Raw genomic sequence first — 72,089 nt, forward strand, 5'->3', positions numbered from 1 at the left:
CGGTGATCTCATTGACGAGTACGTCAGTACGAGCGAGTCTACATGCCTAGAGTCCCTGTATAAGTTCTGCAAGGTTGTTGTTGTTGTGTTTGGCCCTGAGTATTTGAGCCGACAGCTGAAGATACACCCCGTTTGTTGGCGATGAATGCGAGTAGGGGCTTCCCAAGGATGCTTGACAGCATAGACTGCATGCACTGGGAGTGGAAGAACTGCCCTTCTGCATGGCAAGGGCAGTATAAGGGCCATGTCAGGGCTTGCACTGTCATACTAGAGGCCGTGGCGTCTCAAGATCTCTGGATCTGGCACTTTTTCTTTGGCATGGCTGGATCACACAATGATATCAACGTGCTTCAACGCTCGTCGGTGTTTGCTAGGCTTGCCAAAGACAACAGCCCACCGGTGAACTTTACTGTCAAGGGTCACAACTACGACAAAGGATACTACCTGGGTGACGGTATCTATCCTTAGTGGATCGCTATTGTCAAGACAATACCCAACCCTGACGGAGAAAAGAGGAAAATATTTGCCCAAAAGCAAGAGAGTCATAGGAAGGATGTTGAGCGTGGCTTTGGTGTTTTGCAATCTCGATGGGGCATCATTCGGTATCCTGCTAATACCTGAAGCACGCTGAAACTGTGGGAGGTGATAACTGCTTGTGTGATCATGCACAATATGATCGTAGAAAACGAGCACCCGAAACGTCTGTACAATTAAGGGTTTCAGTTTTAGGGTGAGAATGTTGTGCCTGAGCATGGAGGAGCGGCAATTGCAAAATGATTTGGTTGAGCATATGTGGGCTCATGTTGGCAACCAATAGATGTATCTTCTTTTATTTGTTTGCAAAACTATGTGAAACATTTATTTTTGTATTCGGCTTGTAAACTATACTATTTTATTCGGTGACAATATGTTTGAATGCAATTCATCAATGTAAATTAGGGCGGCCAGCCGGCCAAGCCGGCACATATGGGTCGGCGTGTTTGGCACGCTGCCAACCCATATCTAAAACAGGACGGACGCCGGGTGGGCGGTCGACCCAAACGGACAAAAAGCGGACGAAATTACCGTCCGTTTGGGTCGCCCCATTGGAGTTGCTCTTAACAAGTAACATAGCGCACTCCAAGAAATTTTTTCTTATGTGGCAAGTAATTAATGAGATGTGGTAACATAATATGTTACTGCAACGTAACGCTTTCCAAGATAAGATGGGTCTACAAGCTAATAAATGAAGCCATATAAGGTACTACTATTATGTTTCTTTGCATTATGAAGGTAGTAACTTAGGCTAGTGTCATATGCATGACACTAGTCTAAGTTACTCCCCACTATGACCATGACCGGCCTAAGAGACGGACGCGTCGCATGTCCGCTCGGTATTCGTCCCGAACCCATGCGACAGCTACCCAACCACCACATGACGGTCCTTTTTAAATGACACGCGTGGGGTGCCTCGAAAGCATGACCATGACGTCAACTCTTCCTATGAGCGGCGGCACGTGGCACCCTGCCGCCCGGGGTTGCGTCCTCGTGCGCGCCCGCAGGTATGTGCTTGTCGCGACGTGACAACACTACTGGTAGTAGGTCATCCATGTACCTTGGCCGGACGTGCACCTACCAAACGGCTGGTGTTTGAACCTGGAAAGGGTTCCAGTGCTAGTCGTTCTGGCCTCTGGTTGCGCGGGGGCTTCAAAATTGTGTCTACATCGTTTGGAAACCACCCGAAGCGGTATTGAGGACCGAACTAATTCAATTTTATAAGTTTTTTTTAAAACTTGGAACATCTCGTTCCATTAACCACTGTGTCGTGCCATATCATTGGGAACCAAATCATGGATGAAGGTGGGTGCATCACCCGGCCAAACGGCTTGGGGCTCATACACCATCTTCGAATCATACGTTGCTAATGCATAAACAACACTATTACATGTCCGAAGGCAATAACCAATAGAAAAAGAATTAAAGCGCAGCATAGCCAGGGCTTTAATCCCCCTAAATAGGACACCATTGGGCGCAAGATCGAAACTCTTAGAATTGTTAACGGCTTGGACCAGCAGCTGTGAATCTGTTTCGACCATGACATTGGTCATCCCCCCTTGTATGGACTGATTCATAGCCTGGACACAGGCCACTGCCTCCGCTTGCAAACTGTCTTGAACATGGTCCATCTTACCCGCTCCTGAACCCATTACTTCTCTCTATACATCTCTTATCAGAAAGCCTCAACCTGAGCAACCTCCTCTCTTCAGATGAGCCACAAAGCTGCCATCAATGTTAATTTTCAGGACATCGTGTGGAGGGGGCTCCCAGCTCGAGCAGGTTTCAAGCTTGCTTGCCAAAAAATTCAAGAAATTTGGTTTGATAAGTTGATATACCAGGGTTTATTCGTTTTAAAGTTGAAGAACCATTTATATACTTTCAAAATAGTTCAGGACGAAAAATATTCCCACCACCTTAAAAAATGCCAGCCAGGTACACACACCCTCATTGCACAAAAATAAAATACACATGTTGCCAAAATGAAAAGGGTGCACTCCCCTTGACCAATCGTTGTCGGAGCAGGCAAAACAACTCAACAGGTCCAGAACCGTTGTCCTGCCTGTCTATCCCTTCGAGAACAACACTGGAAATGCAACACATTGGTATCAAGCGTATAAGTTATCTGATTACTACTCTTCATGGAGTCAGTTTGCATCAGCAATTCTGCAGGAGTTTGATCTGAACATGCATCATGACTGCATGCGGGATTTGCTAGTGCTGACACGGGTGGGATCAGTACAGGAATAATGCAATAATTTCAACCAGTTGGTATACCAAGTATGGCTGTATGAAGGGGCTATGAGTGAAGCGTTGCTGGTAACTTAGTTTGTTTTAGGACTAAAGGAAGAAATCATTCTACCGTGGAAATTCAGTTATCCTTGTCAGTCAACACAGCGGCCGAATATGCATTGGTGCAGGAGGCAATGTTGGAGAGAAACAGAGGTCAACAAGGGCGTTTTCATAGAAATGGAGGATACAGAACATAGCAAACTTGAGAGCCAATACAGAGAACACAATTTGCAGTTGGGGAGATTTGGAAAGCCAAACAAATCAAGGATTATAGAAGGGCCAATGGCCTCTATTATAGTTGTGGAGAGAAATATGCTCCTGGACACTTGTGCAAAAAAATGAAGTGTGGGCCAAGGCTGCTGCTATTAGTACAAAGGACCAAGTGTATTTGGAAGATGCTATGTTGGATGCCCTGGCTGTGGAAGAATCTGCAGCCGAGCTGCTGCATTTCTGTCTATTAGTGCTCTGTCTGGTTCACAAAATCCCAAGACAATTAGATTAAGAGCCATGGTGGACAATAAGGTCATGCTCCTGTTGGTGGACTCTGGCAGTTCACATACTTTCATTGACCAACTGTTAGTGGATAGGCTACAGTGTACTACTACTGCACTTCCTGCCCCTCTGAAAGTGAAAGTGGCAACTGGTGAGTTCATGTAGTGTGATCAAGAAGTCTAGGGGCTCAAATGGTGGATTGAGGGTCATACATTCACTAGTGACATGAAGGTTGTTCCCTTTGGAGGCTATGACGTCATTTTGGGCATGGATTGGCTGAAGGAGTGGGGTCCTATGACCTGTCATTGGGAAGAAAATGGATCCAGATTCCAACATCAGGACAGGACCAGATGATTACTTTACAAGGCATGCAAGATAAACCTGTCACACAGATTAAAGAACTCACTGCAAAGCAAATTGAAAAGTGTCTTAAAGGAAATGATGTTTGGGCTACAACTGTATTAGCCCCGAAGGCGGGTATATCTGTTCAAACTACACCTGAAGGTATTCAACAACTTCTAACTGAATATCGTGATGTGTTCCAAAAACCACAATAGTTGCCACCACATAGGGCATTTGATCATGCCATTTCTCTTTTACCCGATAGTGTTCCAGTGAATTCTAGACCATATAGATACTCTCCTTTGCAAAAGGATGAAATTGATAAGCAGGTGTGTCGTGGAATTGTCACAGCAGATGTCCTAGCAGAAGGACTTAGTCATGGAACAAGGAGTATGACCATTAACTCAACTTTGATGATTTTCACAGGCTGAATCCGATTTTTGGAACAAGGAGTATGACCATGAAGCTGCCAAGAAAGCCAGGGCCAAAATGAAAGCCGTCAAGAAAGCTGCCAAGAAGAATAAGAAGAAATTAACTGCTTCCGAGATGCTTGGACTGGACGACAATTCTGAGTCGGAGGTAGCCCTTGATTCCCTTGGCTCCTTTTTCAACCATCTTGATGAGACTGCTTATCATCAGGATGACATGGGGGCCAGTCAAGCGGTCGAAGAAGAGGTAACTATTATTTCCTCCGACTCAAAGCCTTTGCCAAGACAGAAAATTTGACGGGTAACCCGGAAAGTAAGCTTTTCACACCCCTTAGCTCATTTGGATCCTCACTTTCTTTTGAAGCAACAGCAGCACGAGAACCGACGACAAACTCGGACTAGCGGAGGTGAAGAGTTATCCTCCGGCTTACCATATACTCCAGCTCTGCGGAAACGTCGAAACGAGGGCCTTCAAAATTTAAACTCTTTTTATCAACTGACGGGTCTCATTCGCCAGGCACTTAATTCTTCCGATTCAAACTATCAGGAGGCTTCTCACTCTTCCTCCGGTGACTCATCACAGACCCAGCTACCGGCTTTCAAAACTGCCCCTAGGTAACAACAATTACTTTTTATTCTCTACCTCCTTATGCTCTTATACGTGTACTTGTAGGGGAACGTAGTAATTTCAAAAAAATTCGTACGCACACGCAAGATCATGGTGATGCATAGCAACGAGAGGGGAGAGTGTTGTCTATGTACCTCATAGACCGGAAGCGGAAGCGTTAGCACAACGCGGTTGATGTAGTCGTACGTCTTCACGGCCCGACCGATCAAGCACCGAAACTACGGCACCTCCGAGTTCTAGCACACGTTCAGCTCGATGACGATCCCCGAACTCCGATCCAGCAAAGTGTCGGGGAAGAGTTCCGTCAGCACGACGGCGTGGTGACGATCTTGATGTTCTACCATCGCAGGGCTTCGCCTAAGCACCGCTACAATATTATCGAGGATTATGGTGGAGGGGGGCACCGCACACGGCTAAGAGAACGATCACGAAGATCAACTTGTGTGTCCATGGGGTGTCCCCCTGCCCCCGTATATAAAGGAGCAAGGGGGGAGGAGGCCGGCCCTAGGAGGGGCGCGCCAGGGGAGTAGGATTCCTACTCCTAGTTGGAGTAGGTTTCCTCCTTTCCTAGTCCAACTAGGAGAAGGGGGGAAAGGGGGGAAGAGGGGAAGGAAGGGAGAGAGGGGCCGCGCCCCAAACCCCTTGTCCAATTCGGACTGGGCTTGGGAGGGGCGCGCGCCACCTCCTGGTCCTTCCCACTAAGGCCCATTAAGGCCCATTGCTTCTTCCTCGTATTCCCGTAACTTCCCGGTACCTCCGAAAATACCCGAATCACTCGGAACCTTTCCGATGTCCGAATATAGTCGTCCAATATATCGATCTTTACGTCTCGACCATTTCGAGATTCCTCGTCATGTCCCCGATCTCATCTGGGACTCCGAACTCCTTTGGTACATCAAAACATATAAACTCATAATGAAACTGTCATCGAAACCTTAAGCGTGCGGACCCTACGGGTTCGAGAACAATGTAGGCATGACCGAGACACGTCTCCGGTCAATAACCAATAGCGGAACCTGGATGCTCATATTGGCTCCCACATATTCTACGAAGATCTTTTATCGGTCAGACCGCATAACAACATACTTTGTTCCCTTTGTCATCGGTATGTTACTTGCCCGAGATTCGATCGTCGGTATCTCAATACCTAGTTCAATCTCGTTACCGACAAGTCTCTTTACTCGTTTCATAATACATCATCTCGCAACTAACTCATTAGTTGCAATGCTTGCAAGGCTTATGTGATGTGCATTACCGAGAGGGCCCAGAGATACCTCTCCGACAATCGGAGTGACAAATCCTAATCTCAAAATACGCCAACCCAACATGTACCTTTGGAGACACCTGTAGAGCTCCTTTATAATCACCCAGTTACGTTGTGACATTTGGTAGCACACAAAGTGTTCCTCCGGCAAACGGGAGTTGCATAATCTCATAGTCATAGGAACATGTATAAGTCATGAAGAAAGCAATAGCAACATACTAAACGATCGGGTGCTAAGCTAATGGAATGGGTCATGTCAATCACATCATTCTTCTAATGATGTGATCCCGTTAATCAAATAACAACTCTTTTGTTCATGGTTAGGAAACATAACCATCTTCGATTAACGAGCTAGTCAAGTAGAGGCATACTAGTGACACTCTGTTTGTCTATGTATTCACACATGTATGATGTTTCCGGTTAATACAATTCTAGCATGAATAATAAACATTTATCGTGATATAAGGAAATAAATAATAACTTTATTATTGCCTCTAGGGCATATTTCCTTCAGTCTCCCACTTGCACTAGAGTCAATAATCTAGTTCACATTGCCATGTGATTCAACACTAATAGTTCACATCACCGTGTGATTAACACCCATAGTTCACATCGTCATGTGACCTACACCCAAAGGGTTTACTAGAGTCAGTAATCTAGTTCACATTGCTTATGTGATTAACACCCAATGAGTACTAAGGTGTGATCATATTTTGCTTGTGAGATAATTTTAGTTAACGGGTCTGTCACATATAGATCCGTAAGTATTTTGCGAATTCTATGTCTACAATGCTCTGCACGGAGCTACTCTAGCTAATTGCTCCCACTTTCAATATGTATCTAGATCGAGACTTAGAGTCATCCAGATCGGTGTCAAAACTTGCATCGACGTAACTTTTTATGACGTACCTTTTGTCACCTCCATAATCGAGAAATATTTCCTTATTCCACTAAGGATAATTATGACCGTTGTCCAGTGATCTACTCTTAGATCATTATTGTACTCCCTTGCCAAAATCAGTGTAGGGTATCCAATAGGTCTGGTACACAGCATGGCATACTTTATAGAACCTATGGCTGAGGCATAGGGAATGACTTTCATTCTCTTTCTATCTTCTGCCGTGGTCGGGCTTTGAGTCTTACTCAATTTCACACCAGGCAAGAACTCTTTCTTTGACTGTTCCATTTTGAACTTACTTCAAAATCTTGTCAAGGTATGTACTCATTGAAAAAACTTATCAAGCGTCTTGATCTATCTCTATAGATCTTGATGCTCAATATGTAAGCAGCTTCACCGAGGTCTTTCTTTGAAAAACTCCTTTCAAACATTCCTTTATGCTTTGCAGAATAATTCTACATTATCTCCGATCAACAATATGTCATTCACATATACTTATCAGAAATGTTGTAGTGCTCCCACTCACTTTCTTATAAATACAGGCTTCACCGCAAGTCTGTATAAAACTATATGCTTTGATCAACTCATCAAAGCGTATATTCCAACTCTGAGATGCTTGCACTAGTCCATAGATGGATCGCTGGAGCTTGCACATTTTGTTAACACCTTTAGGATTGAAAAAACCTTCTGGTTGCATCATATACAACTCTTCTTTAAGAAATCCATTAAGGATTGCAGTTTTGTTATCCATTTGCCAGATTTCATAAAATGCGGCAATTGCTAACATGATTCGTACAGACTTTAAGCATCGATACGAGTGAGAAAATCTCATCGTAGTCAACACCTTGAACTTTGTCAAAAACCTTTTTCGACAAGTCTAGCTTTGTAGATAGTAATACTACTATCAGCGTCCGTCTTCCTCTTGAAGATCCATTTAATCTCAATGGCTTGCCGAACATCGGGCAAGTCAACCAAAGTCCATACTTTGTTTTTATACATGGATCTCATCTCAGATTTCATGGCCTCAAGCCATTTTGCGGAATCTGGGCTCATCATCGCTTCCTCATAGTTCGTAGGTTCGTCATGGTCAAGTAACATGACCTCCAGAACAGGATTACCATACCACACTGGTGCGGATCTTACTCTAGTTGACCTACGAGGCTCAGTAGTAACTTGATCTAAAGTTTCATGATCAATATCATTAGCTTCCTCACTAATTGGTGTAGGTGTCACAGGAACCAGTTTCTATGATGAACTACTTTCCAATAAGGGAGCAAGTACAGTTACCTCATCAAGTTCTACTTTCCTCCCACTCACTTCTTTCGAGAAAAACTCCTTCTCTAGAAAGGATCCATTCTAAGCAACGAATATCTTGCCTTCAGATCTGTGATAGAAGGTGTACCCAACTGTCTCCTTTGGGTATCCTATGAAGACGCATTTCTCCGATTTGGGTTTGAGCTTATCAGGATGAAACTTTTTCACATAAGCATCACAACCCCAAACTTTAAGAAACGACAACTTTGGTTTCTTGCCAAACCATAGTTCATATGGTGTCGCCTCAACGGATTTAGATGGTGCCCTTTTTAACGTGAATGTAGCTGTCTCTAATGCATAACCCCAAAACGATAGCGGTAAATCTGTAAGAGACATCATAGATCGCACCATATCTAATAAAGTATGGTTATGATGTTCGAACACACCATTACATTGTGGTGTTCCAGGTGGCGTGAGTAGTGAAACTATTTCACATTGTTTTAACTGAAGGCCAAACTCGTTAACTCAAATATTTTATTTCTGCGATCATATCGTAGAAACTTTTATTTTTGTTACGATGATTCTCCACTTCACTCTGAAATTCTTTGAACTTTTCAAATGTTTCAGACTTTGTGTTTCATCAAGTAGATATACTCATATCTGCTCAAATCATCTGTGAAGGTCAGAAAATAACGATACCCGCCGCGAGCTCCAACACTCATCGGATCGCATACATCAGTATGTATTATTTCCAATAAGTCAGTTGCTCGCTCCATTGTTCTGGAGAACGGAGTCTTAGTCATCTTGCCCATGAGGCATGGTTCGCAAGCATCAAGTGATTCATAATCAAGTGATTCCAAAAGTCCATCAGCATGGAGTTTCTTCATGCGCTTTACACCAATATGACCTAAACGACAGTGCCACAAATAAGTTGCACTATCATTATTAACTTTGCATCTTTTGGCTTCAATATTATGAATATGTGTATCACTATGATCGAGATCCAATGAACCATTTTCATTGGGTGTGTAACCATATAAGGTTTTATTCATGTAAACAGAACAACAATTTGTTCTCTTACTTAAATGAATAACCGTATTGCAATAAACATGATCAAATCATATTCATGCAAACACCAAATAACACTTATTTAGGTTCAACACTAATCCCAAAAGTATAGGGAGTGTGCGATGATGATCATATCAATCTTGGAACTACTTCCAACACACATCGTCACCTCACCCTTAACTAGTCTTTGTTCATTCTGCAACTCCTGATTCAAGTTACTAATCATAGTAACTGAACTAGTATCAAATACTGAGGGGTTGCTATAAACACTAGTAAAGTACACATCAATAACATGTATATCAAATATACTTATGTTCACTTTGCCATCCTTCTTATCCGCCAAATACTTGGGGCAGTTCCACTTCAAGTGACCAGTCCCTTTGTAGTAGAAGCACTTAGTCTCGGGCTTAGGATCAGACTTGGGCTTCTTCACTTGAGTAGCAACTTGCTTGTCGTTCTTCTTGAAGTTCCCCTTCTTCCCTTTGCCCTTTTCTTGAAACTAGTGGTCTTGTCAACCATCAACACTTGATGCTCTTTCTTGATTTCTACCTTCATCGATTTCATCATCATGATAAGCTCGGGAGTCGTTTTCGTCATTCCTTGCATACTATAGTTCATCACGAAGTTCTACTAACTTGGTGATGGTGACTAGAGAATTCTGTCAATCACTATCTTATCTGGAATATTAACTCTCACTTAATTCAAGCGATTGTAGTACCCAGACAATCTGAGCACATGCTCACTAGTTGAGCGATTCTCCTCCATCTTTTAGCTATAGAACTTGTTGGAGACTCCATGTCTCTCAACTCGGGTATTTGATTGAAATATTAACTTCAACTCCTGGAACATCTCATATGGTCCATGACGTTCAAAACGTCTTTGAAGTCCCGATTCTAAGCCGTTAAGCATGGTGCACTAAACTATCAAGTAGTCATCATATTGAGCTAGCCAAACGTTCATAACGTCTGCATCTGCTCCTGCAATAGGTCTGTCACCTAGCGGTGCATCAAGGACATAATTCTTCTATGCAGCAATGAGGATAATCCTCAAGTTACGGACCCAGTCCATGTAATTGCTACCATCATATTTCAACTTAGCTTTCTCTAGGAACATATCAAAATAAACACAGGGAAGCAACAATGCGAGCTATTGATCTACAACATAATTTGCAAAATACTATCAGGACTAAGTTCATGATAAATTTAAGTTCAATTTAATCATGTTACTTAAGAACTCCCACTTAGACAGACATTCCTCTAATCCTCTAAGTGATCACGTGATCCAAATCAACTAAACCATGTCCGATCATCACGTGAGATGGAGTTGTTTCAATGGTGAACATAACTATGTTGATCACATCTACTATATGATTCACGCTCGACCTTTCGGTCTCCGTGTTCCGAGGCCATATCTGTATATGCTTGGCTCGTCAAGTATAATCTGAGTATTCCGCGTGTGCAACTGTTTTGCACCCGTTGTATTTGAACATAGAGCCTATCACACCCGATCATCACGTGGTGTCTCAGCACGAAGAACTTTCGCAACGGTGCATACTCAGGGAGAACACTTCTTGATAATTAGTGAGAGATCATCTTAAAATGCTACCGTCAATCAAAGCAAAATAAGATGTATAAAAGATAGACATCACATGCAATCAAAATATGTGACATGATATGGCCATGATCATCTTGCGCCTTTGATCTCCATCTCCAAAGTATTGTCATGATCTCTATCGTCACCGGCATGACACCATGATCTCCATCATCTTGATCTATATCAATGTGTCGTTACATGGTCGTCTCATCAACAATTGCTCTTGCAACTATTGCTATCGCATAGCGATAAAGTAAAGCAATTATTTGGCGCTTGCATCTTATGCAATGGAGAGACAACCATAAGGATTTTGCCAGTTGCCGATAACTTCAACAAAACATGATCATCTCATACAACAACTTATATCTCATCACGTCTTTGACCATATCACATCACAACATGCCCTGCAAAAACAAGTTAGACGTCCTCTACTTTGTTGTTGCAAGTTTTACGTGGCTGCTACGGGCTTAGCAAGAACCAATCTTACGTACGCATCAAAACCACAACGATAGTTTGTCAAGTTGGTGCTATTTTAACCTTCGCAAGGACCGGGCGTAGCTACACTCGGTTCAACTAAAGTTGGAGAAACTGACACCCGCCAGCCACCTGTGTGCAAAGCATGTCGGTAGAACCAGTCTCGCGTAAGCGTACGCGTAATGTCGGTCCGGGCCGCTTCATCCAACAATACCGCCGAACCAAAGTATGACATGCTGGTAAGCAGTATGACTTATATCGCCCACAACTCACTTGTGTTCTACTCGTGCACAACATCAACGCATAAAACCAGGCTCGGATGCCACTGTAGGGGGACGTAATAATTTCAAAAAAATTCCTACGCACACGCAAGATCATGGTGATGCATAGCAACGAGAGGGGAGAGTGTTGTCTACGTACCCTCGTAGACCGGAAGCGGAAGCGTTAGCACAACGCGGTTGATGTAGTCGTACGTCTTCATGGCCCGACCGATCAAGCACCGAAACTAAGGCACCTCCGAGTTCTAGCACACGTTCAGCTCGATGACGATCCCCGGACTCTGATCCAGCAAAGTGTCGGGGAAGAGTTCCGTCAACACAACGGCGTGGTGATGATCTTGATGTTCTACCGTCGCAGGGCTTCGCCTAAGCACCGCTACAATATTATCGAGGATTATGGTGGAGGGGGGCACCGCACACGGCTAAGAGAACGATCACGAAGATCAACTTGTGTGTCCATGGGGTGCCCGCCTGTTGGAAATATTCCCTAGAGGCAATGATAAATTGATTATTATTATATTTCCTTGTTCATGATAATCGTTTATTATCCATGCTAGAATTGTATTGATAGGAAACTCAGATACATGTGTGGATACATAGACAACACCATGTCCCTAGTAAGCCTCTAGTTGACTAGCTCGTTGATCAATGGATGGTTACGGTTTCCTGACCATGGACATTAGATGTCGTTGATAACGGGATCACATCATTGGGAGAATGATGTGATGGACAAGACCCAATCCTAAGCCTAGCACAAGATCATGTAGTTCGTATGCTAAAGCTTTTCTAATGTCAAGTATCATTTCCTTAGACCATGAGATTGTGCAACTCCCGGATACCGTAGGAGTGCTTTGGGTGTGTCAAACGTCACAACGTAACTGGGTGGCTATAAAGGTACACTACAGGTATCTCCGAAAGTGTCTGTTGGGTTGGCACGAATCGAGATTGGGATTTGTTACTCCGTGTAAACGGAGAGGTATCTCTGGGCCCACTCGGTAGGACATCATCATAATGTGCACAATGTGATCAAGGAGTTGATCACGGGATGATGTGTTACGAAACGAGTAAAGAGACTTGCCGGTAACGAGATTGAACAAGGTATCGGGATACCGACGATCGAATCTCGGGCAAGTGTCGTACCGATAGACAAAGGGAATTGTATATGGGATTGATTAAGTCCTTGACATCGTGGTTCATCCGATGAGATCATCGTGGAACATGTGGGAGCCAACATGGGTATCCAGATCCCGCTGTTGGTTATTGACCGGAGAGTCATCTCGGTCATGTCTGCATGTCTCCCGAACCCGTAGGGTCTACACACTTAAGGTTCGGTGACGCTAGGGTTATAGAGATATTAGTATGCGGTAACCCGAAAGTTGTTCGGAGTCCCGGATGAGATCCCGGACGTCACGAGGAGTTCCGGAATGGTCCGGAGGTAAAGAATTATATATAGGAAGTGCTGTTTCGGCCATCGGGACAAGTTTCGGGGTCACCGGTATTGTACCGGGACCACCGGAAGGGTCCCGAGGGTCCACCGGGTGGGTCCACCTGCCCCGGGGGGCCACATGGGCTGTAGGGGGTGCGCCTTGGCCTATATGGGCCAAGGGCACCAGCCCCAAGAGGCCCATGCGCCAAGAATCAAGGGAGAGGAAGAGTCCTAAAGGGGGAAGGCACCTCCGAGGTGCCTTGGGGAGGAGGGACTCCTCCCTGGCCGCACCCTTCCTTGGAGGAAGGGCCAAGGCTACGCCTCCCCCCTCTCCCTTGGCCCTATATATAGTGGGGGGAAGGGAGGGCAGCCCAACCTAAGCCCCGGCGCCTCCCTCTCCCTCCCATGACACACCTTCCTCCTCCCGCAGCGCTTGGCGAAGCCCTGTTGGAATCCCGCTACTTCCACCACCACGCCATCGTGCTGCTGGATCTCCACCAACCTCTCCTTCCCCCTTGCTGGATCAAGAAGGAGGAGACGTCGCTGCTCCGTACATGTGTTGAACGCGGAGGTGCCGTCCGTTCGGCGCTAGGATCATCGGTGATTTGGATCACGACGAGTACGACTCCATCAACCCCGTTCTCTTGAACGCTTCCGCGCCCGATCTACAAGGGTATGTAGATCCACTCCTCCCTCGTTGCTAGATGACTCCATAGATAGATCTTGGTGACACGTAGGAAAATTTTGAATTTATGCTACGTTCCCCAACACCGCCTGCCCCCGTATATAAAGGAGCAAGGGGGGAGGAGGCCGGCCCTAGGAGGGGCGCGCCAGGGGAGTAGGATTCCTACTCCTAGTTGGAGTAGGTTTCCTCCTTTCCTAGTCCAACTAGGAGAAGGGGGAAAAGGGGGGAAGAAGGGAAGGAAGGGAGAGAGGGGCCGCGCCCCAAACCTGTTGTCCAATTCGGACTGGGCTTGGGAGGGGCGCGCGCCACCTCCTGGTCCTTCCCACTAAGGCCCGTTAAGGCCCATTGCTTCTTCCTCGTATTCCCGTAACTTCCCGGTACCTCCGAAAATACCCGAATCACTCGGAACCTTTCCGATGTCCGAATTGTTGGGGAACGCAGTAATTTCAAAAAAATTCCTACGCACACGCAAGATCATGGTGATGCATAGCAACGAGAGGGGGAGAGTGTGATCTACGTACCCTTGTAGATCGACAACGGAAGCGTTAACTTGGTTGATGTAGTCGTACGTCTTCACGGCCCGACCGATCAAGCACCGAAACTACGGCACCTCCGAGTTCTAGCACACGTTCAGCTTGATGACGATCCCCGGACTCCGATCCAGCAAAGTGTCGGGGAAGAGTTCCGTCAGCACGACGGCGTGGTGACGATCTTGATGTACTACCGTCGCAGGGCTTCGCCTAAGCACCGCTACAATATTATTAAGGACTATGGTGGAAGGGGGCACCGCACACGGCTAAGAATATGATCATGTGGATCAACTTGTGTCTCTAGGGGGTGCCCCTGCCTCCGTATATAAAGGCTCAAGGGAGGGGGGCCGGCCGGCCAGGAGAGGCGCGCCAGGAGGAGTCCTACTCCCTCCGGGAGTAGGACTCCCCCCCTTTCCTAGTTGGAATAGGATTCACGGAGGGGGGGAAAGAGGAGAGAGAGGAGGAAGGGGGGCCGGCCCCCTCTCCTTCTCCAATTCGGACCAAGGGGGGGAGGGGCGCGCGGCCCATCTCTGGCCGCCTCTCCTCTCTTCCACTAAGGCCCACTAAGGCCCATATACCTCCCGGGGGGTTCCGGTAACCTCCCGGTACTCCGGTAAAATCCCGATTTCACCCGGAACACTTCCGATATCCAAACATAGGCTTCCAATATATCAATCTTTATGTCTCGACCATTTCGAGACTCCTTGTCATGTCCGTGATCACATCCGGGACTCCGAACAACCTTCGGTACATCAAAATGCATAAACTCATAATATAACTGTCATCGTAACCTTAAGCGTGCGGACCCTACGGGTTCGAGAACAATGTAGACATGACCGAGACACGTCTCCGGTCAATAACCAATAGCGGGACCTGGATGCCCATATTGGTTCCTACATATTCTACGAAGATCTTTTATCGGTCAGACCGCATAACAACATACTTTGTTCCCTTTGTCATCGGTATGTTACTTGCCCGAGATTCGATCGTCGGTATCCTATACCTAGTTCAATCTCGTTACCGGCAAGTCTCTTTACTCGTTCTGTAATGCATCATCCCGCAACTAACTTATTAGTTGCAATGCTTGCAAGGCTTAAGTGATGTGCATTACCGAGGGGGCCCAGAGATACCTCTCCGACAATCGGAGTGACAAATCCTAATCTCGAAATACGCCAACCCAACATGTACCTTTGGAGACACCTGTAGAGCTCCTTTATAATCACCCAGTTATGTTGTGACGTTTGGTAGCACACAAAGTGTTCCTCCGGTAAACGGGAGTTGCATAATCTCATAGTCATAGGAACATGTATAAGTCATGAAGAAAGCAATAGCAACATACTAAACGATCGGGTGCTAAGCTAATGGAATGGGTCATGTCAATCAGATCATTCAACTAATGATGTGATCCCGTTAATCAAATAACAACTCTTTGTCCATGGTTAGGAAACATAACCATCTTTGATTAACGAGCTAGTCAAGTAGAGGCATACTAGTGACACTCTGTTTGTCTATGTATTCACACATGCATTATGTTTCCGGTTAATACAATTCTAGCATGAATAATAAACTTTTATCATGATATAAGGAAATAAATAATAACTTTATTATTGCCTCTAGGGCATATTTTCTTCAGTCTCCCACTTGCACTAGAGTCAATAATCTAGATTACACAGTAATGATTCTCACACCCATGGAGCCTTGGTGCTGATCATGTTTTGCTCGTTGAAGAGGCTTAGTCAACGGGTCTGCAACATTCAGATCCGTATGTATCTTGCAAATCTCTATGTCTCCCACCTGGACTAGATCCCGGATGGAATTGAAGCGTCTCTTGATGTGCTTGGTTCTCTTGTGAAATCTGGATTCCTTCGCCAAGGCAATTGCACCAATATTGTCACAAAAGATTTTCATTGGTCCCGATGCATTAGGTATGACACCTAGATCGGATATGAACTCCTTCATCTAGACTCCTTCATTCGCTGCTTCCGAAGCAGCTATGTATTCCGCTTCACACGTAGATCCCGCCATGACTCTCTGTTTAGAACTGCACCAACTGACAGCTCCACCGTTTAATGTAAACACGTATCCGGTTTGCGATTTAGAATCGTCCGGATCAGTGTCAAAGCTTGCATCAACGTAACCGTTTACGATGAGCTCTTTGTCACCTCCATATACGAGAAACATATCCTTAGTCCTTTTCAGGTACTTCAGGATGTTCTTGACCGCTGTCCAGTGATCCACTCCTGGATTACTTTGGTACCTCCCTGCTAGACTTATAGCAAGGCACACATCAGGTCTGGTACACAGCATTGCATACATGATAGAGCCTATGGCTGAAGCATAGGGAACATCTTTCATTTTCTCTCTATCTTCTGCAGTGGTCGGGCATTGAGTCTTACTCAACTTCACACCTTGTAACACAGGCAAGAACCCTTTCTTTGCTTGATCCATTTTGAACTTCTTCAAAACTTTGTCAAGGTATGTGCTTTGTGAAAGTCCAATTAAGCGTCTTGATCTATCTCTATAGATCTTAATGCCTAATGTGTAAGCAGCTTCACCGAGGTCTTTCATTGAAAAACTCTTATTCAAGTATCCCTTTATGCTATCCAGAAATTCTATATCATTTCCAATTAGTAATATGTCATCCACATATAATATCAGAAATGCTACAGAGCTCCCACTCACTTTCTTGTAAATACAGGCTTCTCCAAAAGTCTGTATAAAACCAAATGCTTTGATCACACTATCAAAGCGTTTATTCCAACTCCGAGAGGCTTGCACCAGTCCATAAATGGATCGCTGGAGCTTGCACACTTTGTTAGCTCCCTTTGGATCGACAAAACCTTCTGGTTGCATCATATACAACTCTTCTTCCAGAAATCCATTCAGGAATGCAGTTTTGACATCCATCTGCAAAATTTCATAATCATAAAATGCGGCGATTGCTAACATGATTCGGACAGACTTAAGCATCGCTACGGGTGAGAAGGTCTCATCGTAGTCAATCCCTTGAACTTGCCGAAAACCTTTTGCGACAAGTCGAGCTTTGTAGACAGTAATATTACCGTCAGTGTCAGTCTTCTTCTTGAAGATCCATTTATTCTCAATTGCTTGCTGATCATCGGGCAAGTCAACCAAAGTCCATACTTTGTTCTCATACATGGATCCCATCTCAGATTTCATGGCTTCAAGCCATTTTGCGGAATCTGGGCTCACCATCGCTTCTTCATAGTTCGTAGGTTCATCATGATCTAGTAGCATGACTTCCAGAACAGGATTACCGTACCACTCTGGCGCGGATCTCACTCTGGTTGATCTACGAGGTTCAGTAGTATCTTGTTCTGAAGTTTCATGATCATCATCACTAGCTTCCTCACTAACCGGTGTAGGTGTCACAGAAACAGTTTTCTGTGATGCACTACTTTCCAATAAGGGAGCAGGTACAGTTACCTCGTCAAGTTCTACTTTCCTCCCACTCACTTCTTTCGAGAGAAACTCCTTCTCCAAAAAGTTTCCGAACTTAGCAACAAAAGTATTGCCTTCGGATCTGTGATAGAAGGTGTATCCAATAGTCTCCTTTGGATATCCTATGAAGACACATTTCTCCGATTTGGGTTCGAGCTTATCAGGTTGAAGCTTTTTCACATAAGCATCGCAGCCCCAAACTTTCAGAAACGACAACTTTGGTTTCTTGCCAAACCGTAGTTCATAAGGCGTCGTCCCAACGGATTTTGATGGTGCCCTATTTAACGTGAATGCGGCCGTCTCCAAAGCATAACCCCAAAACGATAACGGTAAATCAGTAAGAGACATCATACATCGCACCATATCTAGTAAAGTACGATTACGACGTTCGGACACACCATTACGCTGTGGTGTTCCGGGTGGCGTGAGTTGCGAGACTATTCCGCATTGTTTCAAATGTACACCAAACTCGTAACTCAAATATTCTCCTCCACGATCAGATCGTAGAAACTTTATTTTCTTGTTACGATGATTTTCAACTTCACTCTGAAATTCTTTGAACTTTTCATACGTTTCAGACTTATGTTTCATTAAGTAGATATACCCATATCTGCTTAAGTCATTTGTGAAGGTGAGAAAATAACGATATCCGCCACGAGCCTCAATATTCATCGGATCACATACATCAGTATGTATGATTTCCAACAAATCTGTTGCTCTCTCCATCGTACCGGAGAACGGCGTTTTAGTCATCTTGCCCATGAGGCACGGTTCGCAAGTACCAAGTGATTCATAATCAAGTGGTTCCAAAAGTCCATCAGTATGGAGTTTCTTCATGCGCTTTACACCGATATGACCTAAACGGCAGTGCCACAAATAAGTTGCACTATCATTATCAACTCTGCATCTTTTGGCTTCAACATTATGAATATGTGTGTCACTACTATCGAGATTCAATAAGAATAGACCATTCTTCAAGGGTGCATGACCATAAAAGATATTGCTCATATAAATAGAACAACCATTATTCTCTGATTTAAATGAATAACCGTCTCGCATCAAACAAGATCCAGATATAATGTTCATGCTTAACGCTGGCACCAAATAACAATTATTTAGGTCTAATATTAATCCCGAAGGTAGATGTAGAGGTAGCGCGCCGACTGCGATCACATCAACTTTGGAACCGTTTCCCACGCGCATCGTCACCTCGTCCTTAGCCAATCTTCGCTTAATCCGTAGTCCCTGTTTCTAGTTGCAAATATTAGCAACAGAACCAGTATCAAATACCCAGGTGCTACTGCGAGCATTAGTAAGGTACACATCAATAACATGTATAACACATATACCTTTGTTCACCTTGCCATCCTTCCTATCCGCCAAATACTTGGGGCAGTTCCGCTTCCAGTGACCAGTCTACTTGCAGTAGAAGCACTCAGTTTCAGGCTTCGGTCCAGACTTGGGTTTCTTCTCTCGAGCAGCAACTTGCTTGCTGTTCTTCTTGAAATTCCCCTTCTTCTTCCCTTTGCCCTTTTTCTTGAAACTAGTGGTCTTGTTGACCATCAACACTTGATGCTCCTTTTTGATTTCTACCTCCGCAGCTTTCAGCATTGCGAAGAGCTCGGGAATAGTCTTATTCATCCCTTGCATATTATAGTTCATCACGAAGCTCTTGTAGCTTGGTGGCAGTGATTGGAGAATTCTGTCAATGACGCAATCATCTGGAAGATTAACTCCCATTTGAATCAAGTGATTATTATACCCAGACATTTTGAGTATATGCTCACTGACAGAACTGTTCTCCTCCATCTTGCAGCTATAGAACTTATTGGAGACTTCATGTCTCTCAATCCGGGCATTTGCTTGAAATATTAACTTCAACTCCTGGAACATCTCATATGCTCCATGACATTCAAAACGTCGTTGAAGTCCCAGTTCTAAGTCGTAAAGCATGGCACACTGAACTATCGAGTAGTCATCAGCTTTGCTCTGCCAGACGTTCACAACATCTGGTGTTGCTCCAGCAGCAGGCCTGGCACCCAGCGGTGCTTCCAGGATGTAATTCTTCTGTGCAGCAATGAGGATAATCCTCAAGTTACGGACCCAGTCCGTGTAATTGCTACCATCATCTTTCAATTTTGCTTTCTCAAGGAACGCATTAAAATTCAACGAAACAACAGCACGTGCCATCTATCTACAATCAAACATACATAAGCAAGATACTATCAGGTACAAAGTTCATGATAAATTTAGGTTCAATTAATCATATTACTTAAAGAACTCCCACTTAGATAGACATCCCTCTAATCCTCTAAGTGATTACGTGATCCAAATCAACTAAACCATGTCCGATCATCACGTGAGATGGAGTAGTTTCATTGGTGAACATCACTATGTTGATCATATCTACTATATGATTCACGCTCGACCTTTCGGTCTCCGTGTTCCGAGGCCATATCTGTATATGCTTGGCTCATCAAGTATAACCTGAGTATTCCGCGTGTGCAACTGTTTTGCACCCGTTGTATTTGAACGTAGAGCCTATCACACCCGATCATCACGTGGTGTCTCAGCACGAAGAAATTTCGCAATGGTGCATACTCAGGGAGAACACTTCTTGATAATTTAGTGAGAGATCATCTTATAATGCTACCGTCAATCAAAGCAAGATAGGATGCATAAAAGATAAACATCACATGCAATCAATATAAGTGATATGATATGGCCATCATCATCTTGTGCTTGTGATCTCCATCTCCGAAGCACCGTCATGATCACCATCATCACCGGTGCGACACCTTGATCTCCATCGTAGCATCGTTGTCGTCTCGCCAATCTTATGCTTCCACGACTATCGCTACCGCTTAGTGATAAAGTAAAGCATTACAATGCGATTGCATTGCATACAATAAAGCGACAACCATATGGCTCCTGCCAGTTGCCGATAACTCGGTTACAAAACATGATCATCTCATACAATAAAATTTAGCATCATGTCTTGACCATATCACATCACAACATGCCCTGCAAAAACAAGTTAGACGTCCTCTACTTTGTTGTTGCAAGTTTTACGTGACTGCTACGGGCTTAAGCAAGAACCAATCTTACCTACGCATCAAAACCACAATGATAGTTTGTCAAGTTGGTGCTGTTTTAACCTTCGCAAGGACCGGGCGTAGCCACACTCGGTTCAACTAAAGTTGGAGAAACTGTCACCCGCAAGCCACCTATGTGCAAAGCACGTCGGGAGAACCGGTCTCGCGTAAGCGTACGCGTAATGTCGGTCCGGGCCGCTTCGTCCAACAATACCGCCGAACCAAAGTATGACATGCTGGTAAGCAGTATGACTTATATCGCCCACAACTCACTTGTGTTCTACTCGTGCATATAACATCAACATATAAAACCTAGGCTCGGATGCCACTGTTGGGGAATGCAGTAATTTAAAAAAATTTCCTACGCACACGCAAGATCATGGTGATGCATAGCAACGAGAGGGGGAGAGTGTGATCTACGTACCCTTGTAGATCGACAACGGAAGCGTTAACTTGGTTGATGTAGTCATACGTCTTCACGGCCCGACCGATCAAGCACCGAAACTATGGCACCTCCGAGTTCTAGCACACGTTCAGCTCGATGACGATCCCCGGACTCCGATCCAGCAAAGTGTCGGGGAAGAGTTCCGTCAGCACGACGGCGTGGTGACGATCTTGATGTACTACCGTCGCAGGGCTTCGCCTAAGCACCGCTACAATATTATCAAGGACTATGGTGGAAGGGGGCACCGCACACGGCTAAGAATATGATCACGTGGATCAACTTGTGTCTCTAGGGGGTGCCCCTGCCTCCGTATATAAAGGCTCAAGGGAGGGGGGCCGGCCGGCCAGGAGAGGCGCGCCAGGAGGAGTCCTACTCCCTCCGGGAGTAGGACTCCCCCCTTTCCTAGTTGGAATAGGATTCGCGGAGGGGGGAAAAGAGGAGAGAGAGGAGGAAGGGGGGCCGGCCCCCTCTACTTGTCCAATTCGGACCAAGGGGGGAGGGGCGCGCGGCCCATCTCTGGCCACCTCTCCTCTCTTCCACTAAGGCCCACTAAGGCCCATATACCTCCCGGGGGGTTCCGGTAACCTCCCGGTACTCCGGTAAAATCCCGATTTCACCCGAAACACTTCCGATATCCAAACATAGGCTTCCAATATATCAATCTTTGTGTCTCGACCATTTCGAGACTCCTCGTCATGTCCGTGATCACATCCGGGACTCCGAACAACCTTCGGTACATCAAAATGCATAAACTCATAATATAACTATCATCGTAACCTTAAGCGTGCGGACCCTACGGGTTCGAGAACAATGTAGACATGACCGAGACACGTCTCCGGTCAATAACCAATAGCGGGACCTGGATGCCCATATTGGTTCCTACATATTCTACGGAGATCTTTTATCGGTCAGACCGCATAACAACATACGTTGTTCCCTTTGTCATCGGTACGTTACTTGCCCGAGATTCGATCGTCGGTATCCTATACCTAGTTCAATCTCGTTACCGGCAAGTCTCTTTACTCGTTCTGTAATGCATCATCCCGCAACTAACTTATTAGTTGCAATGCTTGCAAGGCTTAAGTGATGTGCATTACCGAGAGGGCCCAGAGATACCTCTCCGACAATCGGAGTGACAAATCCTAATCTCGAAATACGCCAACCCAACATGTACCTTTGGAGACACTTGTAGAGCTCCTTTATAATCACCCAGTTACGTTGTGACGTTTGGTAGCACACAAAGTGTTCCTCCGGTAAACGGGAGTTGCATAATCTCATAGTCATAGGAACATGTATAAGTCATGAAGAAAGCAATAGCAACATACTAAACGATTGGGTGCTAAGCTAATGGAATGGGTCATGTCAATCAGATCATTCAACTAATGATGTGATCCCGTTAATCAAATAACAACTCTTTGTCCATGGTTAGGAAACATAACCATCTTTGATTAACGAGCTAGTCAAGTAGAGGCATACTAGTGACACTCTGTTTGTCTGTATTCACACATGCATTATGTTTCCAGTTAATACAATTCTAGCATGAATAATAAACTTTTATCATGATATAAGGAAATAAATAATAACTTTATTATTGCCTCTAGGGCATATTTCCTTCACGAATATAGTCGTCCAATATATCGATCTTTACGTCTCGACCATTTCGAGACTCCTTGTCATGTCCCCAATCTCATCTGGGACTCCGAACTCCTTTGGTACATCAAAACATATAAACTCATAATGAAACTGTCATCGAAACCTTAAGCGTGCGGACCCTACGGGTTCGAGAACAATGTAGGCATGACCGAGACACGTCTCCGGTCAATAACCAATAGCGGAACCGGGATGCTCATATTGGCTCCCACATATTCTACGAAGATCTTTTATCGGTCAGACCGCATAACAACATACTTTGTTCCCTTTGTCATCGGTATGTTACTTGCCCGAGATTCAATCGTCGGTATCTCAATACCTAGTTCAATCTCGTTACCGACAAGTCTCTTTACTCATTTCGTAATACATCATCTCGCAACTAACTCATTAGTTGCAATGCTTGCAAGGCTTATGTGATGTGCATTACCGAGAGGGCCCAGAGATACCTCTCCGACAATCGGAGTGACAAATCCTAATCTCGAAATACGCCAACCCAACATGTACCTTTGGAGACACCTGTAGAGCTCCTTTATAATCACCCAGTTACGTTGTGACGTTTGGTAGCACACAAAATGTTCCTCCGGCAAACGGGAGTTGCATAATCTCATAGTCATAGGAACATGTATAAGTCATGAAGAAAGCAATAGCAACATACTAAACAATCGGGTGCTAAGCTAATGGAATGGGTCATGTCAATCACATCATTCTTCTAATGATGTGATCCCGTTAATCAAATAAGAACTCTTTTGTTCATGGTTAGGAAACATAACCATCTTCGATTAACAAGCTAGTCAAGTAGAGGCATACTAGTGACACTCTGTTTGTCTATGTATTCACACATGTATGATGTTTCCGGTTAATACAATTCTAGCATGAATAATAAACATTTATCATGATATAAGGAAATAAATAATAACTTTATTATTGCCTCTAGGGCATATTTCCTTCAGTACTGACCTCTCATAACCCGTGCAGTGGACAAGCAAAGCCTAGCAAGAAGGCAAAGGTGATCAAGCCGGCTGAAGACCCCAAGGTCAATGAACCGGAACAACAAATTCCAGCATCGGACACCTCCGTGCCGCAACCCCAAGAGCCTGTCCATGATGATCCACCAGAAATTCCTGACCTCTCCAGTGACCATACAAACCTCAATCCTTTTAACACTGAATCATCAAGCCCAATTAAACCGTCAGGAACACATGCCGACGATGTTGTGATCATTGGCACTGGCTTCAAAGAACCGGGACAACCTACTGTCTTGGCCAAGCACTCCGCCAAAGAGGAGTTCATTGAAAGGCAGAAAGTGAGATTTGACATTGCTGATTACTCTCAACTAAGCGTTAGTGAAGTACTCTCTCGTTATCTCAACCAAGTTCATACCAGCCACGATCTTGAGATTGACATGGTGAAACAAATGCACCAAAAATATGAGGTATGAATTCCAGCTTAATAAATTACGCATATCCTGTCAGCCCCCAAGTCTACTGTGTATAATAGAATAGGATATGCTATAGAATTAGGATAGCGATGAGTATAAAAGCATCTTTGATAAAAAATCCTTCAAAAGGACGTCTTTCACCTTCAGAGTTAAAACCGGATCTTAATGATCAACATTGCATCCGTAGCCCCCAAGGGCCGGTTTAATCAGCATGAATGAACCGATACTTGTTCATCATTGTTTATAAATCAAAACTTACTTATGTAGCCCCCAAGAGCCAGCTATGGTCGTTTGTGGTACAATTGGGTCATCATAAAGCAGTAATGAAACACGAGTAATATGCATTAGCCCCCAAGTGCCAAGTACTCTTGCTTGCAAAGTGCTTGGGACGTATTCATTATAAGCCGTTGTATGAAGAATTTTTCTGTACACATTAGCCCCCAAGTGCCAAGTGTTGTTGCTTGCAAAAGGCTTGGGACTTTTATTACTGTAGCCCGAATATGAAATATAATTGCAAAACTTTGAATTTACAGGATGCCACTGCTCAACTTCAATCACAATTGGCTGACACAAAAACACGGCTGGAGCATCAAGAATTTGAGACCCGGAAGGCCGACTCAAAATTCCAATTTAGTTTGGCTGAAATAGAAAAACCAAAGACCAACTTTGATACTGAAAGAACCGCCTGGGCTGAGGAGAGAACTGCTCTGATACAGCGGGCTGAAAAGGCGGAATCTGCTCTTCAAGAGGTGACCACTGAGCTTACCGGTTTAGAACACCGTATATCCCATATGGTTTCTGCTATCTTTGGCGAGTAGCTTTGCCAACGTCAAAATTGAGTCTTTATCTTGAATGTTAGAAACCGTCTTTGATTAATCCATAATTATTACTCAGGTCCCAGGAGTAGCAATCTTGGTTAAGAAATGCTGGTGAAACTTAAAGCCGTATATACGCTTGTTGAACAGCTATATACCGGAACTCAGCGCACACTGGACACGATATCTCCAACCAACCAGGCCCCACTCTGTTGAGTGACGTCTTGAAAAAACTGTCTGTTCTGCCTGCGAGAATTGAAGAGATAAAGTGGTCATCTGCAAGAGCCGGTGCCCTGATGGCCTTAAGCCAGGCTAAGGCATGGGTACCAGAATTAGACCCGGCCGAGGTAGCTACGGGATATGCAAGCTTGAAAGAAGATGGCACTCCATTTGACCAAAAAGACTTTGCTGCCTGTGTGAAGGAAATACGTCCTCTGGCGACTCTGATTGTTGATGAAACGAATCTATCAAAATATTAGCCGGCTTATGATACGGAGAATCAGAAGATGCCCACGTCGGCTTATAAAGTGATGGATCTGATTCCCCCAATCCGTAAGCATACTTTCGCCCCTGAAGTTGATCCGTCCGATCTTATAGATGATGAAGCTGAATTCGAAGCCTTGTGTGGCATTGATTGGTCATCACCAAACTTCCAGACGGCGGAGGAGGACGAAGAACCGAAGAAGGATGATCCAGAAGCTTCAAGTCATCAAGGCCAAGAAGATTGATCCGCTGGGTGGTTCAAATATTTGATCTTCTGAAAAACACTTGATCTTTTTGGCTCACTGAGTCATGTAATAGGCTAGTGAAACTTTGATCTGCCGTGCCATCGTGCACGTTTTGTTTTGCGCAAACCGTTGATCCGCCAGTTGAAAAACTACCACTTTATTCTTATGATAGCGTTGATTTATACAGATCAAATTTAGCAATACCCTGCACACAAACAGATCACAAGTGCCCTGGCGGTTTACCGCGGGGCGGGTCACAATGCCCCATATTAAACCACTGGGGACAAATAGTCCATAACTAGGGCCGGTAGAACCGCGATCTTTATATAATTGTTAATAAAATATCATAACTATGGTACTTGATCACACTGACGGCTTATCATACTAGTGCAGTAAGGGTGACAACCCAAAAATTGAACATATAATGCCATGTTTAATTGTCATATACTACCGACTTACAACGCCGGATGCAGCACGGGGTAATATCCCAAGATTTAGAATACAATGCTTCCCAGCATTTAATATCATCATATACTGGCGACTTATAATCTGCCATCATGGCGGGTTAATAAACTCCGGATACGCTCAAATATGAGCCATAGAGATGAAGGCTACATAGCCTGAATTGTCTCAAGCCATATGTTAACATGGCGTAAATATATGAATCCTAAAAATGCTCTAAAAAAGATAACGAATCAAAATCGAGAAAACGAGGCTTTCATAGGCCGCCAAGCCTAAAGCTCCAAGGCTTTCATGGGCCGCCAAGCCACCGAGTTAACATTTTACACTTTGTGAATCCGGCCTCACATGACTGTCGATTTAACGCTGACAAGTTCAGGGTCTATGTAAGTTTGACTGTCAAGAGTTCGGCTTGTCATTCCGGGATTACCCGGGCGGAGTGGCAGATTCTACAAAGTAGGATAACCCGGAAGGTTTTGGCGAATACACCTAGTGTTCCAAGCCAGTTCACGAGGGTAGTAACACTATATTCTCTTTGGTGAATACACCTATGTTTGAACAGGAAGCCCCCAAGTACTTTGTAAGCATTGCGTATAAGCCGGACCAAGAGGGATATGATGGGATCTCCGGTAGGGTGCGTCGACTGCAAATTTAAATTTCATACGTGCAGAACAACCAAGAACATGCTACGGGAGATGGATCACAGTTCGTTACCACTAGACGCGCAGTGCCGTGCAGCGGAAGAAGATTTGGGGCAGCGCGTCCGCGTGGATCGTCTCCTCCTCGTCCGATCTCCCTCATACAACCGGTGGTCGGTTCCCACGTACAGGTTCGCCGGAGCGGCGCAAGTGCACCGCCTCTAACGGTATCCGCGCGTGCAGGAGGAACGTCGTGCGGCAGACTGCTAGGTCTAATCACACAACCGGCGGCAAGTGGAGGTGTCTATTCGCAACACATGCAAGCCCTAGTGACATCGCCGAAGCGATCAGCCCATGAGTGCGCCGCACCTCCACTATATATATAGGCGTCCGTCACGAGCTCAACACTTGGGCCTCGCACGGACCCTAAAGCCCATAAGTCTACTCGGCCACAATCCGAATACAGTTCAGATCACATCCGACCAGTGTCCTCGGATCCGACCTCGTAGGTTCCTTCCCTTAAGCGCGCGACCCCTTAGGTTTAAAGTCGGCTTGGTCGCAGTTCGGATCACCTCCAAACTGCACGGTTGGTAGCAGCCTCTAGCAAGGCATGCCGAACACCAAGCAGGCTATGAAGCTGGTTAGCGAACTTGTACATCACACTTCCATTCCTTTTGCCACACGATATATGTTGTCGGGCTCAAGGCGAGTCTGTCATCCTTGTGCTAGCCCGGCCTCTTTCTCGTTCCAGTGATGCCGACCACAAACCAGATTATCTCATAATCCTTGTCGCATGGCCATGCTTATCCTGGTCGGATCACACGAGGGGCCCAGAGTATATCTCTCCTGATCGGAGGGGCAAATCCCGTCTTGTTCGACCACGTCTCACAGCATGGTTCTGGACAAACCCGAAACCTACCTTTATAACTACCCAGTTACGGAGTACCGTTTGGTCGGCCCAAAGCAAGTCTGTCACCATCCCGAGTACATGCGTCAGCTCAGGTCTTAGGACATAGAACATATGTTGTACTAGAGACTCACAGATGACATATCGCTGCGTCTCATAGTTGGGTCTGTCCGACTTGGACCTTATCTCGACTCGGATCCGACTACGTCGAATCCGACGAGATCCTTCCAAGTCCGTATTATCCGGTTAGCATCCAATGCTCCATGGCTAGTGAGACCAAGCCATCGACCGTGTCATATGCTAGTCTAGTTGGCTGCGCGTCCACACGGCCCTTTCGACTAGGGACCTTTTAGGACAGTCATCATACAATGCATAGTCCCACAAACAAGTCACGTACTTGCTGATACACATCATTGATAATGTCCAAGGACTATCTTTATTCATAAACACATAGGAAATATCATCATACATGATTGCCTCTAGGGCATATCTCCAACAGTCTCCCACTTGCACTAGAGTCAATCAAATAGACATCGAATGCCCATAGCTCTAACGTGCCCCTCATGCTTGGGTTGTGGAAGCGGCTTAGTCAACGGATCCGCAACATTTGCATCCGTGTGAATTTTGCATAACTCTACATCACCACTCTTTACGATTGTTCGTATCAGGTGATATTTTCGATCTATGTGTCTGACCTTGTGGTGATTCCTCGGCTCCTTGGCTTGTGCGATGGCACCAGAATTATCACAATAAAGGTCCAATGGTTTTACCGAGGCTGGGAAAATACCAAGATCATCCAGAAAGTTCCGGATCCAAACACCTTCCTTTGCAGCTTCACAAGCCGCAATGTATTCGGCTTCTGTAGTAGAGTCGTCCACCGTATCTTGCTTGGAACTCATCCAGCTTACTACTCCTCCGTTCATGACGTACACGAATTCGGACTATGATCGACAATCATCTCTGTCGGTTTGGAAACTAGCATCGGCGTAACCCCTTACGACGAGCTCTTCCTCACCTCCATAAACTAGGAACATCTCTTTAGTCCTTTTCAGGTACTTCAAAATAGTCTTTACCGCCGCCCAGTGACTCTCACCTGGGTTGGCCTGGTATCTACTTGTTAGGCTTATTGCAAAAGCAACATCGGGCCGCATACATATCATGGCATACATGATGGATCAGATTACCGAGGCATATGGAATCCTACTCATCCTGCTTCGCGCATCAGATGTCGAAGGACTCTGAGTCTCGCTTAGCCTTATACCATGTGAGAGTGGCAAGAACCATTTCTTTGCCTCACTCATGTTGAACCGCTTCAACACTTTATCTATGTACGTGCTCTGGCTTAAGCCGAGCAGCCTCCTTGATCTATCTCTATAGATCTTAATGCCTAAAATGTACATTGCCTCACCAAGGTCCTTCATCAAAAACTTGCCATTCAATGACTCCTTGACCGAGTTCAGCATCGAAATATCATTTCCGATCAGTAGTATGTTATCCACATACAAGATCAAAAAGACTATCGAGCTCCCACTTAACTTCTTGTATAAACAAGAGTCCTCTTCGCTTTTGATGAAGCCGAAACCAGTGACGACCTCATCAAAACGAATGTTCCAGCTCCGAGATGCTTGCCTCAACCCATAAATGGATCTCTTGAGCTTGCATACCTTACTAGTGCTAGTAGGATCGACAAAACCCTCGGGTTGTATCATATACACGTCCTCGGTTAAATTTCCATGAAGGAAATCCGTCTTGACATCCATCTGCCATATCTCGTAATCGAAATATGCAGCTATAGCTAGTACGATCCTCACCGACTTTAGCATCGCTACTGGCGAGTAAGTCTCGTCGTAGTCAATTCCTTGAACTTGTCCATAACCCTTCGCGACAAGCCGAGCTTTGTGGATCTGAACATTTCCATCCACATCGGTTTTGTTCTTAAAGACCCATTTCCAACCAATGGCCGTTACGCCAGGCGGCGGATCAACCAAGTCCCAAACTTGATTCTCATCCATGGACTTTAACTCGGATCTCATGGCCTCCAGCCATGCCTCGGAATCTGGGCTCACTAAGGGAGTCCTGGATTAGGGGGTCTCCGGACAGGCAGCATTGTCCGGACCCTTACGCTCGCAGCGGGTGGCGTCATCCACCCCGTTAAAACACCACAAGGGGTGCCCACGATATTGAAGTGGTTGCACTCCCCGCATTATGCAAATCGACATAACTTCGATTACTGTCAATCCTGATCGAGCCAGTGCTTTAATCCGGTTCATCAGATAGAGGACTTCTCCATTGTCTTCCACCTGGGGGCTCCGTGGGCGCCAACTTCGGCATTTCTTCAGAGGAGCATTGTTGAACTCAGGAAGACCCCGCCGAACAGGGTCCGGAAGGGGAACGTCCTCCACATAAAACCATTCTAAAGGCCAGTCTTCGAATGACTTCTTCGGAGTACCGTACAGGTATCCGGTATCGGTGATGCGCCATATTTCGGCTCCGCCCACTTGATAAAGTGACCCCCTCTGTGTGCGAGGGACGAGGCAAAATAGCCTCTTCCACAGCTCGAAGAGAACCTCGCAGCCCAGGAACAACTCGTAGAGAGCAACATAGCCGGCGATATGTAGGATGAAGGTGGGGGTGAAATTGTGTAACTGGAGGCCGTAGAACTCCAAGAGCCCGCGGAGGAACAGATGAATTGGAAATCCGAGTCCTCTTAATAAATAGGGAACAAGGCAGACCCGTTCCCCCATAGAGGGACAGGGAAAGCTCTCCGCTTGCTCCCCGCCATTGTAGGTGGCAAGCCCGGCTCGAACGGGCACCATATACGCCGGAGGGAGAAATCCCTTAGTCTGCAGTTCGACTAAACGACTGTGTGGGACTGAACACCTCTCCCAATCACGGGCTTAGGGCTTCGGGGGCGGGAGGAGGAGCTGCGAAGATCGGCCATGTTGGAATGGATCTTTCCGGGACGCGCTCTGATGGATTCTCGCTGGGGGAGGATGGTATGGATCGGATCTAAGGATCCCCATCCCTTTAATAGACAATTTATTTATCTGGCTAGGGGGCGAATGTAAAAACACCCTGGCGCCTCGTATTCATTCGACGCGTGGGAGAAAGCCCTTATTGGGTACAGAAGCCAAGAGGTCCAAACATTTATGGGACCGGACACTGCTTTACAAACATTCGAAAGATGGAGAGGAACCCGCCTTGCAATGCCAAAGACAACACTACGCGCCGGACTCATCATCATTGAAGCCTGGTTCGGGGGCTACTGAGGGAGTCCTAGATTAGGGGGTATTCGGACAGCCGGACTATATCCTTTGTCCGGACTGTTAGACTATGAAGATACAAGATTGAAGACTTCGTCTCATGTCCGGATGGGACTCTACTTGGCGTGGAAGGCAAGCTAGGCAATACGGATATGTATATCTCCTCCTTTGTAACCGACCTTGTGTAACCCTAGCCCCCTCTGGTGTCTATATAAACCGGAGGGTTTTAGTCAGTAGGACAACATACAATCATACCATAGGCTAGCTTCTAGGGTTTAGCCTCTCCGATCCTATGGTAGATCAACTCTTGTAATACTCATATCATCAAGAATAAATCAAGCAGGACGTAGTAGGGTTTTACCTCCATCAAGAGGGCCCAAACCTGGGTAAAACATCGTGTTCCCTGCCTCCTGTTACCATCCGCCTTAGACGCACAGTTCGGGACCCCCTACCCGAGATCCGTCGGTTTTGACACCGACAGTGCATTTCTGGTAAGAGGAGAATCCAAGCTTGCCAAGGGCATCCGTCTTGCACTCGAAGTATGGGTCATGAGCAACCACTCCCTTTCGGATACGATTGAACACATGCCTTGCCATTCGAAAACGGCGACGGAATTTTACCCGGCTTGAAGAGCGGGGTGTTGGCAAAGTAATCGGCATAGAGCAGGATGTGGCCTCTCTCCCTGTTGCGGTTCAGGTTGGGAGCACGGCCATGGAGTGACCCCCTGCACCGACGAAGCTACCGTTGAATGTGGTCGTGAACGACCAGTGCAGCCACCACAAGATCTTCATCATCCAACGACGAATCGTCCGATGAACAAATGAAGTGGTGGAAGAAAAACTCATCTTCACTATCCATATCTTTGTGGGCAAAGTGTCGAAAACCTTGCGGTCGTGGTGGCAAAGAGGCCGCGATGATCACCTTGACGCAGCAGGGGTGGTTGGCGGCCGACTACTGGCCGCTCTGGAGCTCTAGTCGAAAGCTGCCGCGGCCGCAGTGGTACGTCACCGGCGGCCGTATCCCCTCTGCCACTGGCTACGACGGCGACGGCCAAACCTCCTCTGGTCGATGGCCAAAACTACGGCGAAAGCGCGGTCGTGTTGGCGGCCATGTCGAGACGTGGTTTGGTATGGACGGTCGTGGCCTGCGCAGTGAGGAGGCGACCGGAGAATAGCGGCAGCGCCGGCGGGGGGCGGGGCGGGGAGAGGGGGTGGAGGCGTTGGAAGCGAAGGGGCTGCTAGTGTCCCTGACAGGCGGGCCATGGGAGGACAAGGGCGTACGGCGAGCCCGTCCGCGTGATGTCCGCTTCACCCCAAACTCGGCACAAGTTTGGACCAGAGATAGGTCGAAAACGGACAAAAACTGGATATTTGTACGTTTGGGGCCGCACGTTGGACCGCGCTATTCATCCGTTCTACCCTAAACGGACGCATCCGGATAGGTCGCGCGGTGGAGTTGGCCTCAGCCAGTCCGCAACCTTTGTCCTGCCTGTCCGTCCCTTCGAGAACAACACTTCGACTCTTCCCGCCGGGGCCCCTGGCTGCTCGTCCGTCCCATGGCGTGGCACTCCCACGGCGATCTATGTCACGGGATCTACGCTCGTCGCTTGACAAATCCCACCACGGGTCCGCCACACTCCCTTGTTTCTCTTTGTCCTCCTCCGCCTTGCCTTCCTCCCCAAGAATCGTGACGCCTGCGGCGCACAGAGTGTCTTGCCAGAGACGCCTTCTCCGGGCTGCTGTAAATAGCAACATATACCTCTCTCGGGGTGTGCGCAGCAAGCTAAACCCCCACGCCCCGCACGCGCGCAGACATGCCTCTCTCGCTCGGCGCCGACCACCTCGCCGCGCCCGGCGCGCGCGCTCCGCCTGCGCGGGTGGGCGCGGCCATGGGCATGGGCATGGGCATGGACACGTCCCTCTCGCTGGGCGGTGCAGCCGCCTACCTCCCGCTCAACGAGAACGACTCCCTCGACATGATCCTCCTCGACGTCCTCCGCGAGGCCTCCGCCGTGGCCGCCGCCTCGCCCTCCTCCTCCTCTCCCCCGACGAAGACGGCGAGGGCCATTGCCGCCTCTAGCCCCGACGCGAGCGAGGGCGGCGGGGCATGCGCGGCCGGGAGGGCCGCGGAGCGGCCGCACTACCGCGGGGTGAGGCGGCGGCCGTGGGGCAAGTACGCGGCGGAGATCCGGGACCCGTCGCGGCCCGGCACGCGCCTGTGGCTCGGCACCTTCGGCACGGCCGAGGAGGCGGCCGTCGCCTACGACCGCGCCGCGTTCCGCCTGCGCGGCGCCAAGGCGCTGCTCAACTTCCCGCCGGCCGTGGGGGCGGACGGGGCGCGCCGCGGGGGCGCCGATGGGGCGAGGTGAATGCTACGTGCGTTCTCTCGCAGATTGTTCCTCTCTCTTAGCTGTGTGTTGTCAGCTTCTTAGTTTAGGCCGAATTCCGATTCTGTAACCGTTCATTCATGCGTGGTGTAGTAGTCTGTGGTGGACCAATTTGCATTTCGTGGGTGCTATTTTGGTGATCTCTCTACGGTTATCAACAGATATCAATCATCAATTGTACAGTAGTACTACTAGCCTCATCTGAAATTTTTACGAAGTGTAAGACGAAATCTGGAGAACTGTGTGAACCGGTAATGAGACGACAGATTCCGTCGACAAACATTGCACTCCTGAAAGTTCCTTGCATGAACTCGTTTAGTGACCGATGAAATGCACTCACGCCCACTTGGCAGACAAAAATCGGCTACAAAGCCACCAAATTGGTGTTCCTAGATGACGATGGCAACTTGGGGACCAAAACTAAAAATGCCACTCCGAAATATTTTCCATTGAAGATTCGCGGCCCCATGGCCCGCAGCGTACATGAGCTCAGCCGTGACACGATCACCGGCTACGGCTGCACCAGTGCTTCCGTCATTGGCCCATGATCCTCTATGGCCAGAGTTACTGTATTTGATCATCTGATACACTTTATAATCACAAAACCGCCTTAAAAAGCACAGCAGCACGAATCAAATTAGCAAACGGCCAGATTTCAGGATATAAATATCTTCAAGTTACTTGTTCCCCAGCTCATATGCTCCCTGTACCCTCCACAAAAATCCACGCATGGAAGAGATGTTTCTGCCAAACATAACTCCGGAAGTCCGGATTTTACCCGCAAAAAAGAAAAAGGGGAAAGAAAAAAAGGAAGTCCGGATTTCTCTATGACTAAGGCCCGCAATTTGACCCACCAGAGCACATGCGTTCGAAATTTCTACAACGATATTGTGATGCTGACACGACACGAACTCTACATCAGTCCACACCGAAAAAGTTTACCTAACCATTTGCTTTGCTCCTCCAACGATCAATCATCAGTTGCAGCCAATACAGTCCCCTACCAATAGCAACTGCCCTGGCGCTCTAGCTGATGAAACATTCATCCACCACTGAGAGAGCCCACTCAATTCCGGTGCCGATTTTTGTCCATATAAAGCACCGTCAATGCTGCAATCGTGCCGGGAGAGTAGACGTCTGATGACAAGCCCAAGTCCCCCAACTCCTCGGCAAACAAATTGCCTCGTCGCTTGATTGGTTCGTAGAGAACCTGGAGCATTCGCTCAGCTGATCCAACTTGCAGCTGACGAACTTCATCGTTGAAGATAACCTCGCTGGACCAATCAAAATAAGATAAGACATATGATGAGGTCCAATCCACAGTTAGAAATGCAGATGGAATATTCCCAACAGGTTAAAATGAATATATAGCACAATTATGTTGATGCTTAATTGAGAATGTCGTTTCACATAACTAGAAGCTACCTTTGTACTTACGGAAATATAAGGTGTAGATTAGAAGAAGGAAACTTACCTTAGTTTTGCAGCTAGATTTTTATCTGTGCACGCTCGAAAAAGGATCTCAGGCACAATGGGAGAGTCCAAAAGGATGTTTGGTAGAGAAATAAAGTTTATCTTTTTTCTCAGGTGGATGAAGCACTCAGTAAGGAAATGAGCTTGGTAGGCCACCACACAGGGTAGCTTTGCTAGCATTAGTTCCATGACAGCTGTTCCGGAGGTACATAATGCTGCTTTACTAGCCTGCCAAAAAAAAAGGAATATTAGGAAAGTAGACTCTGGCCGCGATAAGTTTCACATACTAACAATCAATCAAGTCTAATAAATTTCAAATCTAGCCCTATTGGGTTAGTACACTTCGCTACCAAAGGAATGGTTGGTTTGAACAGAGGAGCCTTAACATTACCAACCAAGGAATAAATGCTGTCTCAAAAACAAAGAGTGAACACTTAGAGAATCACTATTTGTGTATAACTAATATAACTGTTGACAGACAGCACTGTATCTTAAATTCTTAATATAATTAGACAATCGTTTCCTAGGGAAAAAAAGAATAAAATCATGGCTGGAATATAATGTGTGGGTCCGTGGGACAATCCAGTGGCTACAGTAATCAACAGTGCTCTAGATTTTTCTTCATAGAGATTTTGATCCTATATAAGATGAGATGAAAATGCTAATGCTAACTTAACCAATCATAGTCTGGGGTTATAGCCACAGCACAGCTGTAAAGGGACAGTAGTAACATGAATCCTTTTGGAACAAACAGCAATACATGATATGTGTGCTAGCAAGGTATGGTGCTACAGTCTTCACATCCATCAAATGAGTGAAAATATCCACATTCGAAAATGGCAATATCCAAAGAGTGAATTTGGTGGTAGAGAAATAAAGCCATTAACTAGAAAAAGAAGTGACCTTACATTGAATGCACCATATCTTTTTTCTGGTGAACCCCCAGGTATCAGTACCACTGGAAACGGCACTGATCGAACTACATTTTCAACATAGGTCCTCACATCCCGATGTGGAGCAACTGGGATGACTAGTGACAGATCATTTAAAGTGTGACTTAAATGTTGCACAGTCCGAAAGAAGATTGGGAGCATACGAGCTACTTCCTGCATCCTGCTTCCAGGCAGCATGGTTAAGATTGTGGCATCTATCAGAGGAGTATTTATCATTAGAAAACAGACATGCTTTTTATAACACAACAATCATTTATAGACCGGTCAATAAACTAGCATCATGCCAGAACACAAAATCCAGATATGATGTCTTGCTATGAATTGTTACTGATGCATATGATAAGGCAAGAAATGTTTCCTAGAGAACGTGCAAGCAAGTGTTTGTCCTCTTTTCATTAAGAGGAGAAGCAAACAATTACTAGACTTGGGTAGCAAGTACCGGGATTAAGATCAAACAACACGCGCACTCTAGCTACTCGGCACTCTAGGCGAGAAAAATTTAATGATTCAGACAGAAAATTTTTATGGCCTTGCATTGTGTAAAAAAGGGCAGCCCGGTGCATGTAGCTCCTGCTTGCGCAGGGTCCAGGGAAGGGTCCAACCACTTTGGGTCTTTAGTACGCAGCCTTTCCTTACATTTCTGCAAGAGGCTGTTTCCAGGACTTGAACCCGTGACCTCATGGTCACAAAGGCAGCAGCTTTACCATTGTGTAAAACAAAAAATAAATGTGTATCATGTTAATAATATATGGATGGTATAGTAGACCATACAAGTGTCTGATTTGTCTCCTAGGGCTCCTTTGATACAAAGGAATTTCATAGGAATTTTAAAGGATTTGAATCCTTCAGAATTTTTCCTATGATGGTCATTTGATTCGTAGGATTGGAATCCTTAGGATTTTTTCCATAGGATTCATCTGTACTACATTTTGAAGGAAACTTTCTATCCACTCAAAGCTCTTTGTAGAATTCCATTGTTTTTCCTGTGCTATCAAACACTTCTCTCAATCCCGTAGGATACAAGAGGACATGACACTCTATTCCTATGTTTTCCTATTCCCGCATTTTGAGAATCCTACGAATTAAAGAGGCCCAGTTGGCTAGTTCTATATAGTTCTTTTTCAGCTTTAGCTATGTTCCTTGTTTCACCAGATTGATATTTGCAGTTAAAATTAAGATAAATGAAATCACAAGAAAAAGCAGGTGCTAAAATATTTGGCCATCTCCTTTGCATCTCATGTAAAACAGATTTGACTATGTAATGAATCATCTGGCAGTTGGTACTCAGGTTGCGTTTGTCATTGCTGCCAATTATGATAATAGTTTCTTCAACCAGCTTTTGTCTACTTTACAATTTCGGTAACAACTTTTTCCTGTTTATGTGGCTATCTTTCCCAGCAGATTATAAAATAAGTTAAGCACATCACAGTTCAGCAATCACAAACTGAGCCTTAAGGATTGATAGTGTGCAAGCATGCCTACATTTGAATGGAAGTTAATAAACTGCCACAGCGATCTGTAGATCTGAAGTTGCACCATTAGCATACATCAACCGTCATGTTAGTTTTCGGAAAACAGTAGTATTAGTTTCTAAAACCTAGATGAAACAGCATGCCCTCCCAGTAGTTATTGGCAACTGAATTTTCCTATCTTACATGTTTGTATATTTCCTTGATGATAATTCATAAAATGCATCAATTACAAAGTCAACACATTACAATTCACCAATCTGATATATATAAGAAGGAAAAACACAAAAAGGGATATAATAATTGGCATAACAATCTAGTATTTGTGCACAAGAAGAATTCAAGAAGGCACAAAGAATGACACATTTAATTACCTGGAGACAACCCATGCTCCAGTCTAAAAGCTTCACCACTTCGTTGACGCGTGGACATGTCAGGAGATAATTCTGAGTCCTATGAAATTTGATAGACATAAACAACTATATTGTGAGTAAAGTTGGTGGTCCCAGATATCAAACAGATATACAAAATTCAAAAGTACTAGTCTTAACAATTCAATTACATGATATCAGCAATTCAGTTTGAAATCGATTAGTCACTTCTAGAAGAGAAGACAACATTCCATGTCAACATTATTCTTAGCATTGCACAATCTCAGAAGAAAACAAGGGAATGCCGCTCTCTCACAACCCACTTGAACCTTTTAGGATCATGATCCTCAGATCCATTTCTTATACAATAATATAGTGCTAAGTATAATCTAGTCCCTAACCCTTGCTTCTACCTAGCTTTGGATGAGATTTAGCTCCTTGGATTTCTATGGCCACACCCAGGTTTAGGCAGGAATAGTATAGGAATCTTTAGATGCACATTCCATGTCCTAATGGATATGAGCCACCTTTCTCAACAAAGGAGATAGGCGTTATTATCCATCAATGACAACAGCCAATGAACTTCAATTTTTTGATGAGATCTCGCCTTGACTATAATTCTATGGTCAACAAAGGAGAAGGTCATTATGCAACAGATACTAATGAAGCCGCACAATTCCCTACCACATTTTTATGTTGAAGCGAAGTCCCTGCCACATTTAAGACAGCAGCATCATCCAATAAGGGATGGCCCACATATGTAGCAGGCAACCCATGTAACCTGCAAATTTCGTCCTCAAAAGGAAGGATACATAACATATGATCCACAAAATTATGCAACTTTGAGAGCCTGCTTTCACCACCTTTCCAGGCCCAGAATGATGGTGCAACATAATGGACATGTAGAGGGCTATCAACTTTTTGGTTGTACCTACCTAGACAAAAGAAAAATCTTACCATCTTTGCTCATGAAAAAATAAATGTAAATTTAGGTATTTGAATGAAATTGTGGTATGGTAAAAATGATTCCACTTAAAGCCTTACATTTTAATTGCTGCAATAGGCGAAACGAAAACCCCTTTGAATCAACAGTAACTACAGCATGAGGCCGAAATAATATAGCAGCATCTAAAGTATCCTTGATCTTTCTCTGCAACATAAAAACGAGTATAACCAACAATCAAGTGAACACAAACAGAAAGCAAAGCACAAGACACACCAGAGATGCACCTTGACGTTATATATGTGTGGCAGCAGTTCCCACAAACCCATTATGGCAATTTCTTCCATGGGAAAAAGTGATTGCAACCCTTCCTTGCACATTAATTCCCTGCATTGAGAAAATTCTGTTTAGTGAGTAAAAAAATGAAAGATCAAAGTTGCAACATGATGCGATCCAGCTTGAACTGGATCAAAGCGTGCATATGGAAAGTAAAATGACGCTACAACAATGCTGAACTAATTAATGCATGGATATGTTGAGCACACACATGAAAATGAACTCACTTTGCATCCAAACAGAGGGAACACAAAGGAATTCCTGACTGCAAACATCAACCAATGGCATTTGAGCAGATAGTATGGGCATACATCAAGGAGATCAATCATAACTGTATGACGGTGATGACTGACAACTCCACGACATGGCAGTTGACCCTCCATTTTGTTTTCTTCTGGTGAAGATAAAAAACATAATACTCCCTCCGTAAAAAATATAAGACGGGTTTTTACACTGTCGTAGAGTCAAAAAACGTCTTATATTAAGTTACAGAGGTAGTAATAAATAAAGCAACCCTAATGTTATGTTTCCTGTATTCACATCCAATCTTCCTTATTCACGCTCCCCTATGGAAGAGAAGGAAACAATGTATCAAGAGAACTGTTGTCTTTTCAATTTTCTTTCTGTTTCTCTACATCATCTCCAATACTGAAGACTGACTTGAATCCAGAAAGTGAAGGAACTCGTCCTTGTTTCTTTAAGAACCTGATGAACCTACTGCCTAGAAGAGAATCACAAACTAGCATAACAAGAATTAACAAATAAAAATTTCCCTCATTCTGTCACTTGACTAAAAATTGGACACCGAACAAAATATCCACTGGAACACATTTCCCTCTCCATGCCCACAAATTTGATGTTTAAGCGTGCAAGAACTACAAATGGAGCCTAGTCCTATGTACAGTACATAATCTGAACATGTAAACACTTCCGGAACGGAACAAATAAGCAATCCAGAACTACCCCCCCCCCCCCCCCCCCCCCCTCCAAGTCTCCTTCAAGTCCAAAATACCTTGACTGCATGAAGCATTTCTGTGTAATGAAGATCTATAAGAGTATGGACAAATGAACATTCATTGGGAAAAAAACATTGACATCAAAAGGCAAATATAAAGCTTAAAGTGCATGAAGTTAGGTGGTTTCAGAGCTAGTATTTATCAAATGTTCAAACTGGGGCGTTTCATCAGAAAAAAATGCTCAAACTGAGACTGAAAAATACTTTAATAGCACAGATAACTGAACCAAAAATGTAGGAACAGGGGTTAAACCACACCCGCCAACGCCAGCAAAACGAACGGGAACAGGGGAGAGCTTCCTGAGGGACGCCATGAGGCGCGAAGCGAGCGAATCGCCGGAGACCTCACCGGCGACAACGAACACCCGAAGTTCGCCGTCCCGAACCGCTGCGTCGAACACCCTCCCGCAGGAATAAGCGCGTGAGCCCAACCTGGCCAGCAGCCCTCGCTGGCGCCCGGCGGCAGGGATCCATCGTGACAGCATCAGCCACAGCGGAGCAGAGCGGCGCCGACGGGAGGGAAAACCGGGGAGGGCAGAAAGGGTTAGGAAAGGTTAGAAAAAACTCCCCGGGAGTAGTGACTTGAAAAAAAAAACGAGGAGCTTATTTGTTTGGATTTTCGATCTATGCATCAAACGTCAGTACGAAACAACGCTAAAAAATAACGCAAATTACATTCAGATCCGTAGACTACTTAGCGACGACTACGAACACAACATTAAACCGAAGGTGCACTTTTTTTTTACCTGAATCGAACAAACTTTTATAATAGACAATCAAAAAATCGTCGTGTTAAGATTCTAAAGAACAAATGCACTAGAACAACAATCGTCGATCATGAAAATGAGTGTGCATTAGAAAAATCCAATCTGTAACACATAAACACATATGAATAAAGATTGGATCCCAGCTGGTCCACCACATACAACACCGACCAAATAATGTGAAGGTCTGTCGGAGACACACCTACACACGCCCTTCGACGACGCTAGACACACTGTAAGAATAGGGGCTAGGCGGGAAGAATCTTATTTCATCTTCAGGGAGCCTCCACAGGCTCGTCTTTCTGAGCAGAAACAAACCCTAAAAAATTTCAATAAAGCATCTAAAAACGGAGTAGGAGCCCTTCTGCCAACCTTTGTCGAGATCCACTACGCCTTCATGGCCCTAAGACCTTGGAAGATGAGACAAATAGGCGGTGGCGTCGGTAGCAGGCGTGAAAAACCCTTTGTTCGGCTGAGAAGCTATGTACGATACCGGGAGTCGAAAGGGTAACAATTCGTGGTTTATTTGTTTGGATTTAGATGATTAAAATCGTTAGAAGCTTTTTCTAAACATAAGAAAATGGAGCAAGCTTTTCCAACACATAAAAAATGTGTGCACTGTCGTGGTTCTAAGTCTGACAGTAATGTAGGAGGGTAGGTATGGAGAGGCAAGATCTTAGCTATGGAGAAGTTGTAAGCACACGAGATTTACGAGTTCATGCCCTTCTCGGAGGAAGTAATAGCCCTACATCTCGGAGCCCGGAGGCGGTCGACTGGATTATGTGTGTATGAATTACAGGGGTGCGAACCCTTTACACTGAGGAGGGGGTGACTTATATAGAGTTCGCCCGATCCCTCCGGCCCTCAGTTGTACAGGGTTTTAAATACATTAAGGTGAGGCGTTACTGGTAACGCCTCTAATAAAGTGCTATGATGACCATAAAAGCTACTTAATTACCGACCGTTAGCGTGCGGAGCGCCTTTAGGTCTCCTGGCCGTCGAGTGATTGCTTCTTGGTCGAGTGTCTTCGAGTCTGTCGAGTGAAACATCTCCAAGTCGATTGAAAGGTGATTTTTTCTTGAGATGTCCTTGGGTAGGGCAGCTGGGACAGGTCCATGACCCTACCCTAGGTACATAGCTTCATCATTAGCCCCGAATGAATCGAGGTTTGAGTGGGGAAGGAGTTGAGCACTTCTCCGACTCATTTTTCATGCTATGAGCATATCTTGTTTCGGATCAATGAACCTGAGTGATGCCAGCAACTTCCTTTTCAGTCGCCTTGATCTATTCTTAGTTTTTTTGTCGAGTGAGTTTCTTTACTTGAGAGGCTCCGAGTGACGGTGTGGAGGAGATCTTCGGTCTAACAAGTTGTTCTGCTGCCCACAGATTTCGCGGGATCCGAATTTTGGGAAGTGCGCGGGACGGGGAAGGCCGCAGTAATCGGATGGGATAGGGCGGAGCCGCCTCGATCCCTGCGCTACCTTTTTCGCCACGTATCGCGCGCGCGATTGTTATGGGATTTGACAGGACCGCCCGGGCCTACCAGTCAGCCACTCGGAAGCGGCCTCATATAAGGCGTTGGACCGGGGGCTCTTGAACAGTGCGTCCCCATTATCTCTTCTCCTCTTCAGCCTCCTTCGTCGCGCTCGCTCTCGCCCCAGCGCCACCGCTCCGTACGCGTCTCGCCGGCGACGATGGGGAAGGAGAAGACGGCAGCTCTGGAGCGGGCGAAGAAAGCGACGGCAAAGGCGAAGGGGAAAGCGACCAGTCGGGGCGGATCTTCCTCGCGGACCGGCCTGCCGAAGGGCTGGATCCAGGGCGACTGGATCCGCTCGACGATCACCCAAGAGGATCTCGACGACCTAGCCGAAGGAGGGCTGATCCCCCATGAATCGGCGCGGCTTCCGGGGAAGGAATCCGAGCCGCAACCTCGGGAGGGTGAGCGCGTTCTCCTTGCCACCCACGTCGACCGTGGATTTTCCTTGCCTCCTCACCCTTTCTTTTGGGGATTTCTGAACTTCTTTGGGGCACAACTCCACCACTTCACTCCCAACACAATCGTTTATCTCGCCGCTTTCATTTCTTTGTGCGAGAATTTCCTGGGTTGCCGGCCTCATTGGGGTCTTTTCAAGCACATTTTCACTTGTCGCTCTCAGACAGTGAAAAAGGCCAATCCGAGTGACGAGAGAACTCAAGTGATTCAGATGTGCGGGGGTCTTGGTGTTCAGATGAGAGGGAAAAGTTCCTTTCCAGCCATGATTCTTCCCGACTCGGTTCGCGGATGGCAGTCGACCTGGTTTTACTGCAAAGACCAGTCGACGCCAGGGCAGTCGACCGGCCTCCCTCCTTTTACCATGGACCGAGTGAGGAAACCCTCCTCTTTGAAGGTGCTCCCGGAGGAGAAGGCGCAAGTGAGGGTCCTGGTCGAGCGAGTGGTCCAGCTTATCCGTGACGGGGTCACCAGTATGGATCTCTTGGAGGTCTTCCTTCAGCGGCGCATCCAGCCTCTTCAAGCTCGAGACCACCCGATGTGGATGTATTCGGGTCTTGACGACTCCACTCGGATTCACCCAGAGGAGGTCGATGACGACACACTGGAGAAGTGGCTGTCGGGCATGACCGGAAACAAGGACAACCCCAGGGGAGCCTGGAGAGTTCCTCCATTCGACCAGTCCCATGTACCAGAGAAGGTCCGATTCCGAGCTTTTGATTGTAATCTGAATTCACTCGCGCAGCCGTCTATACCGCGCCGACTGACTTTATTCTTCCTGCTTTCTTTCAGGCCCTTATCGAAATGTATTCAATGCCCAACGGAGAGCAAGAGCAAGATCTGGAAGGCGAGGCGAGCGGCAGCGACAGTGGCGAATGGACTTCTGACGAAGAAAGCGACGACTCAAGTGACGAAGAAGAAGTCGAGTCGCCTCCTTGCAGGGAGAGGCGATCCAAGCTTGACCAAGAACGACCGAGTGCCCGCGAAAAGGCGACTGCTCAGGCTGGTCAGTCTTCAAAGCGTCCTCGGATCTCTTCACCAACCCCGACCGAAAAAGCGCCAAAGCATCCCAAAGTTGTAGAGCCGAAGACTCGAAAGGTGTTGCCGAAGATTAAGATTGACATCCCCGTCGCTTCCGCGTGAGTGTCTCCCTTTGTATTCACTCGACGCCCCGCGCTGTTTGTTTTTCTTGTTTTAACCAGACGAACTTTGGAACTGGCAGTGCTACTACTTCTGGGACCTCAGCTTACAGGGACGAGGATGAGGTAATGGAGGATGTGGTCACTTCCAATCTGGGTATGATTTCTGCCATTTTGTCTTTATTTGGTCGACTCAACTGCAATGTGCACCATTGGGTGATGTGATTTTGGCGATCGAACTTTGCACAGCTCCCAACATTATTAACCTCCCCGATGATGATGAAGAGCCCGAGAGGCCTTTGACGAGGAAGAATAGGCAAGCTCCTGCAAGCAAGGTGCCATAGTCGACACCGAGGGCGGAACCAGTCGTTCAGGACACTGGTGACGCCAATCGGGGTTCTGTTACCTTCGCCGTGCCACTGTCGAGTGCCTTGCCTTCTTCGTCGACTGCTCAGGCCCCTGTCGACCCACCTTCAGTTTTTGCGACCCATCATGTCCCAGAGGACGAAGTGAATGCTGCCAAGGAAGCCATACGCCAGGCGGGCATCATGATGGAGAAGATGAAGATGGTGCGGGATGCCAGTCAGGCCGCCTACGACGCCAGCTCGGCTCTCCAAAGCAACGTTCAGGTTAGTTGGTCACCGCTTGTTCTGTTAGGATATGCTATCTGAAGACTCTTTCCGAAATTTTTTGCATCGGTACACCCACTGGGTGCGTCGATTGAATTTTTGAACTAGTGGGGGCACGCTGAGTGCACCCACTGGGTGTGGTCCCTGAGACTACGGTGGACTGCTGGCAGTCGACTGTAGTCTTTTTATTTTGTCGAGTGTAAACCGAACTGGTAGTTTGTCTCTTCCACTCGGTCTGGTCGAGTGGGATCAGAACCGGTGGGGGCACGCCAAGTGCACCCACTGGGTGTAGTCCCCGAGACCGCGGTCGACTGCTGGCAGTCGACCGCGGTCTGAGTTCTTCTTTCTCTCCCCCTTTTTTTTACTTCCTGCACTCGACTCCGGCGGGCCGGTCGAGTGGGATCAAAGCCGGTGGGGGCACGCAAAGTGCACCCACTGGGTGTAGTCCCCGAGACTATGGTGGACTGCGGGCAGTCGACCGTAGTCTTAGTACTTATTGACTTTGTCGTTTTTCGCTGTAAAATAACTTCTCCTCTTTGATTGCAGAAATCTTGTGATCTTGGAGCTCGCTTTGCTGACTTGGAGAAACAGCAGATCCAACTGAACCTTGACTTGGAGCTGGCCAAGACAGAGCTGTAAAAGGCCAAGGACGACGCCAATGGTAAGACGAGTTTGTCGACTGGTTTGTCTTAGGCTTGAGTACCCTTCTGCTCTTTCTGAATCAAGCATCATTTCTTTGCAGAAAAACTGAGAGAAGCTCTAGCGAAGAAGGATCGGGATTTGGCTGCTGCTCGAAAGGAAGCTGACGATAGGACCGCTCTGGCTGAACAGAAACTGGCTTCGGTCGGCCAGTTGGAAGAAGAGAATACCAAGATGAAATCTGCTCTGAACGAAGCCAACAAGGAGTGCACGCGCTTGAAGAAGGACACTCACAACCTGTACGAGAAGATGGAAGGCATCGCTCGCAGGAGGGACGATCTGGAGAGCTATCTGAGGAGCCTTGCCAAGAAGTTATTCATCAAGCTTGAAGGTACACATTTTGTTCCGACTGATTTTTTTGTCGACTCAGCGTATGAAAATTGACTTATCCTTGGATCGTGAATGCAGAGTTTTGCCAGAACTTCGAGGAGGAGACTGGACGGATTGAGCCAGGTTTGGACCCAATCAATTCTCCCGTGAAAGATGAAACTGCCATGAATCTGCTCCGACTGGAATCCTGCATCGACGGTGTTGTGGACTACTTGGCTCGACTGAAGGTCGCCACGTCACGGATCGACCCGGCACTTTGGCCAGAGGCCACGCTCCAGAATGATCTTGAGTCTCTGATGACTCGACTTAACGAGATCCCTTACAGTGCAGGAGTGAAAGAAATCTTCTGCCCGGTGTGGTGCTGATGTGGCTCTGTCTTTGGTTCGTGTCCATTGCAAGGAGGTGCGACAAGATAAGCTCGCAGCAATCAAGGTCGCCAACACCCAGAAGCATGACTTCCGATCTTTTATGGAGACTTTCATCGCTACAGCCACTCGGATCGCCGACGGCGTTGACCTAGACGAGTTCGTCGAGCCTGCCAGTCCTCCTCCCGCGGAGTGAACAAACTTTTATGCCTTGCCTTAAATTTGCCTCGAAATGCCGAGTGGTTTTTGTAACCGTTAAACTCTTTCGGGCTGAATGCCCGAGCACTTCGATCTGTGGTCCGGAACTTTTAGGATTTATCTGAACTTGGTTTATCGTTGAATATCTTCATGAATCCTCCGTCGAGTGGAAATCGTTCTTCACTCGAGACAACTTTTGTATTTGTGGCGCAGCCCCGAAGGAGAAGGTAGCAGTCGACCTGCACCTCGTCGTCCTTGCGGGTCGGCGATGGAGCGCACGTTGTATTTGTGGCGAAGCTCCCGAGGAGAGGGTGGCAGTCGACCTGCACCTCGTCGTCCTTGCGGAGTGGGATGGAGCACATGTTGTATTTGTGGTGAAGCTCCCAAAGAGAAGGTGGCAGTCGACCTGCACCTCGTCGTCCTTGCGGGTCGGCGATGGAGTGCACGTTGTATTTGTGGCGAAGCTCCCAAAGAGAAGGTGGCAGTCGACCTGCACCTCGTCGTCCTTGAGGATTGAGATGTGTTTTGTACTTAGGTGAGTACTGGACTGCAGCTAAGCCCCCGAGTGGGAGGATCGCTCACCACTCGGTAGGATTTTTCAAACTTAGGCGAGTACTGGACTGCGGCTAAGCCCCCGAGTGGGAGGGTCGCTCACCACTCGGTAGGATTTTCAAATACTTAGGCGAGTACTGGACTGCAGCTAAGCCCCCGAGTGGGAGGGTCGCTCACCACTCGGTAGGATTTTCAAATACTTAGGCGAGTACTGGACTGCAGCTAAACCCCCGAGTGAGAGGCTGGCTCACCACTCGGTAGGATTTTCAAATACTTAGGCGAGTACTGGACTGCAGCTAAGCCCCCGAGTGGGAGGCTGGCTCACCACTCGGTAGGATTTTCAAATACTTAGGCGAGTACTGGACTGCAGCTAAGCCCCGAGTGGGAGGGTCGCTCACCACTCGGTAGGATTTTTCAAACTTAGGCGAGTACTGGACTGCAGCTAAGCCCCCTAGTGGGAGGGTCGCTCACCACTCGGTAGGATTTTTCAAACTTAGGCGAGTACTGGACTGCAGTTAAGCCCCCGAGTGGGAGGCTGGCTCACCACTCGGTAGGATTTTCAAATACTTAGGCGAGTACTGGACTGCAGCTAAGACCCCGAGTGGGAGGCTGACTCACCACTCGGTAGGATTTTCAAATACTTAGGCGAGTACTGGACTGCAGCTAAGCCCCCGAGTGGGAGGCTGGCTCACCACTCGGTAGGATTTTCAAATACTTAGGCGAGTACTGGACTACAGCTAAGCCCCCGAGTGGGCGGCTGGCTCACCACTCGGTAGGATTTTCAAATACTTAGGCAAGTACTGGACTGCAGCTAAGCCCCCGAGTGGGAGGCTGGCTCACCACTCGGTAGGATTTTCAAATACTTAGGTGAGTACTGGACTGCAGCTAAGCCCCCGAGTGGGAGGCTGGCTCACCACTCGGTAGGATTTTCAAATACTTAGGGGAGTACTGGACTGCAGCTAAGCCCCCGAGTGGGAGGCTGGCTCACCACTCGGTAGGATTTTCAAATACTTAGGCGAGTACTGGACTGCAGCTAAGCCCCCGAGTGGGAGGCTGGCTCACCACTCGGTAGGATTTTCAAATACTTAGGCGAGTACTGGACTGCAGCTAAGCCCCTGAGTGAGAGGCTGGCTCACCACTCGGTAGGATTTTCAAATACTTAGGCGAGTACTGGACTGCAGCTAAGCCCCCGAGTGGGAGGCTGGCTCACCACTCGGTAGGATTTTCAAATACTTAGGCGAGTACTGGATTGCAGCTAAGCCCCCCGAGTGGGAGGCTGGCTCACCACTCGGTAGGATTTTTCAAATACTTAGGCGAAACGGGTTCGCAGCTAAGCTCCCGAGTGGGAGGCTGGCTCACCACTCGGTATGAAATTATTTTTACAAACTTAGGCGAAACGGATTCGCAGCTAAGCCGCCCATTGGAGGATTTCTCACGCAAACAAAAACAATAACAATCACTAGGAAAATTATAACGCTCTTGTCTTTGATAAATAAACTACATGAGTTTTTCTTATTACATCTCATCCGAGTGAGAATTCAAGTATAAAAGGTGCATGATCTTTGACAATGGAGCGTCGCTGACGACTGTAATGGAATGATCAGAGAAGTAGTGAGCAACTTTCTTTGTGGTCATGTAAATCCCATATACAAGCTTCTGATAGTGAGGATATCTTTGCTTCGATGGGGTCAAAACTTCAGAAATATAATACACTGGGCGCTGAACTTTGAAGGCTTTTCCTTCTTCTTCCCGCTCGACCGTCAGTACCGTACTGACGACTTGTCCCGTGGCTGCGATGTAAAGCAGCAAAGGCTCTTTGCTGATTGGGGCAGCAAGCACCGGCTGGGTGGAGAGCAGAGCTTTGAGCTCTGCAAACGCTGCATCAGCTTCAGGAGTCCACTCGAACTTGTCGGACTTCTTCATCAATCGGTAAAGAGGCAATGCCTTTTCACCAAGACGAGAGATGAATCGACTTAAAGCGGCCAAGCAACCAGTAAGCTTTTGGACGTCGTGCACTCGCACAGGACTTTTCATTCGGAGTATAGTACCGACTTTCTTCGGATTTGCGTCGATTCCCCGTTCGGAAACGAGGAACCCGAGTAACTTTCCGCCAGGAACTCGAATGTGCACTTTGATGGATTAAGCTTGATGTCATACCTCCTGAGGTTGGCAAAGGTTTCAGCAAGGTCAGTCAGCAGGTCGGAACCCTTCCGTGACTTGACCATAATATCATCCATGTATGCTTCCACATTCCGACTGATTTGAGTGAGCAAACACTTCTGGATCATCCTCATGAATGTGGCTCCGGCATTCTTGAGGCCGAATGGCATGGTAACATAACAGAAGCACCCGAATGGAGTGATGAAAGTTGTTTTGATCTCGTCAGGTCCATACATACGGATCTGATGGTACTCGGAATAGGCGTCTAAAAAAGACAGTCGCTCACATCCCGCAGTCGAGTCGACTATCTGGTCGATGCGAGGGAGAGGAAAATGATCTTTCGGGCAGGCCCGATTGATATGTTTAAAGTCAATGCACATGCGAAGTGACTTGTCCTTCTTGGGGACCATGACAGCGTTGGCGAGCCACTCGGAGTGGTAGATCTCTCGGATGAACTCCGCTGCTAAGAGCCGAGCCACCTCCTCGCCAATAGCCTTTCTCTTCTGGACGGCGGACCGTCGGAGATGTTCTTTGACAGGTTTTATTTTTGAGTCGACTCATAGGCGATGCTCAGCCAGCTCCCTGGGAACACCTGGCATGTCAGAAGGCTTCCATGCGAAAATGTCCCGGTTCTCACGGAGGAACTGGATGAGCGCTTCTTCCTATTTGGAGTCGAGTGTTGTTGAGATATGAGTTGGAGCAGCGCTGGGATCAGTCGGGTGGATGTGAGCTGTCTTCGTTTCGCCAGACGACTGAAAAGCTGATTATGTAGCGGGCTTCTTGGCTCGCAACAAATCACTCGGGTCTGCAGTCTTCTGGTATTCCTGCAGCTCCACCACCGCCATCTGAGCATCAGCGATCTTTGAGCCTTTCTAAAAACACTCTTCTGCTTTCTTCCGATTGCCCGTAACAGTGATCACACCTTTGGGACTAGGCATCTTCAATTTTAGATACACATAACATGGTCGGGCCATGAAGCGTGCATAAGCCGGCCTGCCCAAAATAGCGTGATAGGCACTCTGGGAGTCTACAACTTTGAACATCAACTTTTCTTTGCGGTAATTCTTAGAATCACCGAAAACCACATCAATAGCAATCTGGACGAGTGATTCAGTCTTCTTCCCAGGAATGACTCCATGGAAACTCATGTTGCTGGTACTGAGTCTGGACATCGGAATGCCCATCCCTTTTAGTGTCTCAGCATATAGTATGTTCAAACCACTGCCACCATCCATCAAGACTTTGGTCAGTCGAGTGCCTTCAACAACTGGGTCGACCACCAAAGCTTGCCTCCCAGGGGTGGCAATGTGCATTGGGTGATCGGACCGGTCGAATGTGATGGCAGTCTAAGACCACTTCAGATAACTGGGTGTCGCCGGAGCAACCATATTCACCTCTCGGTTGATAACTTTCAGTCGACTTTTGCTTTCAACATCGGCAAAAATCATCAGGGTGGAATTGACCTGGGGGTATCCATCGTCACTATCTTCCTTGTCCTCAACTTTGTCCGACTCCTTTTCCTTATCTTTTGGCTGCTTGCCCTGGAACTGCTGGATCAAGAGTCGGCACTGTTGAGTGGTATGTTTCGGGTAAATGAAATTACCCTCTTCATCTTTCTTGGTGTGGATGTGACATGGCAAATCCAACACATCCTTTCCGTCCTGGTCTTTAACTTTCTTGGGGTTCCAAGGTCCTTTGGGTTTCCCCTTAAACTTTCCTTGAGTTACGGCCAAGGCTTCCCCAGGAGCAGCTGGCTCGGCTTTCCGCTTCTGTTTCCGATTGGAATTTCCTCCGGTTTCTTGAGCGACTGACTTGAGCTTGCCACTCCTGAGTCGATCCTCATCTTCGCCATTAGCGTACTTGGTGGCAATCTCCATCATCCGATTCAGAGACATATCTCCGGTTCGACCGAAATTCAGATTCAGTTCTCTGTACTTGACGCCTTCTTTGAAGGCACAGACTGCTTGGTGGTCGGGCACATTCTCTACCGTGTGATGTAACGTGATCCATCTCTGGATGTAATCCCTCAAAGTTTCATTCGGCTTCTGCACGCAAGACCGCAGTTCCGTCAGCCCTGCCGGTCGCTTGCATGTTCCTTCAAATGTGGTGACAAACACTCGGGCGAGATCTTCCCAAGTGTAAATGCTGCTGGGTGCTAACTGATTCAGCCACGGTCTGGCCGAGCCCTCCAACATGAGAGGTAGGTGCTTCATGGCCACTTCATCATTGCCGCCGCCAATCTGGACGGCCACTCGGTAGTCTTCAAGCCAAGTATCGGGCTTGGACTCACCAGTAAACTTACTGACTCCAGTCGCCAACCTGAAGTTGGGAGGAATCACAGCGGCCCTGATGGCTCTACTAAAGCACTCTGGCCCCGAAACATGTACTTTGCTGCTGGTAGGTGCATCTCTGTCGTGACCTTCTCAGTGAGCTCTGTTCCTGTCGACCAAACCTTGAACGAGAATGGATCTTGCATCAAAGCCTGGTTCCCTGGGGTCGACTGGAATCCTTCGCCCAACACTATGAGGGCGCCTGTCATCTTGCTGTCGAGGCGCATACGACCCGCTCCTCGGGGGAGGGGTGGGCACTCGATGTCGATCATCACGATCGAATCGGTGATCGTACTGCTCACGGTTCCCGTACTGATTACGCCGGTCCTCACATCCCTCACGCCTCGGGGGCGATCTTGGGCTATGAGTCGACTGGACTGTGTCTGCAGCAACGGATCTACTATGAATCTTGTTCCGCGACTGAGAAACAGCGGAATTCTGGTCTCCTGCTGCCTGAAGTAACGCTCTGATCTGCAGCAAGCCTCTGCCAGCCTCCGACTGGGAAGGCTGAATCGACTCTGCTATACAGGCTGCAGCTGCTAAATTCTGAATCGGAGTTCGATATACCTGCGGGGGCGGAAAGAGCTGACGTCGACTGGATTCTGGAACCTGTTATCACGCACGCTCGTCGAGTGCTCGCTGGAGGTTCTCCAGTCGAGCACGCTCGGCCAAGTTTGCCAGGCGCGCGTCCTCCAAGGCACGAGCCTCGGGGGTTTCTCCAACGATAGGAGTGTGTAGTGCATCCATGTTCCGGCGACGAAGTTCTTCTCTCTGCAGCGACGTGAGAGACTCGGGGAGATATTCCTCATGGGGACGCGACGGGTCGCCTCCACCTGCGCCTCCGTCGGTGCGGGGAAAACCGGGAGGACTGGGTGGTCCATCGACCATCAGAACCTCCACCGCCGGATCACTGCTGTCGCACTCGGATGCGGTCTCTGCGGAGCCAGTCGACAGGTCGAACAGGCCGTAGAGGGATTCGTCGGGCTCGATCGCCGCGACTTGAGGGGCGGCCGACTGGCGTGCCACCGCGTGTCTCACCCACCGCTGAAGTCTCGACCGACTGGAGCGCTTGCGCCGGCAGGAAACAGGGAGGGAGGACAGCACAGGAGCCGACCGATAGTGGGTCGACGGTTGCCGCAAGAGGACGCCACGGACGCACGCGTGAAAGTGCGTCGCCCCGCGGACAGGGAGTGCGTCCACGTCGAGCGGAGCCTCCTGAAGCCAAGCGGAGTCGTCGGCGATGAACGTGAGCGCGCCGAGACGGATCTCGCGGCCCTTCACCAAAACTCCGCCAGAAACCATGATGATTTGGATCGGAAAAGATCGCAACTCCTCCAACAAATCGCTAAAACACCTGCCCCAAGGTGGGCGCCAACTGTCGTGGTTCTAAGTCTGACAGTAATGTAGGGGGGTAGGTATGGAGAGGCAAGATCTTAGCTATGGAGAAGTTGTAAGCACATGAGGTTTACGAGTTCAGGCCCTTCTCGGAGGAAGTAATAGCCCTACGTCTCGGAGCCCGGAGGTGGTCGACTGGATTATGCGTGTATGAATTACAAGGGTGTGAACCCTTTACACTGAGGAGGGGGTGGCTTATATAGAGTCCGCCCGACCCCTCCGGCCCTCAGTTGTACAGGGTTTTAAATACATTAAGGTGAGGCGTTACTGGTAATGCCTCTAATAAAGTGCTATGATGACCATAAAAGCTACTTAATTACCGACCGTTAGCGTGTTGAGCGCCTTTAGGTCTCCTGGCCGTCGAGTGATTGGACCTTGGTCGAGTGATTGCTTCTTGGTTGAGTGTCTTCGAGTCTGTCGAATGAAACACCTCTAAGTCGATTGAAAGGTGATTTTTTCTTGAGATGTCCTTGGGTAGGGCAGCTGGGACAGGTCCATGACCCTACCCTAGGTACATAGCTTCATCATGCACAAAACAGATTTTTTTATCAGGATGCATAAAATGGATGCAAGCAGTGTGTCAATTGTACCTAATGATGTAGTTCGTATGAGAAAATCTATATTTTCATACCTTGAAAAGTTTGCTTAAGGGTATGCTTGGTTTATGACTAATTTTGCCACAACTACAAAGTGTCAGCCGCAACTACAAAAAATATGGCTAACAAAATGGTGACCACAAGTATGGCAAGATTTGACAATAAATTGTGCCTATGACATGTGGACATATAACTACAAAAGTGTGGCGAGCCATAATTGTGACAATGAACCAAACACATACGCAAGTTATTGTGATATGACTAAGGTTAGGCATGACAATCTTAGACTGGGAACCAAACATACCTTAAACATTTTGAAATACAAAGAAGTAGAATGTCACGACGTTTCTCCCCTTAGGTCTAACTACCCAAAGAGAGATGCTAGACACACGGAGAAGTTTTTACATACTTCACGGACCAACATAGGTGGCGTCTTCTAATTGAGATTAAGGAGAGACAAGGGCCCACCCCCCTGAAAATAGGGTGGGGGAAAAGGCCAATTAGCGTTAACCAATCCGTAAAACGCCCGTCACAGCTCCATGCGTGTAGCATTATTGCTACCCAAACGTGCATAAAAGCAAATCATAGTAGTTTTGTTAAATAAACGTTGAAGTGTAATTTTCTTTATACTGATTAGCCTCTGTAAAAAAAATCATGATTGAATTTTCTTTGAACTGCTGATTGAGTAATCATTAATTTTGAAACACTTACCCGCAAAACAAAAAATTGAAACCCAGTTTTTCGTTGCACATAAGAGTACACCACAAGACATTGGCGTCATTCCCCTAAAAACGGAAACACTAACGCCCACCCGTATGGCAACATTACAACTCGTCCACACGCCTAGATCACCGTATAGTTAAGTTTGCACGAATCTTGACACACCTAGGTAGTTTTTGCGTGCCACGTAGGATAAGGCCGGTGTGTGGGCGTTGGAGAGGTCGCCCACACGCCCCACAACACGCGGTTGTCAGCTGCGCTGTGTGGGCGAACTAGTTTCTGCCTACACAGCCGCCACCTAGTCCACACGCATGTGGGCGAACTACTTTTCGCCCACACGACAGTCGTACGTTGTTGGATGACAACTGCAGTTGCGCGTACATGGCAACTATGATTTGTTTGTTAGACGGCAACTGCAGTTGTGCATACGTGGCAATTAGGTGAACATACATGGCAACTGTGATCAACCACATGTGGCAACTAGGTAAACACACACGACAACTATTATTTGACCATATGTGGCAAGTAGTTAATCACACACGACAACTATGGTTTGATTACATGCGGCAACTACCATAAATTAGACATGGCAACTATAGTTAACCAAAACAGAGAGAGTTGTCATGCTTTTACAATCATATTTGCCATCCCGGATAACTATATTTGCTATCCCGGATGGCAACTAAATCGCCATCCCGCAGGTACCTATTGTAGCTGCGCCAGGACATGTGGACATATTTTGTTTCGTGCCACACGCGCGAGGTGGGGATGGGTAGTACTTATTGGGCGTGTGGCACGAAGTAGCTATGCACACACGTGTGGGTAATTCTACTATTCGTCCACACATAACCCGTGTGAACTGCCCCCTGCTCATGTCACACACGATATGTGCGCAAATACCTATTATGCCACAAGGGACTGAGGCCTTTTCAGTTTGAGGAAGCATGGACGAGACATGAGGAATATGATGCCATGGTGCAGGAAGTGTGGGAAGCAGTGGGTTAAGGTGAACACTCCTTGACGGCGATTTGGAACAGATTTAGTGTCATGACAGGAAACATACAGCGATGGGCGAGGGAGGTCTTTGGCTCCATTCGGCACCAAATTTCACATCTAAAAAGTCAGCTGTTGGATGCACGAACAAGAGATGTGGGTACCGGTACCTCACTGGAGGTCCGAGAGATAGAGGAGCAACTCCGAGAGATATATACAAGGGAAGAAATCCTGTACAAGCAAAGATCTAGAGTTGACTGGGGGCGGGCGATCGGAATACTAAATACTTTCAAAACTGAGCCTTTCACCGGAAGCGGAAGAACACCGTAAAAGCATTGCGGAGGAAATACGACACAAGATGTACAGTTGATGAAGAGATGAGAAAGATGGCAGCAACATTCTATGAAAATCTGTTCACTTCGGAAGGTTCAGTGGAGACCAATGTGCTGCTGCAGAACATTGATCAAGTGGTCATGGCGGATATGAATAACAAGCTAACGAGCCCAATCTTTGATGATGAAATTCAGGTGGCCTTGTTTCAAATGGGACCAACTAAGTCACCTGGACCTGATGGGCTGTCGGCCCTCTTTTACCGGCGACACTGGTCGCTGGTTAAGAGTGATGTGTGCAAAGCTGTTAGAGATTTTTTGAATGGGGCTGTGACACCGGAGGAGTTTAATGCGACTATCATTGTAATGATTCCAAAAGTGAATGCACCGGTGCTGCTCTCTCAATTTAGACCCATTAGCCTTTGTAATGTAATGTACAAAATAACGACGAAGGTGCTCGTGAACGGGCTCAAAGGGATACTAACCATTCTTATTTCCAAGGAGCAGAGTGCATTTGTGTCGGCGCCTCATTACGGATAATGTTTTGGTGGCATGCGAGTGCGTACATGCAATCAGATATCGCAAGAGAAAGAAGAGCTTATGCACCGTTAAACTGGACATGATGAAGGCATACGACAGGGTTGAATGGATTTTTTTAGAACAAATGATGTCCCAAGTCGGATTCGATCACTCGTGGGTAGCTATGGTGATGAGGTGTGTCACCTCGGCGAAATTCTCGGTTAAACTTAATGGTGGTCTTTCGAGGACTTTTTACCCATCCCGAGGGCTTCGGCAGGGCGACCCACTATTTCCATATATCTTCTTTTTTGTGTAGAGGGTTTTTCGACCCTTCTTAAGAAAGCCAAGAAGCACAAAAAACTAAAAGGTGTCTCGTTTGGGAGCACTGGCCCCCACATTACACATCTTTTGTTTGCAGATGATAGCATTGTCTTTTTGGAGGGAACTGAGGAAAATATGGAGACTCTGAAAGATATTTTGATCAAGTATGAGAAGGCTTCAGGACAAAAAATAAATTTGCAGAAATCATCTATTTTCTTTGGTAAAAGGACCACTGAAGAAACTAAGGCGCAAGCAAAACAGACCAGTGGCATCGAGTCTGGGGCTCTCAGTGAGCAGTATCTGGGTCTCCCAACACTGGTTGGAAGATCCAAGGATGGTGTTTTTCAAGCATGTCACGGAAAGTTCGAAGGGGAAAGTAAGTGGTTGGAAGGGACAGGGGCTGTCAAAAGCTTCAAGGGAAGTCCTCATTAAATCTAGCCTCCAAGCGACCCCGAATCACACCATGAGTTGTTTTCGTCTCTCAAAGAAGATGTACCGGAACCTGACTTCTATCTCCTCAAAATTCTGGTGGGGCGAAACAAATGGTGAAAGAAATGTCCATTGGATAAGTTGGAAGAAGATGTGTGCTAGCAAGTGATACGTCTCCAACGTATCTATAATATTTGATTGCTCCATGCTATATTATCTACTGTTTTGGACATTATTGGGCTTTATTTTCCACTTTTATATTATTTTTGGGACTAACCTATTAACCGGAGGCCCAGCCCAGAATTGTTGTTTTTTGCCTGTTTTAGGGTTTCGAAGAAAAGGAATATCAAACGGAGCCAAAAACCTAATTCCACCGCCGCAGCTTTCTGTATCCACGAGATCTCATCTTGGGGTCTGTTCCGGAGCTCCGTCGGAGGGGGCATCGATCACGGAGGGCTTCTACATCAACACCATAGCCCCTCCGATGAAGTGTGAGTAGTTTATCTCAGACCTACGGGTCCATAGTTATTAGCTAGATGGCTTCTTCTCTCCTTTTGGATCTCAATACAATGTTCTCTCCCGCTCTTGTGGAGAACTATTTGATGTAATCTTCTTTTTGCGGTGTGTTTGTTGAGACCGATGAATTGTGGGTTTATGATCAAGTCTATCTATGAATAATATTTGAATCTTCTTTAAATTCTTTTATGTATGATTGGTTATCTTTGCAAGTCTCTTCGAATTATCAGTTTGGTTTGGCCTACTAGATTGATCTTTCTTGCAATGGGAGAAGTGCTTAGCTTTGGGTTCAATCTTGCGGTGTCCTTTCCCAGTGGCAGTAGGGGCAGCAAGGCACGTATTGTATTGTTGCCATCGAGGATAACAAGATGGGGTTTTCTTCATATTGCATGAGTTTATCCCTCTACATCATGTCATCTTGCTTAAGGTGTTACTCTGTTTTTAACTTAATACTCTAGATGCATGCTGGATAGCAGTCGATGAGTGGAGTAGTAGTAGTAGATGCAGGCAGGAGTCGGTCTACTTGTCTCGGACGTGATGCCTATATACATGATCATACCTAGATATTCTCATAACTATGCTCAATTCTGTCAATTGCTCAAGAGTAATTTGTTCACCCACCATAGAATACTTATGCTCTCGAGAGAAGCCACTAGTGAAACCTATGGCCCCCGGGTCTATCTTTATCATATTAATCTCCTAGTACTTAGTTATTTCCTTTGCTTTTTTACTTTGCCTTTATTTTACTTTGCATCTTTATCACAAAAATACCAAAAATATTATCTTATCATATCTATCAGATCTCACTCTCGTAAGTGGTTGTGTAGGGATTGACAGCCCCTATTCGCGTTGGTTGCGAGGATTTATTTGTTTCGTGCAGGTAAGAGGGACTCGCGCGTAGCCTCCTACTGGATTGATACCTTGGTTTTCAAAAACTAAGGGAAATACTTACGCTACTTTGCTGCATCATCCCTTCCTTTTCGGGGAAAACCAACGCAGTGCTCAAGAGGTAGTAAGAAGGATTTCTGGCGCCGTTGCCGGGGAGATCTACGTAAAAGTCAACATACCAAGTACCCATCACATACCCTTATCTCCCGCATTACATTATTTGCCATTTGCCTCTCGTTTTTCTCTCCCCCACTTCACCTTTGCCGTTTTATTCGCCCTCTCTCTCTATCCTCCATCTCTTTCTCTATTTGCCTCTTTTTTTGCCCGCTTGTTTTTTGCTTGTGTGTTAGTTTGCTTGCTTGTCACGATGGCTCAAGATAATACTAAATTGTGTGTCTTCACCAATACCAACAACAATGATTTTATTAGCACTCCGATTGCTCCTCTTACCGATGCTGAATCTTGTGAAATTAATACTGCTTTGCCGAATCTTGTCATGAAAGATCCGTTTTCTGGCCTTCCTAGTGAAGATGCCGCTACCCACCTTAATAGCTTCGTTGATTTGTGTGATATGCAAAATAAGAAAGATGTGGATAGTGATATTGTTAAATTGAAGCTATTTCTTTTTTCACTTAGAGATCATGCTAAAGCTTGGTTTTCATCTTTGCCTAAAAATAGTATTGATTCATGGAATAAGTGCAAAGATGCTTTTATCTCTAAGTATTTTCCTCCCGCTAAGATCATCTCTCTTAGAAACGATATTATGAATTTTAAGCAACTTGATCATGAACATGTTGCACAAGCTTGGGAGAGAATGAAACTAATGATACGTAATTGCCCTACTCATGGTTTAAATTTGTGGATGATTATACAAATTTTTTATGCCGGATTGAATTTTTCTTCTAGAAATCTTTTAGATTCGGTCGTGGGAGGTACTTTTATGGAAATCACTTTAGGAGAAGCTACTAAACTCCTAGATAATATTGTGGTTAATTATTCTCAATGGCATACTGAAAAATCTACTAATAAAAAGGTGCATGCGATAGAAGAAAATAATGTTTTGAGTGGAAAGATGGATGAACTTATGAAATTATTTGCTAATAAGAGTGTTTCTTTTGATCCTTATGATATGCCCTTGTCTACTTTGATTGAGAATAATAATGAATTTATGGATGTGAATTTTGTTGGTAGGAACAATTTTGGTAACAACGCGTATAGAGGAAATTTTAATCCTGGGCCTTATCCTAGTAATCCCTCTAATAATTATGGTAATTCCTACAGCAATTCTTATGGAAATTATAATAAGATGCCCTCTGATTTTGAATCTAATATTAAAGAATTTATTACTTTGCAAAAAAATTAATGCTTTGATTGAAGAAAAATTGCTTAAGATTGATGAGTTGGCTAGGAACGTTGATAGAATTTCTCTTGATGTTGATTCTTTGAAACTTAGATCTATTCCACCTAAGCATGATGTCAATGAGTCTCTCAAAGCCATGAGAATTTCCATTGATGAGTGCAAAGAAAGAACCGCTAGGATGCGTGCTAAGAAAGATGCCTTTATAAGAGTGTGTTCTTCTAGTTGCTATGAAAATAATGATGAAGATCTAAAAGTTATTAATATGTCCCATATTAAATATTTATTTTGCAATATGAATCTTGATAATGATGGGACTGAATATGATCCACCTTTACCTAGAAGGCGTTCCAAGAATTCGGAATTTGTTGATCTTGATGCTAAAATTGATAAAAGTGGGATTGAAAAAATTAAAACCCTAGATATTGCTAAACCCACTATTATGGATTTCAAGGAATTTAACTATGAAATTTGCTCTTTGATTGATTGTATTTCCTTGTTGCAATCTGTGCTAAATTCTCCTCATTCTTATAGTCAAAATAAAGCGTTTACTAAACATATCGTTGATGCCTTGATGCAATCTTATGAAGAAAAACTTGAATTGGAAGTTTCTATCCCTAGAAAGCTTTATGATTAGTGGGAACCAACTATTAAAATTAAAATTAAATATCATGAATGCTATGCTTTATGTGATTTGGGTGCTAGTGTTTCCACGATTCCAAAGACTTTGTGTGATTTGTTAGGTTTCCGTGATTTTGATGATTGCTCTTTAAACTTGCACCTTGCAGATTCCACTATTAAGAAACCTATGGGAAGAATTAATGATGTTCTTATTGTTGCAAATAGGAATTATGTGCCTATAGATTTTATTGTTCTTGACATAGATTGCAATTCTTCATGTCTATTATTCTTGGTAGACCTTTCCTTACAATGATTGGTGCAATTATTGATATGAAGGAAGGAAATATTAGATTCCAATTTCCATTAAGGAAAGGCATGGAACAATTTCCTAGAAAGAAAATTAAATTACCTTATGAATCTATTATGAGAGCCACTTATGGATTGCTTACCAAAGAAGGCAATGCCTAGATCTATCCTTGCTTGTTATGCCTAGCTAGGGGCGTTAAACGATAGCGCTTGTTGGGAGACAACCCAATTTTATTTTTATTTCTTGATTTTTGCTCCTATTTAGTAATAAATCATTTATTTAGCCTTTTTTTTGTTGTATTTTTTGTGTTTAATTAGTGTTTGTGCCAAGTAGAACCGTTGGGAAGACTTGGAGAAAGTCTTGTTAATCTTACTGTAAAAAACAGAAACTTTAGCGCTAACGAGAACTTCTGCCATTTTTATTTGGAAAATGCTATTTAGTTAATTCTTTTTGAAGATGATTAATAGATAAATTCCTCACGTCCATAAATTTATTTTAGAATTTTTGGAGTTCCAGATCTTGCGCTAGCTACAGATTACTACAGACTGTTCTGTTTTTGACAGATTCTGTTTTTTCGTGTGTTGTTTGCTTATTTTGATGAATCTATGGCTAGTAAAATAGTTTATAAACCATAGAGAAGTTGGAATACAGTAGGTATAACACCAATATAAATAAAGAATGAGTTCATTACAGTACCTTTGTTAAGACCGGAACCCCGATGGCCGAGTTTCGATCTGTTGTTGTGACCCGATCTTTCACGGTACTCCACCTCTAGCAGCAGTAGCCTCTCGCCCGCGCACACGATGTACACGAAGTAGAGGGTTTTGAACCTTGCGGCTCAGCACGAGAGAAACAATCTAGACGACGGCACCTCACGTGCAAAACAATTTCCTCACACAGAAATCGCAACACAGAGGTTTTCTAAAGCTTCCTCCAAAACTTAGGGATTTTTGACAGCTTCCCTCAAAACTCGATACGGGTATTTACCCTAAAAAGACATTGTGTCTATTCATAAAAATATAACCTCCTGTTTACATGGGCATACCTTGGATTTTATATCAGCCGAACTATCTAAACAACTTGATAAGCAAGGAAGGAAAATCCTATCTCTACTCTCAGGGCTAAAATTTAAATAAAACAACTCCAAAGACTTGCCTAAAAATAACTCTAGAACTCTAAAGACTTTGCCGTTTACATCTCGACTATTTTTATTTCCTAAACAAAACTTGACATAATATAGGTGCGCTAACTTGACATAATTATCTGCTGGTGGTCCCCATCCGCAAGCTCGCAAGGAGAGCACATCACGTGGTGTACACCGTCTGGACTTGAAACAATCTGGTGGCCGATCTCTACCAAAGTAGTAGTCCACCTGGTACCTTGATTTCTTTGTATGAAACGCATCTAGGACTGGACCGTGGACATCAAACTCCCAATGTGCTAATCTCTTTGCAAGTCCATCAGAACTACCAAAGAAATCACGTACACATATAGGATCGGGTGCATGCATGATCATATGGTATTCGTCTTCCGGCTGAAGAGGACCTATCTCAGATTTCCTAGTTGCATTTTTATCCGTAGTCGCACCAAAAGTCTCAACTTCTTTACTATCAATACAAAATTGAAGTATTTTTGGCACATAATTATTTTTGACTTGTGGTGCATTATTGAGCGGCGATGTCTGAACAACAACACCACTAGCTGTAGTCGTGGCCGTATCATCCTCTCTCCCTTGAAACAAAACCGTCCTCGGTTTTGGGTCATCTTTTTCAGTAATATTTCCATCTTCAGACTGAACGATCACCACAAAAATTTCAGCAGCTTCCACCATCTTCTTCTTTACTTCTGATGCAGCTTGAGCAATGTATCGCTTTTGACGATCAGCCATATACTTCTCCGATGTGTACGCGTCAAGTGGCACGTACTGTCCTCCGCGAACAAAAGAAAATTCTCCTACCGAATGATATGTCAACTGTCTTTTATCTGTCCATGTTTTTCCTATCAGTATCGAGCATGTATGCATGTGCATAGGAAGCACATCACACATCACCAAATCATCATATCCGCATAAAGTGAACTGTACCTCGACGCGATGCATAATCTTGACAAACTTATCCTTCCACCAGAGCTCGTATGGTTCTGGATGTTCAAGCAAATGCAGGCTCAAAGCATCAACCATAGTCTGACTCGCCAAATTCATATTGGAATAGCAATTCATTAATGTTGCACAACTCGCCGGCCCGACGCTCACACGCGTAAAGCATTGGTACCAAGGCAAGGCACGCAATGGATCCTTCTCCACGGACATCATCATTTGCGAGCTACAATCTTTCCTCATGATAAAAATATTAATAGTAACTCGAAGAAAAATATTGTACCGTGAACAACCTTTGCTCGGAATACCAACTGTTAAGACCGGAACCCCAATGGCGAGTTTCGATCTGTTGTTGCGACCCGATCTTTCACGGTACTCCACCTCTAGCAGCAGTAGCCTCTCGCCCGCGCACGCGATGTACACGAAGTAGAGGGTTTTGAACCTTGCGGCTCAGCACGAGAGAAACAATCTGGACGACGGCACCTCACGTGCAAAACAATTTCCTCACACAGAAATCGCAACACAGAGGTTTTCTAAAGCTTCCTCCAAAACTTAGGGATTTTTAGACAGCTTCCCCCAAAACTTGATACGGGTATTTACCCTAAAAAGACATCGTGTCTATTCATAAAAATATAACCTCCTGTTTACATGGGCGTACCTTGGATTTTATATCAGCCGAGCTATCTAAACAACTTGATAAGCAAGGAAGGAAAATCCTATCTCTACTCTCAGGGCTAAAATTTAAATAAAACAACTCCAAAGACTTGCCTAAAGATAACTCTAGAACTCTAAAGACTTTGCCGTTTACATCTCGGCTGTTTTTATTTCCTAAACAAAACTTGACATAATATAGGTGCGCTAACTAAACAAAACTCAGATTTCCTAGTTGCATTTTTATCCGTAGTCGCAGCAAAAGCCTCAACTTCTTTACTATCAATACAAAATTGAAGTATTTTTGGCACATAATTATTTTTGACCTGTGGTGCATTATTGAGCGGCGATGTCTGAACAACAACACCACTAGCTGTAGTCGTGGTCGTATCAACCTTAAAGTGGTCTTTTGTTTTCTTTCGCTAACGGAGCTCACGAGATTTTCTACTTTAAGTTTTGTATTGTGAAGTTTTCAAGTTTTGGTTAAAGATTTGATGGATTATGTAACAAGGAGTGGCAAGAGCCTAAGCTTGGGGATGCCCATGGCACCCCCAAGATAATCTAAGGACACCTAAAAGCCAAAGCTTGGGGATGCCCCGGAAGGCATCCCCTCTTTCGTCTACTTCTATCGGTAACTTTACTTGGAGCTATATTTTTATCCGCCACATGATATGTGTTTTGCTTGGAGCGTCTTGTATGATTTGAGTCTTTACTATTTAGTTTACCACAATCATCCTTGCTGTACACACCTTTTGAGAGAGCCATACATGATTTGGAATTTGTTAGAATACTCTATGTGCTTCGCTTATATCTTTTGAGTTATATAGTTTTGCTCTAGTACTTCACTTATATCTTTTAGAGCACGGTGGTGGATTTGTTTTATAGAAACTATTGATCTCTCATGCTTCAGTTAGATTATTTTGAGAGTCTTAAATAGCATGGTAATTTGCTTAAAGTCTTAATATGCTTGGTATACAAGATTAATACTAAAACTTTCTTATGAGTGTGTTGAATACTATGAGAAGTTTGATGCTTGATAATTATTTTGAGATATAAAGATGGCGATATTAAAGTTGTTCTAGTTGAGTAGTTGTGAATTTGAGAAATACTTGTGTTAAAGTTGTGATTCCCGTAGCATGCACGTATGGTGAACCGTTATGTGATGAAGTCGGAGCATGATTTATTTTTTGATTGTCTTCCTTATGAGTGGCGGTCGGGAACGAGCGATGGTCTTTTCCTACCAATCTATCCCCATAGGAGCATGCGCGTAATACTTTGCTTTGATAACTTGTAGATTTTTGCAATAAGTATATGAGTTCTTTATGACTAATGTTGAGTCCATGAATTATACGCACTTTTCTCACCCTTCCACCTTTGCTAGCCTATCTAATACCGCGCACCTTTCGCCGGTATCATACACCCACCATATACCTTCCTCAAAACAGCCACCATACCTACCTATTATGGCATTTTCATAGCCATTCTGAGATATATTGCCATGCAACTTTCCACCGTTCCGTTTATTATGACACACTCCATCATTGTCATATTGCTTAGCATGATCATGTAGTTGACATCGTATTTGTGGCAAAGCCACCATTCATAATTCTTTCATACGTGTCACTCATGCATCATTGCATATCCCGGTACACCGCCGGAGGCATTCATATAGAGTCATATTTTGTTCTAAGTATCGAGTTGTAATTGTTGAATTGTAAGAAAAATAAAAGTGTGATGATCATCATTATTAGAGCATTTTCCCGGTGAGGAAAGGATGGAGACTATGATTCCCCCACAAGTCAGGATGAGACTCCGGACGAAAAATAAAAAAAGAAAAAAGAAAGAAAGAAAAGAGGCCATAAAAAAAGGAGAAAAGGCCCAAATAAAAAAATGAGAGAAAAAAAGAGAAGGGACAATGTTACTATCCTTTTACCACACTTGTGCTTCAAAGTAGCACCATGATATTCATGATAGAGAGTCTCCTATGTTATCACTTTCATATACTAGTGGAATTTTTCATTATAGAACTTGGCTTGTATATTCCAATGATGGGCTTCCTCAAAGTGCCCTAGGTCTTCATGAGCAAGCAAGTTGGATGCACACCCACTTAGTTTCTTTTTGAGCTTTCATATACTTATAGCTCTGGTGCATCCGTTGCATGGCAATCCCTACTCACTCATATTGATATCTATTGATGGGCACCTCCACAGCCCGTTGATACGCCTAGTTGATGTGAGGCTATCTTCTCCCTTTTTGTCTTCTCCACAACCACCATTCTATTCCACCTATAGTGTTATATCCATGGCTCACGCTCATGCATTGCGTGAAGATTGAAAAAGTTTTGAGAATGTCAAAAGTATGAAACAATTGCTTGGCTTGTCATCGGGGTTGTGCATGATTTAAATATTTTGTGTGGTGAAGATAGAGCATAGCCAGACTATATGATTTTGTAGGGATAACTTTCTTTGACCATGTTATTTTGAGAAGATATGATTGTTTTATTAGTATGCTTGAAGTATTATTATTTTTATGTCAATATGAACTTTTATCTTGAATCTTTCGGATCTGAATATTCATATCACAATTAATAAGAATTACATTAAAATTATGCCAAGTAGCACTCTGCATCAAAAATTCCGTTTTTATCATTTACCTACTCGAGGACGAGCAGGAATTAAGCTTGGGGATGCTTGATATGTCTCCAACGTATCTATAATTTTTGACTGCCCCATGCTATATTATCTACTGTTTTGGACATTATTGGGCTTTATTTTCCACTTTTATATTATTTTTGGGACTAACCTATTAACCGGAGGCCCAGCCAAGAATTGTTGTTTTTTGCCTGTTTTAGGGTTTCGAAGAAAAGGAATATCAAACGGAGCCAAAAACCTAATTCCACCGCCGCAGCTCTGTATCCACGAGATCCCATCTTGGGGCCTGTTCCGGAGCTCCGCCGGAGGGGCATCGATCACGGAGGGCTTCTACATCAACACCATAGCCCCTCTGATGAAGTGTGAGTAGTTTACCTCAGACCTACGGGTCCATAGTTATTAGCTAGATGGCTTCTTCTCTCTTTTTGGATCTCAATACAATGTTCTCCCCCGCTCTTGTGGAGAACTATTCGATGTAATCTTCTTTTTGCGGTGTGTTTGTTGAGACCGATGAATTGTGGGTTTATGATCAAGTCTATCTATGAATAATATTTGAATCTTCTTTAAATTCTTTTATGTATGATTGGTTATCTTTGCAAGTCTCTTCGAATTATCAGTTTGGTTTGGCCTACTAGATTGATCTTTCTTGCAATGGGAGAAGTGCTTAGCTTTGGGTTCAATCTTGCGGTGTCCTTTCCCAGTGGCAGTAGGGGCATCAAGGCACGTATTGTATTGTTGCCATCGAGGATAACAAGATGGGGTTTTCTTCATATTGCATGAGTTTATCCCTCTACATCATGTCATCTTGCTTAAGGCGTTACTCTGTTTTTAACTTAATACTCTAGATGCATGCTGGATAGCAGTCGATGAGTGGAGTAATAGTAGTAGATGCAGGCAGGAGTCGGTCTACTTGTCTCAGACGTGATGCCTATATACATGATCATACCTAGATATTCTCATAACTATGCTCAATTCTGTCAATTGCTCAAGAGTAATTTGTTCACCCACCGTAGAATACTTATGCCTCGAGAGAAGCCACTAGTGAAACCTATGGCCCCCGGGTCTATCTTTATCATATTAATCTTCTAGTACTTAGTTATTTCCTTTGCTTTTTTACTTTGCCTTTATTTTACTTTGCATCTTTATCACAAAAATACCAAAAATATTATCTTATCATATCTATCAGATCTCACTCTCGTAAGTGGCCGTGTAGGGATTGACAACCCCTATTCATGTTGGTTGCGAGGATTTATTTGTTTTGTGCAAGTACGAGGGACTCGCGCGTAGCCTCCTATTGGATTGATACCTTGGTTTTCAAAAACTGAGGGAAATACTTACGCTACTTTGCTGCATCATCCCTTCCTCTTCAGGGAAACCAACGCAGTGCTAAAGAGGTAGCAGCAAGCGGGACGGCAGGATGGGTTTTCGTTATCCGGAAGCTTTCAACCAAGCGCTGCTGGCCAAGTGTCGGTGTCAAAACCGGCGGATCTCGGGTAGGGGGTCCCGAACTGTGCATCTAAGGCGGATGGTAACAGAAGGCAGGGGACACGATGTTTTACCCAGGTTCGGGCCCTCTTGATGGAGGTAAAACCCTACGTCCTGCTTGATTGTTCTTGATAATATGAGTAGTACAAGAGTTGATCTACCACGAGATCGAAGAGGCTAAACCCTAGAAGCTAGCCTATGGTATGATTGTATGTTGTCCTATGGACTAAAACCCTCTGGTTTATATAGACACCGGAGGGGGATAGGGTTACACAAAGTCGGTTACAAGGAAGGAGATCTACATATCCGTATTGCCAAGCTTGCCTTCCACGCCAAGGAGAGTCCCATCCGGACACGGGACGAAGTCTTTAATCTTGTATCTTCATAGTCCAATAGTCCGGCCAAAGGATATAATCCGGCTGTCCGGATACCCCCTAATCCAGGACTCCCTCAGTAGCCCCTGAACCAGGCTTCAATGACGATGAGTCCGGCGCGCGGATTGTCTTCGGCATTGCAAGACGGGTTCCTCCTCCGAACACTTAATAGAAGATTTTGAACACGAGGATCGTGTCCGGCTCTGCAAGACAAGTTCCACATACCACCGTAGAGAGAATAATATTTCCACAAATCTAATCTGCTGACGTACCCCGTAGCATGACATCACACCACAGCCAGGTCTTTATTCGAATCGTTTTTCATAACCTATCTCAGCGTGTTTCGCGAGGTGGTTTAATTGGCACGTCTTGTCGAAGCATAGATCGTGTCCCCTTATTACGGGATTCCCATCAATACGGACATGGGTAACCCAACCGCGCCATCAATTACGGTGCTTGGGGGATAAGCGAGTTTTACCAGGCTGGTGGGGGCGCATAGCTTCGTCCGCCCTTATAAAGGGATAAGGGTTCACCTTTTTCTACCCACGCCTTCTTCCTCCTTGCTCATCCATTCTCGCGCACTCGAGCTCCAGCGCCCAAGTCCACATCCTTCTCCTTAACTCTCTCCAAACATGTCCGGAGCGGGAGGCAAGTGGATGGTCTCCTCCATCACGGAGGGACACATAAAAAAACTACGTGGGGCCGGATACTTAGCCAAGGATATCGCGCACCTGCTGCCAGCCGCGGGGCAGATCGTCCCTACCCTGGAACCTTACGAAAGGGTGGTTTTCCTCCCCCACTTCGTCCGCGGACTGGGGTTTCCCCTCCATCCATTCGTCCGCGGCCTTATGTTCTATTATGGGCTGGACTTTCATGATCTGGCCCCGAATTTCATCCTCAACATCTCGGCGTTCATCATCGTGTGCGAGGCTTTCCTCCGCATCCGGCCCCACTTCGGCCTGTGGCTGAAGACCTTCAATATCAAGCCGAAGGTAGTAGGCGCCCAACAAGCGGAATGCGGTGGAGCCATGGTGGGCAAAATGCCCAACGTTACATGGCTCGAGGGCTCCTTCATGGAGACCATAAAGGGGTGGCAATCGGGGTGGTTCTACATCACCAAGCCGCGCGACACCAACTGGGTGGCGGCCCCCGAGTTTCGATCCGGAATCCCCACGCGGTTCACTTCCTGGAAGGAGAAGGGCCTGTCCTGGGGCTCATTGGTGGAGCTGGACGGACTCCATAAGTGTATCCGGAACATGATAAGCAAGAAACTTAAGCTTGTCAACATAGTCCAGGTCATGCTCTTCCGCCGGATCCTCCCGTGTCAACAACGGGCTTTCAACTTATGGGAGTTCGACCCGGCCCAGCATCAGACTCTATGCGAGCTCTTCGACACGACGCATAAGGACGTCTGGAAGGTGTTGTTCAAGGGCGCCGAGGTCCCTTCTCTTACCGAGGACTGCGGGCTAAGCGCAAAGCGCCCTGCGAATCCAGTAAGTTCTGTACATCTGGTAGGGTATTTATTTCCAATAGCTTAACCATGTGTGGGGTCTGAGCTCCCATGCCTTTGACAGGACTGGGTGGAGACATTGGAGCAGATTAACTGTCCGGCCCCTCTGCCCGAAGACCCTGCAGACGCTCTCCTGATGGAGATGCGGACTCCGGCTCCTTATGAGGTGCCGGAGAAGACCAAAAAGAAGGCCACGGGAACCCGAAAGAGTTCCCGGCGCCAGGTGGTATCGGACACATCGTCCGATAACTCCGAGACGCACTCCTCCCGTGAAAGCGAGGAGGAAGATGAAGATTCTCCCCCTCCAGCCGGGGGAGACAAGAAAAGGAAGGCCGCCCCAATCGGGGAGGCCGAAGGGTCCAAGAAGGGAAGGACTCTCCTTCCGGATTGTTCCACCACCGCCGCCGATGGCGAAGACGAGTGGCTACTCAGGGCCAAGCCCCTGGCGAAGTCGTAAGTATTCGGATACCAGAGTAACTCATAGCATACTTTTGTTGCACTGCTTCTCCTAACGTCGAATGTGATTATGCAGTCCGCCCCGAGCCCGTATCGACGTATCCTCGTCGAACGGTTCCTTGGACTCGTCGCATATGAATAGTGATACACTTCCAACCGCCTCCTCTCCTTGCCCTACAGACAATGTCGAGGTATTGTCTCAAGGGGCACCGAGCCGGGGGGAGATAGTCCCGGAGGTGCCTCAAGGTGACCTTCCAGACTCCAGGAGCAAAGGGAGCAAGACTCACAAGGGCTCCAAGTTCGGCCCTCAGCCGAACACCGCGCCGGAACCTCCAGTGGTTCCAGACTCCGGCAGGCGGCCCCCTTCCAAGAGGGGCAAGCCGCCCGTGCCGGTGACCTTTGTCCATCCAGAGGCACCGGACAACCTGCTGGGAGCGCTTCGCGGCGCTTCCATCGACGAAGAGCACCACACTATTATGAGTGCGGTGATCAAGAAGGTTTAGTCCGCCAAGAGCGGACTGACTGAAGCCTGTGCCAGCCTTCTAACAGGCTTTGAGGTAAGTATTTAAAATATAGGAAAATATTACCGCATAGATAGTAGCCCCTGATGCTCTATTTGGTGTTCACAAAGAAAAGCCGAATAGAGGATCAAATAATATCTGCAGGAGTCTAATATAAGTATGTCTATATGCGTATGCAGGCTTCACTGCTGACCTCTGCCGCACTGACTGCGGAGGTCGCCGCACTGAAGCAGGACCTCAAGCGGTCCGAGAAAGAGCTCGGCCTTGCCAAGAGGCAGCTCGAGGAGAACAAAGGTAAGTAATACCTTGTCTATATGTATATATAAAAAGATGTGGTTGCAAAATGATAGGATCATCATGGATGTGCCAGGAGCCACAACCGAAGTGGCGACCCTGAAGCGAGCGCTGTCCTAGGCCGAAAACAAAGCGGTCGAGGACCGCACCGAGCATGAGAAACAAGAGGCACGGGTGGGCGAGGTGCAGCAAGAGCTCCAAGCTCTCGTGAAGAAGCACGAGACTTTAGAGCTTGACTCGAAGACGCGAGAGTCCGAGCTTGCCGCGGCCCTCGAGAGCACAAAGCATGCTAAGGCTGAAGCCCAAAAGGCCCTCCAGGAAATTGAGGCGATGAGGAAGATAGCGGCGGGTAAGGCATTCAATATGCAAAGCAAGCATGTGAAAGTAAATTACTTGTTACTTACCCGAGTCCGGAGCTCTCCAGGAGCATTCGCAGATTTGCCCCGCGGTGTGTCGGATGCCGGGAAGTATTACCAGCCCGAGGAGGGAAGCTCGACGGAGAAGTTGTTCTGGTCTCAGTATACTGGGACCGAACACCCGATGCCTGTGAGCGACCAGCTGAAGCAACTGGTCGAGCTGCACAAGGCGGGCGAACAGGCCATGAGGGGCCTTATAGTCCGGATGTGGCCTGGCGACTCCCTTCCCAACAGCTACTTCGGCCTGGTGAGGCGGCTTGTGGATGCCTGCCCACGGCTGGAAGTCATAAAGCGGTCTGTCTGCATCGAAGGTGCACGCCGGGCTTTTGCCCATGCGAAGGTGCACTGGGCCAAGATGGACGCCGAGAAGCTGGTGAAGGAGGGGCCGCCGCAGGGCAAGGAGCATCGCCACCCCGAAATATATTATGAGGGTGTCCTGAAGGGTGCCCGTCTTGTGGCGGATGAGTGTGCGAAGGATGTAATTTTTGAATGAACTTGCTCGTGTGATCCTGTACTATGAAGACTTGTTCATATGCGCTATGCAACACTTGTTTGAATTTAAAATATTACCTTCTGTGCGGCTGTTTATTAAATCCAAGAGATGGCCAGTCGTCGGCTTCTTCCCCCATGCCACGAGTGTTGGGGTGTTCGGGATAAATCTGAGCATTCTTTTTCCCATTGTTGGGTCCTTCGAGGGAGGTGCTCAGCATAATGAACAAGGCAATCGGACTATAATGCTTTATCACTCTCACTTAGCCATAGAAGTCTACAATTTTAAATTTTGGCTAAGCCCCTAGTATTCAGAAGGCCGAATTCGGGGCGCTATACATGCCTTAAGCCGGACAAAGCCGACTCCTCGCTCTAAGCGGCATAAGTCTTTAGGGACTCGAGACCTCTCGAACAGGGACCAACTCTCGCCTTATCATGACAGTCAGTTTTAGCTTTCTCTACTGAGGTGCTTGCCCAGATGAACCGGGGCACAATCGCAGTAGTTCTCCTAGTGCTACTGATGAAGCTATGTACCTAGGGTAGGGTCATGGACCTGTCCCAACTGCCCTACTCAAGGACATCTCTAGAAGAAATCACCTTTCAATCGACTTGGAGGTGTTCCACTCGACAGACTCGAAGACACTCGACCAAGATCCAACCACTCGACGGCCAGGAGACCTAAAGGCACTCCGCACGCTAACATTCGGTTATTAAGTAGCTTTTATGGTCATCATAGCACTTTATTAGGGGCGTTACCAGTAACGCCCGACCTTAATGTATTTAAAACCCTGCACAACTGAGGGCCGGAGGGGTCCGGCGAACTCTATATAAGCCACCCCCTCCTCAGTGTAAAGGGTTCGTACCCCTGTAATTCATACACGCATAATCCAGTCGACCGCCTCCGGGATCCGAGACGTAGGGCTATTACTTCCTCCGAGAAGGGCCTGAACTCGTAAACCTCGTGTGCT

At 46.1% G+C, this 72,089-nt stretch overlaps 2 protein-coding genes across 4 annotated transcripts; one reads left to right on the top strand and one right to left on the bottom strand.

Annotated features, from left to right (window-relative positions):
- The first annotated feature begins 32,323 nt into the window (after positions 1 to 32,323).
- LOC125544813 (pathogenesis-related genes transcriptional activator PTI5) lies at positions 32,324 to 33,614 on the top strand. The gene has a single exon (XM_048708580.2). The coding sequence runs from the start codon at positions 32,900 to 32,902 to the stop codon at positions 33,452 to 33,454; it is 555 nt and encodes a 184-aa protein (XP_048564537.1). The 5' UTR covers positions 32,324 to 32,899; the 3' UTR covers positions 33,455 to 33,614.
- A 495-nt stretch (positions 33,615 to 34,109) lies between these two features.
- Positions 34,110 to 40,604, bottom strand: LPXB (lipid-A-disaccharide synthase B). Of its 3 annotated transcripts, none has more exons than XM_048708577.2 (8): positions 40,382 to 40,604; positions 38,969 to 39,068; positions 38,783 to 38,888; positions 38,423 to 38,673; positions 37,742 to 37,820; positions 35,854 to 36,092; positions 34,947 to 35,173; positions 34,110 to 34,746 (listed from the first exon to the last, which is right to left on the bottom strand). In XM_048708577.2, the coding sequence occupies exons 1-8, from the start codon at positions 40,504 to 40,506 to the stop codon at positions 34,539 to 34,541; spliced, it is 1,335 nt and encodes a 444-aa protein (XP_048564534.2). In that variant the 5' UTR covers positions 40,507 to 40,604; the 3' UTR covers positions 34,110 to 34,538. The 3 variants fall into 3 exon arrangements, with proteins under 3 accessions (XP_048564534.2, XP_048564533.2, XP_087403649.1); XM_048708576.2 differs by having other exon boundaries at positions 40,291 to 40,604; XM_087547523.1 differs by lacking the exon at positions 40,382 to 40,604 and adding an exon at positions 39,245 to 40,210.
- Positions 40,605 to 72,089: the final 31,485 nt, after the last annotated feature.

The sequence above is a fragment of the Triticum urartu genome, chromosome 3A, assembly GCF_056163025.1.
Source record: "Triticum urartu cultivar PI428250 chromosome 3A, HENAU_Tu73, whole genome shotgun sequence".
NCBI classification, from domain to species: Eukaryota; Viridiplantae; Streptophyta; class Magnoliopsida; order Poales; family Poaceae; genus Triticum; species Triticum urartu.

What these genes read in the sequence shown, in the direction of transcription:
- LPXB (XM_048708576.2), bottom strand. Translation starts at nt 40,517, where the DNA reads ATGCTGTCACGATGGATCCCTGCCGCCGGGCGCCAGCGAGGGCTGCTG. An exon ending in CCTATTGCAGCAATTAAAAT is followed by an intron (nt 38,674 to 38,782) that starts GTAAGGCTTTAA and finishes TCTTTTGTCTAG; the next exon opens with GTAGGTACAACCAAAAAGTT. An exon ending in AATCTAGCTGCAAAACTAAG is followed by an intron (nt 34,747 to 34,946) that starts GTAAGTTTCCTT and finishes TGATTGGTCCAG; the next exon opens with CGAGGTTATCTTCAACGATG.
- LOC125544813 (XM_048708580.2), top strand. Translation starts at nt 32,900, where the DNA reads ATGCCTCTCTCGCTCGGCGCCGACCACCTCGCCGCGCCCGGCGCGCGC.